This window comes from Panicum virgatum, chromosome 3N (assembly GCF_016808335.1).
Source record: "Panicum virgatum strain AP13 chromosome 3N, P.virgatum_v5, whole genome shotgun sequence".
Lineage (NCBI taxonomy): Eukaryota > Viridiplantae > Streptophyta > Magnoliopsida > Poales > Poaceae > Panicum > Panicum virgatum.
The window spans coordinates 53,168,191-53,240,279 of record NC_053147.1 but is presented as its reverse complement, the minus strand read 5'-3'; the positions used below and the strand labels follow the sequence as shown (position 1 = coordinate 53,240,279).

The 72,089-nt window shown below is 44.3% G+C and overlaps 2 protein-coding genes and 1 long non-coding RNA gene across 4 annotated transcripts; 1 reads left to right on the top strand and 2 right to left on the bottom strand.

The window, feature by feature from the left end:
• Window positions 1-15,570: 15,570 nt before the first annotated feature.
• LOC120666169 (protein LAX PANICLE 2-like) lies at window positions 15,571-30,645 on the top strand. Of its 2 annotated transcripts, none has more exons than XM_039945959.1 (4): window positions 15,571-16,481; window positions 16,568-16,615; window positions 17,197-17,272; window positions 30,152-30,645. In XM_039945959.1, exons 1-4 carry the CDS (start codon window positions 15,847-15,849, stop codon window positions 30,314-30,316), a joined length of 924 nt encoding a protein of 307 aa, XP_039801893.1. In that variant the 5' UTR covers window positions 15,571-15,846; the 3' UTR covers window positions 30,317-30,645. The 2 variants fall into 2 exon arrangements, with proteins under 2 accessions (XP_039801893.1, XP_039801894.1); XM_039945960.1 differs by having other exon boundaries at window positions 15,578-16,481; window positions 17,200-17,272.
• Window positions 26,840-30,108, bottom strand: LOC120666171. Its single transcript, XR_005671604.1, has 3 exons — window positions 28,785-30,108; window positions 27,662-27,727; window positions 26,840-27,478 (listed from the first exon to the last, which is right to left on the bottom strand). It is a non-coding gene; the product is annotated as an uncharacterized LOC120666171 (long non-coding RNA).
• A 2,599-nt stretch (window positions 30,646-33,244) lies between the features above and the next one.
• LOC120666170 (ankyrin repeat and SAM domain-containing protein 6-like) lies at window positions 33,245-34,720 on the bottom strand. The gene has a single exon (XM_039945961.1). The coding sequence runs from the start codon at window positions 34,650-34,652 to the stop codon at window positions 34,041-34,043; it is 612 nt and encodes a 203-aa protein (XP_039801895.1). The 5' UTR covers window positions 34,653-34,720; the 3' UTR covers window positions 33,245-34,040.
• Window positions 34,721-72,089: the final 37,369 nt, after the last annotated feature.

Below are 72,089 nucleotides of genomic sequence, written 5' to 3'. Positions count from 1 at the left end.
CTATTTGTTCGAAGATGTTATTTATCTTGCTGGAATCATCAACCAGAGAAGTGATCGGAGTAGATAGTAGATCCTTGATGAGTTGAAACTTATGTGCCAAGTTAGCCGATTGCTGCAAAGATGATGTGTCTGCTCCAGGGATAGTCAGACCCATTGATGCTGGGTCAAAGGAAAGCAAACCTGAAATATCAAAGCCCTATGGGCGTATCTGGAGTTAGAGCAAGATGCATTCATGGAGCTATCAGTTGGTTCAGAATTGGTTTTGTAATGTTACCTGTTCTGAAGAAGTGTTGGGCGGTTCAGGAGCAATCGTCCTGTTAGAGCTTGTGTTGACATCGAGAACATCGACTGTGTCGGCTTGTTCCTCGTTTGCATCCATCAGTGCATCAGGAGTTGCAGTCATCTCATGTTGTTCCAGGCTTTCTATATTGGGGATTTCTTCAGCTGCGTCCTGGAAATAGAATTATAGTCAACCAGAGTACATATGTATGAAATAAAGAAGAAGTTTTAGAAAGATGAGTTACCTGGTTGGTGTTGGACTCTGATGGACTCGGAGAAGCTGGTACTGGTTTCTTGATCACTCGCCTCGTGATCATCTTTCTTTTCTTGGTCAAGACTCGGGGGGCAACGCTTGCAGAAGTTTGTCTTCGTTTGGAAGCCGACTGAAGTAAGTCTGGCTGAACGGTCATTATCACCTTCTTCATTGTTGGTGATCCTTTGCATAAGAGTACATTAGGAGCAATTGGAAGGAAGTGGAATGGCTCCCCGTTGCTGGTCATAGGTTCTGGACCATCTTGTTGCTGCAAATAGGGTGAGTAAGAATTAGACAAGTGGAAGGATAGATGATCTGGAAGGAGCAAAATGCATAAATTCAGTACCTCTTCCTCGGGGATTACATATTCAGGATCAATCTGCTGCAGTCGAGGACCTAAAGCTTTCCTGAATACATGTGTTTTCCACATTCCCCACCATGTGCTGAAGCCGATTGATGAGGAGGTGAAGGACAGATCAGCTGGTATTGGAATGTGGAGGTCAGCGAACATGCTGTAGCATCTTGAGCTGGTGAGACCATCAGGCAGATCGACTCTGCTCTCCACCAAGTGGTGAATATGGAAGTGGGGAGGGACCTGTCCTAAGCCAAATTGCCGAGCTGCTATAACTGGTTGGTAAGATTCATAACCTGGCTTGATAATTCTATTAGAGGTGCTGATGCCAACAGGGAGGTAGCCAGGTCGAATCATCAAAGAATACAAATGCCGAGTGCTGTCGTCATCGGCAAAGTTATCTAATCTGAAGGCAGTTGGGTTTTCAAAGCATTCAGATTCAGTAAATGGGAAGTAGAGGGGATTATCTAGTCCTTTGTAGAAAATTCCGAACCAGTTTGCTGCATCTGATGAATTCAGTTTACTGCCAGGGAGACTAAATAAAGCTTGGCCGTAACTAGTACATCTAATTGGTTTGCCACTCTCATAAGGAAAAGAGTTTTTGGTCAGGCCTTGGAAGTTGGGAATATGGTGCTGGAAGTACAGTTGTGCCCACAACTGAATAAACCACCAAGGGCCTCCAGTTCTCAGTTTCTTGTGGTTAAGCAGGTTAGATGTCATCAAATGGAGATATATGTAAGTTTCTCCAAGGAAGAGTTTGCCTAGGCCGGTGTGATTGCCATGGGCCAGGTGATAGGCCAAGGGAAGATAGTTCTTGGTTGGAGCTAAAGGACCACAAAAGATGAAGTGTTCTAGCCAAAGGTTTAAGAAGGTTGTGTGTTCCTTCTCAGTCACTGGATCTTTTGTTTTCATGTGCTAGTTCATGTAAGTGCCCCAATTTGTGCAGTTAACCTTGGAAGAAAGTTTGAAGGGGACTTCTGCCATTTTGTGGGCAGTAGGATTATGAGATCCAATATCTAGGCCAGTGATCATAGTAACATCTAGCAGAGTAATGGTCATGGGTCCATGACCAAAGAAGAAGCAGTTCAGAGCATCAGACCAGAAATAGCCGATGGTTTTCAGAAGATTTTCATCTTTGTCAAGGGGTGACAGTGATAAGCTAAGTGCATCGGCTATGTTCAAATCCTGCCACAAGGGCATATAAGTTTTTGCTACTCTGCTATACCATGTAATCCAGCTCTCAGGGGGATTAGGCCAGGCTCTCAAGCAGTCGGCCCAGAGGTTCAGATCGATGTTTTGACTCACAAAAGGGATCCTATTTGCTTCACAAGAGATCAAATCTATTGGGTTTTTATGGGTTTGTGGGCCAAGACAGAAAGATTTTGGATTGGAGGGATACGGCAGAAGGATGTCTGACACCTAAAGTTCAGAAATTCAGAAGTATGCATATGGTGTCATGTTTCAGAGTTTAGAGTTTCAGAGGCTTGGTAAGCTGAAGAAAACTAAAGGATTAGGCCGAATATTACCTTCAGGTCGTAGATTGCCGCATCATCGATTGCAGAGCTTGTCGCCTGAGCTGCAGAATCTGCCATGGTACAGATCTGTTGACTTAGGGTTTGGTTGCTGTGGGTTCTGATTCGAATTCCGACTGCTTGGAGAGTTCTTGCTTGAATTTGTAGAGCTTGGTTTTCGAATTGCGCTCGAATTTGAGAGTTCGTCGGGTTCGGTTCAAGTTGGAAGTGATATTCTACTCTTATGCGGGTTGCTTCTAGTTTGAATTTCGTCGGCTCTTGGATATTTATAAAGGCCTGATGCGTTGCCATCAGTTTTTTGGAAAGTAAACAGATACATGGAATTGAAGGATATTCGATTTCATTAAAAGGAAAGTTCATTACAAGAAAAGCCGATTTTACAAAGGAATTAATCCTTCGGCTTTGTGATTCTACCCCTACGATGCTACTACTTCTACCAGTCGTAGGTATCTGAATGCCTACGGCGCTTCGGGCTTCGCGACGGTGCGTCTCCGCCATCATCGTTGTCGTCGCCGTCGTCGCTGCTGCTGTTGCCGTCGTCCTCGGCACTGCTGCTGCTTCGCCCGCCGCTACCGCTGCTTCCCTCTTCGCTTCCCTCTGTGGGGGCTTTGAGGAATTGGTGGGGGTTTCTTCCTGCCGCCGTGTCGTCGCTGGAGGAGGAGTCGATCTCTTCGGAGGAGTCGGCTCCCTCCCAGGAGAAGACGTCGTCTTCACTGCTCTCCAGTTCCCCTTGGAACAGGAACTGGAGGTCTTCTTCTCCTTCGGTCTCGGGCTCGTCTTCCTTGGAGATGACCCCGAAATTGAACTCCTCTGCATCCCAATGCAGAGGAGCCAGCGCTTCGTACGCTGCTATTGGGTCCCAGTCGGGGGTCGGCTCACGGCTCTCTGGGATAGAGTCGATGGAGGAGGCGGAGAGGGAAGAAGAAGAAGGAGATGCGGAGGAGGAAGAAGCGGAATCTCCAAAAGAGTTGGAACCAAAGGAAGAAGAGATGGCCATGGCTGGTGAAGGATTGGGGTTTTCTGTACTACTGGCTTTGGGAGGAAGAAGGAGTTCGCTGTGAAGAAGAGCCGATTCGGGGTGAGATTAAATAGCGAAAAGATGGAAGACGGATCGGCAGTTTCACATTCTACGAGGAGCCAGTTGCAGAGACGTTGCGTCTTCCTTGGTGGTTGCAGTGTGTTTAATGAGCACTAACGGGAAGATGAAGCGACGGATTGGTTTTGGAACTATCATTGCCAAAACCAGGGGGCATGTGTTATCGCCATAAATTAACAGGATTAATTTATGGGCCGAAAGCAAGATGGGCTTAAAGCAGAAGATTGAAGAAGATTTGTAAATCGGCTCCTGCGTGAGTTGCTACAGTAACCAGCCGCTACAGTATATATCCTCTCACAAAAATCAGCTGCTACAGTTTTCAGCCATGGCAAAACAGCCATCCGAACAGGCTGTAAGCTGAACCACAGAGTATCTGCATAGGACATTGCTTCTGTTATTTTTTTTGTTGGATGGAGCGTCCACACATACATTTTGATCAAATTTTCATGTGGCTAGACCGCATTGAAATGAATTGGCCAGTGTACACGTTGGCATGTTGGTTCCAAACAAAATACAAAGAAAAAACAAATAAAAAGGTTACGAGTGTCATAGAATAGAAATGGATAAAGGCAAGTGTTTAATGTACAATTGTTAATGTGGAATCTTTGTGTTATGTACAATTGGCATATGGATAACAGTAATGGTTATATGTGTATCCCATATTAATTGGTATATGGATTGCTCATGTATTTCACGTCCCTTCCATATCCTATACATTCTTCATCACTACAATATTTCATAGCTAACCCCACTTCTGACAGAGATGCCCACAGTAAAGTATTTGTCCCTAGCACGTGACCTTATTAAGTGTGAATAAAATTAAGACAAATGATCAGGATGATTGAACAAGCTAATTAAGTTTATGGAGATGGGGAGCTTTCCACACACATCCCAATCACATACATCACTCTCTCCGGCCGGGCCAGCATCACGTACTTGCATAGCAGCCTTGCCATCACATGACGCCTCAGAATTAGGCGCCATCTATAACGTCACAGGCCTGGAGCTAGAAAAGCACACTCATGGACCCCCTTCCTACTGATTCTTCTCCATCAGATGCCTGCCTATCTGCTACTACTGATCAGCATACATCGGTGGTGCTGTTGCTGCTTCCTTGTTAGGTGGAGACGATGATGCTCTCATCCTAGTGGCGTTTGGTCGATCGATCGAGTGATCAACTACTTGCGACGCAATATCTAGCTAGATGTTAATAGATGCATTATGCTTCTGATTCCACTAAAACCCTAGCTTGGATGTATTCTGTAAGGGAACAGCGAGGATGTCCTCTGCATTATCACCATTGCATCTTCTGAATCTTCTTTAGCAGTTAATACATCATATTATCTCGACATCAATCTTAAAGTTACGTGTTTAAGACAGTATAACAACTAACCGTCACTTAGTTTACGAAACTTTGCTCTCCTGCAGTAAAGATATAATGCACCTGAACTTTTTTTTTTCCAATTTGATCTTGTAACCTATGAAGCAGACCAAATATTAGCTCCTTATCTTGGGAGATGAGGGAGTAACATCATTAATTAGATCTTTAATTGTAGCAGGGACCAATTCTAAATAAAATTGACAGTGAAGATTAAGTATTACACACAACTGGTGTTTTTTTAAATCAGTAATTCAGTATAGATGTACGAAATATTTCAAATATGATGCTGTGAAAACAAGGAAGTGTGTTTAGAATATCCTTGTACTTCAAATATTTCTCTACTTTCACATATGAATCTATGGACGTTCAAAGAATTGAGTCTCACAGCTATTTTAGTGAATCTGCTGACATCGTTCCACATTATTACAAGCATCCCCTTAAGAAGATTATGATAACCACATACTAATAAGCAATGTTACTGGACCAAATGTTTCTCCCTACATATCTAAACAAATACAATCTCAGGTTAAATCGAGTATGATAAAATGACAGCAGAGAAAAAGTGGCTAGTAGGCAACGTCTGGAAGGACAAGACTAAGCTGTTCAGTGTTCAGGTTGGTTGTCTCTAATAAGACAGTCAAACCAACAAGAACAAGCTAACACAGCCATAATGTACAGTACCTTATTACCTTTGACAACGATGGAATGAACAGTCCCATGATATTGTACAGCAGCACTTGACGCTGAAACCTTTGTTTGGATACAATGCGGTTAGACCAAATCCCCTCTGATTGGCAGGGAAATTAGTACATTCTCCTTACCAATCCGAAGGGATCTGTTACACTCCGCACCTATCCAACAGGCTCTAATTGTTTGGAGATGCAACAACTCCAATTCCCTAGTTTGTTATCACGGGAGCTTGAGACTTTTGTCTTAAGTCTGACCTCATATGGGGTAAGTAACTTTTAGACCACAAAAAACAGGGGAACAGAGCAGACACAGCCTAACGTGTTAAAACTTGAGAAACAACAGATAAGCAAAAAGAACATGGAAACAGCTGCAAGTGCACAATAAAATTATATGCGAGCTGACCTAATGATGTTGCAATGTGGCACACAAGAAGTGCCTTGAAGCAGCATCTGATAGTGTTCCAGTAGCGGGTCACCGTCATGGAAAGGGATGGAAAGGGAGTGCAAAGGGGCAGTAGGAGGTCGGCGTCACCGGAAAGGGAGGTGCAAGCTATTACTAACAAGTCAAGGCACCAGCCGGGGGCATGCAGGCATAATCAAACAGAGTGCAGAGTATCCGTAACAGTGACACGTCAGAGAGGGAAAGGCAGGCTTCGGCATGCAGAATAAGGCCTGACAGCGAGATGAACAGGTGACACACTTGGAGGTGCCTTTAAGCGTATCCAACCAGCACTAAAACACGAACACAATTGGTACTTAAGCCGCCATCAGAGGCATCAAGGTGCATTTGCACCCGGTATCTCACACCGACAGATGGTACAATGTAGTTCGGCGTTACTTTAAGGCAGAAAACATTCTGATCCTGCAACTTAGAATAGCAAGCTCAGGAATGCAAAAGATGACAGAAATTTAGAGGCAATTACAGGTTGCTAACCTTGTATGCAAAAATAAAGACCATTGGTCGAGGATTGCAGCTGCAATAATGCGAAGAAAATTTGTTGCATGCGCCTGATAGGCAGAGTCGGAATTTGCTGGAAAGAGGTATCAGAAAAATGTGTGTCAGAGTATAATATGAAGCACAGGACAAAGGATATAGTGCAATTAGAAATAGCATGTGCTTACCACCATGAGCAATGTAACTCAGATGGTAAAAGAAAAAATAGCTCATGGGAATATGGGATAGCCTTGACAATACAGTTAATTCATGCTATGTTACCTTTTCTTTTGAAGGGGTTGCTGTGCTACCTTGAGAAGAACAACTGTACTGGCCCTTCCCTCCTGTTTAATCAAAAAGGAAAACAAAAAAGGAGCAACTGCACTATAAATTTAATCAACCAAATGCAGTGCTGCTCAGAACATTTCATAATGGAAGGAAAAGGACATGCAAAATAACAGAGGAAGAAAGACACGGATGTAAACAGTGGGGAATCATCGAACCTGTTCTGTGCAGGGTTCCAAAACTAAACACACTACTAGGAGTTAAATAGTACTCCATCCAGCCTCTCACAGATTAGTTTCAGATCAGTTTCTGGAGGATAGCCTCATCTGCAGAAGTTTCATACTAGTATGGGTCAATCAACGCAGCTGATCAATCCAGATCCAATTGGTCAGATGTATCAAGTTATGATAAGGGGGAATAATATAATTTACAAAAAAAACTATCACAGAGACATAAAGTAGTCTATTACGATTCTTATTAGGTTGCTTTTCAGCTATCTACATATCTTTTTTTTTAAAAAAAAACTATCTACATATAAATAGGCCACTAATAGCAATAAGAAGTTACACAAAGATTACTTTCGTATTTCCTCATCATGTACATAGATGCCACTTAATATCACTTAAAGCAATAACGGAAGGACTAACCTAATTGTTAAAAAATTATGATCTGACATAAATGATAAATCACTCTGCTTTATATATATATTGCCTCCCAGAAATAAATACTGGTAACCTTTTTTGGCGAAAAAAAGGGTTGGTAAGCTAAGCTACCCAAGATATGTTAGGAAACAATAGATACATGAACACCACGATATGATTACTCCTGGCATGTTGGTGACAAAGAGGTCTAATAGGGACGGACTGCATGTAAAGGAAATGGCAACATTGATGGGATAGGGTCCTGCATGCGAGGTTAGGAAAAATAAGAAATGGTCCTACTGTACCGATAGGATTTTTTCCCCTGTTGCTAATTCCATTTCCTTTCAATTTTCCTGGTACAACAGCCTGTCAAACTGTTCCAAATGAATGAATAGTAGCACCAACCTGTCCTAATTTCATTTAACCAGGATAAATGTTGTTGGGAGAAAAAATTTGCTGATGAATACATGCTTGAACAGCTTTGGATTCCTACCTGAGATAAAGAAAGGTTTCATGCTTGTCTGTCGCCGAAAGTTTTGATACATTGGCGGCACCTACCAAAACTTAGGTCTCAATATATCACATTGCACGATTCACGGTCTAGTAGAAACTAGAAAGAAAAAGACTGGAAATGATAAACTATGACAAGGGCTACCAGCAGTACCAAACAGACATCAAAAGAGCACCATCTACGGGCAATGAGTGTCTGTCATTCAACTGAAAGCACTGAAAGGTGTCTTTTACAAATTCTATGCCATATAAGCAGCACAGTAATGATTTACTCCACTCCATGGGTCAATATGTGATACCTGAAATGCATTTGCAACCTAAAAGGTCTTGGGAGGCTGAAGAACAGTACAGGTATCAAAAACTATTGTAGTGACTGACTGACTGAAACTAATAATGACAGAAGTCTGAACAGTTAGAATACAGAAGTCATAAAGTAACCATCCTGTAATCAAATTTGTCATTTTCAATGAGAAAAATAAGGCAGCAAAGTCACAGAATTTACAATATTTTAAGCCTTTACTGGTAGAAAACAAATAAGGTACACAATATGACAAAATCAGTCAGAAAAGCCAAACGACATTGGCATCACCAAAAGGTCGGTTTGAAAGAATAACCCAAGAACCGAATGGACCCAAGGATAAAAGGGTCAGTCCAAAGAGACTTAGAACCAAATGGTCAGAAACACACAACTACTAAATGAAACAGGATATAAATATCATAAATGACACTTTTATTTACTGATGTCATTATCAATCAATCAATACTAAAGCTGGAGCTGAGGATCCAATTACAGAGAAACTGAAGACAAGAGAAAGATAATTAGAATTCATTCTCTAAAGTTAAAATAATGTAGCCACTACTATCAGAGAAACTAAAATTGGAATTCTCCAATTCAGACTTTTAGATTAACACATGGACAAAGAAATGGTGTGACACAGTCTCAGCTTCACAAACATAGAAGGCTACAAGCACACAAAAATACACCAAAGGCAAGAGTATGTACTGATCATTGTGCTACAAACTCTACGCTAGCAAAAACAGTAAGAAATTAAAATTGCCACTTCTTCCTGAATTTGATGGGTATCAGCCCGATGCATCAAAAGTGCAGAGAGTTCAGCTCTGGAGCCAAAATTGGGTGGCAATTCTACCTATACTGCCTTGTAGACAGTGGACTCCTCCATGGCATGCACTAGTTATGGTTGACAATTCTCTCCCCTTCTTTCCACTCACACTCCCTTGCTCGTTGACACTGGAACCAATGGCAGCCGCGATTAACCCCCAATCTAACTGATTAGCTTAACTTATTTGCAAAGGGCATTATCAGGGCGCAGGAAAGACATACACTACGTGCATCCTCAGCATGTGAAACAATGATTGAGGAAATGATGCCATACTAATCATTACTCCGCATTTTCTACGGTATAATACCGCTTTTATTCCGAAGGATCGGCGCAGGATAAAGGGTTGTTTAGTTCCCACCCCATAAACCACGTAAACGCAAAAAAACCGTCATATCGAATGTTTTGACACATGCATGGAGTACTAAATGAAGTCTATTTACAAAACTTATTGCATAGATGGGCTGTAAATCGCGAGACGAATCTAATGAGCCTACTTAATCCATAATTTGCAACATTAATTATTGATTAATTATGGATTAATTAGCATTATTAGATTCGTCTCACGATTTACAACCCATCTGTGCAAAAAGTTTGGTAAATAAATTTTATTTAGTACTTCAAATTAGTAAGATTCCAATGTAAAAAAATTTTGCGCTGAAACTAAACAGAGCCAAAGAACCATTCCAATCACTCTGACAACATCATGGGATAGAATCTGGCCCCCTCTCCTTTAGTCTTAAAAAAAGAGAGTTTGGCGCTTTGTTCTACAGATCAGGTTGCTTTGGTTTCCGATTTCTGCTCACCACACAATATACTAGCTATTTTTCTAATATCACGAGGCTAAGGCTATCTCCAACCATTACCCCTCTCCAACTCCCCCCAAACGTACTATTTACTATATTTTATTATCTCCCTCCAAAAAATTTCTCTCCCTATAACTGATTCTCTCCAACCATTCCCCCGTATCTATTCCACCTATATACTATCACTCATTAACTAACTATTTATTTATCGTTTTTGAATTTAAATACAGTATTTGTACTGTCATAATATGCATTATCATCATGTTATGGGGATGAAACGGGATTAATATCACGAAGAAACGGTGTGATTAGAATATAGAGAGAGTTGAAACTCACCCTATATATACTGGGAGCTTTGGGGGAAACCGTTGGATCGCCAACTCCCCCTCCCCCCAAAGCACCCCCTGCGTTCGGTGGGGGGAGGTATATGGGGAGCCGTTGAAACTCGCCTAATCAACATTTCAAGGCAAGAAAGATGGGAGCTTTTCACCTGCACAGGCCGAACGGTTCCGGCGGCTCAGAACGCCCCCCCCAATAATTCAGGGATGGTGGCCGGCGGCGCGGAGCTCCAGAGCTTCAGGGAATCAGAGGGCAGGTGGGGAACGGTCTTTTGGTTTGGCAACAAAACTAGCGTGCATGTTTTTTGAGAAGAGAATCTCGCATGCATGAAATACTAAATGAAGTCTATTTGCAAATTTTTTTTAGAAATAGGTGTAACATTTCGCGACGAATCTAATGACGGTAATTAATCGATGATTAGCTACAGTGATGCTACAGTAACCATCCTCTGCTCGCACGGTCAAAGAGCTCATTAGATCTTTCAGAGTCACTAGCGCGGGGTTCTGAAGTTGGTTTTGTAAACTGATTTTGTTTGACACCGTAATTAATGGTCAAAATTATTACTATTCCTAACGTGCTATGTAGCGCGAACCAAACAAGTCCAGGATGGCCGGGGATCGCGGCGCGGCCGACCGCAGGCGGGTCCCGGTCAGCCGGTCAGGTGGCGCTGGAGGCGTGTCGGTGGCTCGGTGCTCGGATAGCTTTGGGGGAGCGGACGCTTTGGACGAAATAAACCGAAGCAGAGCAGTTCTTCTATCCTTTTCCGTCTTCCTTTTTGATTGCTTCTCGTTAGTCGCTGCATAAGTCAACAGTAAGAATGAGCCGTTAGAAACACTAGGTGCGGATTTGAATTCCGGTAGTGGTAGAACCAGGGGGTGTTTAGTTGGTGAAAAAGTTTGGGTTTTGCTACTGTAGCATATTTCGTTGTTATTTGTCAATTAATATCCAATTATGAATTAATGAGCACCATTAGATTTATCTCGTAGGAAGACTATGTAATTAGTTATTTTTTTCAACAGCATTTAATGCTCCAATGTGTCCAAAAATTCGATGTGACGGGTACTGCGCAAATTTTTTTGGAAACTAAACGCAGCAACATACGCTCCTATTCAATGCAGGGTGTCTACTGCTCTGTCCATTTTGAAATGCAGGTTGTTTTTATCTTTTAAGATTTACTATAATATTTATTATACATCTAGATATATTTATTATATATCTAGATACATAACAAAAATTATAAATCTAGAAATGTATCTGCCATATATCTAGATGCATAACAAAAATTATGAATCTAGAAATACCAAAACCACCTACATTTTGAAATGGGAGGAGTACTTAAATAGTTAGGACTAGGTAGCCCTGGCTATAATATAAGTGACATACAAAATTGCTTCATGTCCAAAGATTTAATTTGAGGGAGTTCATCCAAACTGAGACTACTCACTTGTTCTTTTGACTTTTCACTTTTGAGCCACACTATTTTGTTGGGACATTAAAGTTTCGGTAAGATCGTAATAGTTCACAATTCTATTGGACCTTGGCTAAGCTTTCTAGTTCAACTTTTTAAAAACGAAAAAAGAAAATTCTTTCTAGTTCAACTTTGTTAGCTAAAAGGTTCAATTTGTGTTTGGACTGAATTTAGTTTATTTGTGATTTCCTTTTTGGATTAATCCTAATTTATGAATCAAGCTCGACCAAATCCTGATGTATTCACTTGAGTCAGGCCTAGCCAGTTTCAACATTTCCTCATGGTTAAAATACCGAATTAGCTCCAAACACTACTACAAAAAAAAAGTACCGCGACATTTTTGAAACACCTCCAGGCGGGTAGGAATTTCAACCGCCTCGGTTAATGTCTCGGATTAACCAAGACGGTCATTTTTTATTAACTGAGATGGTCGGAAATACCGCCTCAATTAATCGATTTATGAAGGCGGTTAAAAGATAACCGCCTCCTAAAATCTAATAACCGAAGTACCCGCCTCCAAAAATATCACTATTTTCAGAGACGGACTACTTATAAAAGCATGCCTCGGTTAATATTGTCGAGGTCCAGAAAAAGCCCAGCTGGCCCATTATCTTAGCCACACATATATAACAAGCACTTAGGGTTTCCACTCACCCTCTCTCTCCTTTCTTCTCCCTGGGCCTGCCCATGTCCTGCTTCCTTCCCAACCCTAGCCGGCCACTCCAGCGGCGGCGCAACCCTTCGGCGGTGGAGCGATGCGGCGTGGGCGGCGCGGCCCTTCGGCGGTGCGCACGGCGGGATGTGACAGCGACGAAGGCCGGATCCAAGCTGAGGGCCGTGGCGTGGCGTATCCAGGCCGTGGGCACGCGGCGATGACCTCCCTCCTCCCAGATCCGGCGGCTGCACGCGGCGGGATGAGGCGGTGGATGGGCTCGTGATGGGCTCGGCGGGGTTTTTTTGAATTTTTTTTATTTTATTAACCGAGACGGGCAGCAAAATCGCCTCAGAAAATAGGTTATTTACCGTGACCTTTTCGAGGTGGTTGCAAAAAAAGCTTTGGTTAATCATTTTTAACCGTCTCTATTAAGGTTTTTGTAGTAGTGAACAAACAAAAATATATCATATCAAAGGTATACCAAAACAAAAATATGTCATATCAAAGGTATACCAAATGCAAAATGTGAAATCCACGTGCGGTTCCTAAGCTTGATAATATGATATCTCTAAAAATATTAAAGTGCGCATCGGAATCCGGCTCGACTCCCTATATCTACAATGCTGAGATCCATCGGAGCCCAACCAACCAAAGTCTCAGTTTGACTCAACTCAAAAAACTAGTGAAGTGGGACTAAATCTAACACCTCGGAAGAACAACTAGGCGATTAAACTCTCCACGTGTACTTCTAAAAAAAACTCTCCACGTGTTGTCTAGCAACGAAGAATTGAAGATCTAGTGTACTTTAGAGCTGTCCACGTGGGAACCATTCAAGGTGAAACAGCACAATTAAGGGTGTTTCCTTGATGCAGCACGCGTACTCGGTCGAACAACCCGGTCTGGTACCGGAATTGAGGGGTATTATTGTGCAGGCACGCAGACAATATATGAGCAACATAGGCTGCACTTGATGCTTCAGCTGATCGGACGTGGTTGGCTAGACTGACGTGACAAGGACGTCCTGGCAAACCAGAGCATTGCAGCCTCAAGTACTCTCGATCAATGCAAGCAAGCACATGTGTAGCTCATACATGCTCAGAGATGCATCAATGCTTCGACCACCTTTGTAGCTCATCACTACTGGAACCTTGGATTTCTACTTAAACGATCTTGGTTTTCTGCTTAGTACAAAAATAAGCCACTCTTCTGCGTATTCGATAAAAAAAATTGAAAACTAGGTAACATGTACCTAATTGTTTTAGCGAAGAATAGTTGACGTGGACTTTTTCCTTATTATTGCAAATGTAGTCAAGTACATTGTCCCTCCAATGTACTGTTGGTAATTAACAATAAACACGGTGGCACAGTGATTGTAGACAAGACAGTACTTCTCTGATCTTGATTTCTGGCCGGCCAGCATGCATGGTTATTAAGAAACTAAGACGGGTCAAACATCTCGATCGATTGATCGCCGCCGGTGGATCGATGGAGCTAGCTACTGGGCAGAGCTTAGCTATCGACGGCCGACGCATCACCAGTGCGAAGGATCGGAGGAACTACAAGGGAAGCAGGGAATATTTTGCGGGCCCCACTGGGACGGCTCGGATCGGAGCACCGATCATATGGATCGCGGCCGGGGCACCAACGCTGAGGATGACATACAGTGCAAGGAGAGCGAGTACATTGGGCGCGCGAGCTCATAGTGCCATCCAACCCTTTAGTAATTTCGGTTTTCACCTCGCTTAGCATGGAGCTTTACCATGAATATGTTGTTAAGCTTTTCGGTGGAACTGGACTAACGGTATGTATGAAAAACCTGAGTAAATGGATAGCAACTTTTGGTTGCTCCATGACTCTGTAAAATTTAATCTTGACTTACATTATCAAGCTAGTTTACTCGCAACTTCCCATTATGTTGGCCTATCCTTATGACAAGACCTTATAAAAAAATAGCTTAAGATGAAAATTGGTTAATCTTTTCAAAGTGTTTGTCTTTTAGATGACTCAACATACCTGAATTTTAGTTCTTTAGGGATGGTGAGTATATGAGATAACAAAAAAGAAATGAGCCCTCATATTTTGTTTTCTTGTACCTTGGGTTACAGTTAGTTTAATTACATGAATAATTTTTTCATGTTATTGTTTAATTTATACAATATGCATCTTTTAATTCGGGTAACAATGATGTAACAAGAATCCAGGTGTGTTAGACCATCCCCAACCCTCCATATAGGATAGTGTCCATAGCATTAAATATACTGCCACATAGGAGTTTTTGCTTATGTCTCGCGTCTCCTTGCGACCCCATTAATAATACATATACTTCTCGTATAAATACTTCCATCCTCCCCTCCAAACCTAATATTCATATGCCTCCTCCCTGGCTTCCTCCAATCGGCTGCCCACTCCCCTCTCTCTTTTCTCTCGCGTCTCCTTGCGACCCCACCACAGCGCTGCCACTGCTGGCTCCCTGCCACCTCATCACCTTCCCCCACCGCTGCCTCCCTGCTCCTTCCTATCCCTGACCATCGTGGCCTCCCCGCCCGTGCTCTAGTTGTGGATTCTCCCTCCGTCACAGCCTCCCCACCCCTCGCCGTTGAGGCTCCGGTGCGCCAAGGCTTTCATGCCCTCACCATGACCTTTACCAACAACAACGACGATGGAGATTGTAGAGCTTGGTCCAGCACTGTCACACCGGGCTGCTCGTACGTGCTGCGGGCTGGCACAGTATGACTAAACTCTAGTCGTATGCCTGGGCCGAGGATCCAGCATGCAGTGCCGGGATGGTACGGTAGGACCAAAGCTTAGTGCCTAGTCGTGTCGTGCCCGAACCGTGTCGCGCCAAAGCGGTGCTAGTGCCGGGTGCTGCCGTGCGGCCCCATTTGGCTATCTACAAGTAGTAGGGAGAAGTGACACACCGACGAGCAGTAGCCAAACTGAGCTGCAGGGTCAGATCGACCAGCTAACCGTGAACTAGTCAGCGTCATGCACGCGCTAGTGCATGGCATGTGCTGAGCTCAGCATGCGCCTTTTTCCGCGCGCGCACGGAAAAAAAAACAAATTGGCGCATGTCTCGTAGTGCATCACCCGTCCATCCCACAAAGATCAAAGTTGGGCACTGTGCGGGCGCCCATGACAGCTTACCTTCTCGATGGATCCATCTCTACTACACTCAGCTCCTCTCCACAAGCACTTGCATTCTTTCTTTCTTGTAGAGAGAGAAAGAGAGGGTAGAGAGAGAGACTAGTAGAAAGAGAAAGAGAGAGACTAGTAGTAGCTAGAGAGAGAAAGAGAAGTGTGCTAGTAGTGTAATGAGTAGCGTGTATGTGTACAAGCATTGGCCGTGCTTGTCGACCTTATATGAAAGGCACCCCTGCCCCCTTGAACATATTCTTCTCCTCTCTTCTTGCAGTTGCACCACCTCCTCCTCCTCCTCCTGCGCTCGCTCTCCCATGGTGTCTGGCCGCGGCGCGGCGCAACGCCACAAGAGAGGAGGAGGCATGAGAGGATGGTGACGTTGCTCCGTCCGCACCGCCACCACGCCCATGGGCCGGCCGCCGTCAGCGTTCGCCTCAGCAGAAGCCAGAGACACCAGCCGCCGCCGCCGCCGCCGCCCACGCCCAGTGCTCCTTGCCGCAGCAGCGTCCTGAGGCCCATGGCACAGGACCCCTCCCACCCGCACCGGCAGAGCAAGGACACCGCCGCGCCACCGTCGCCGCCGCAGCAGCAGGAGCCCGAGCAGCCAGAGATAGCGCCGCACCAGCCCGCGCCGCCGCCGCAGCCGCACCAGCCCCCGCCCGACGTCGTCGTCCAGGAAGCCGCCCCCGCCAGCACCAGCAGCAGCACCGGCAGCGACGTCGGCTCCTCCTGGCTGCAGCTCGGGATCGGCCCGTCCTCGACGTCGCCGCCGCCGCCGTCCTCGCCGCGGAAACGGCAGAGGACCGATGACGCGGCTGGCCCCTCGACCTCCGTACAGCCGGCCGCGCCTCCGGCGCCGCCGCCGCCGCCGCCGCAGCTGCAGCTCTCTCTACAACCGGGGCCTTCATCGTCCTCGTCCCCGGCAGCGGCGGCGGTGGCGGCGGCGCCGCCGCCGCCCGCCCACGAGGCCGGCACGTGGTTCCTGCTCCGGGCGGCGCAGAATCAGTGAGTACGACATGTCCGCCTTCCACGAGCGACTTGTCCGTACAATGTGGGTGGTTTGCTCATACCGTTGCCGCTGATCCATGCAGGAGGGATCCGCCATTGCCGCAGATTGCGAGGAGCTACTTGAGGGTTAGGTTAGCATCTCAACTCTCCTGTCGATCTCCATGTGCGTCTCCCTGCACCACCTACCATGTCCATGGTTCCCTCCCAATATTTTTCTGATTTGGAAACGAACCGGCCGCCGACGGCGACGAATTTGCTTAATTAATTGCTTTGCGTCAATTTAGGGGCTGTTTAGTTCCCAAAATGAAAATTTTTGAATGTCAAATCGACTATTTGACCAGATGTCGGGAGGGTTTTTCGGATACTAATTAAAACACTAATTTCATAACTCACCTGGAAACCGTGAGACGAATCTTTTGAGGCCTTTGACCGTATCATTAGCACATGCGGGTTACTGTAGCACTTATGGCTAATTATGCACTAATTAGACTCAAAAGATTCGTCTCGTCGTGTACATTCAAATTGTGCAATTAGTTTTATTTTTTAACTATATTTAATACTACATGCATGTGTTCAAAGGAGAGGTAAAAATTTTTGGGTGAAAATTTTTTGTAACTAATCGGGCTCTTAAGTTTTGATTATATATTCCTTTGATTAATCTGCTGTGCTGTTTGATCATGCCACATTGACCTGCTCTGGTGTTGATGGGCAGCAGAGACGGGAGGATGACAGTTAGAGTAGTGATGAGGTACCTGGTTAACAAGCTGGGCCTTGACGACGATTCACAGGTATGGCATGCATGTCGCCTCCCCATATTGCCATGTTTTTCTTTCCTTTTCATTGCTCGCTATATTTTGTTTATTTCACCTTCTTTATGATTTCCATATATACGCATATATGTTTTTCTTTGTTCGATGGGCAAATTGAGCTTGCTTATTAGTCGTTTTTAAAACAACCTTCTAGCTACTAGCTAGCTAGGACATTTTGGAGGATCATATATATGGCAAGTTCTTGGTTTGTTAATTGAGATGGATTTGTGTGAGCGAGTAAACTTTAATCTTGTTCGATTAAGATGATAAGCAAAAAATTTCAACCGCTAAGCTGTCACGCGCACGATCAATCGATCTTTAAACTGAAGACGAAAAGGCACTAAAAATATTGGCTCGAATAGGCTTCCTCGTCAAATTCCACGACATCCGGACCACTTGAGAGTACCATGGGAGTGTGGGGTGAGCTTGTCAGTCACTGTTAGGAAAAACTTCATAAAGTAAAAGACTTGTTGAAGAAAATACATTTATAATTATAAAAACATTACCTCCGCAAATAAATAGCTGCATTTTAGCCATTGAATATAGTTTGAAAGAGCCGCAATTTTTATGCTTATTAGTTTAGAAAAAGCACTAGAGAACAAGTTTGGAGGACTAGAGATGAAGTGACAGGTAGGAGGGCACAAATAAGGGCAGGGAGAAGGAAGTTACTACTAGTCACCTGCCCATTGGCTGCCACCATATATGCATCTGAATCTAACCTAGCTTCTAACCATCTAGCTTCTTGCTTTCTCTCTCTCTTCCCTCTCTCTGTTCTCCATTGTAGAGAAAGAGGGTGTGGTGTGTGAGTGAGTGCCTTTACCTGCAGCGCCAAATATTGGTAGGTGAAAGGAGCTTTAGAGCTACGGACAGTAGTTTAGATGTCGATCGAGGTTCCCATCCCATAGGTCTTTGTTGCTGTTGTTACAAATGGTGTAGGTGAGGGGTGTGCGTCTCACCTGTTACATCAGGAGGGGGAGGGCGCCCTCCCGGCCCGGACCACATGATTAAGGGCTCTATATTCTCTCTCTACACCTGTCTATGTATCTCTCTTTCTACCTCTCTCTATCTTCTCTCATCAAACTAAGCTTAATGCATGCTTTTGTGGCTGCCTCATTAAGGTTTGGTTTGGTTTCTTTAATTTCTCCTCTCTCTAGAGATCTTTGGACATCGCGCACCCCCACACATACACACCCCAATAATATGGAATATACACTGCTAGAAAATCTAACATTTGTACCGGTCAGCAACCCCCGTTTAGCACCGGACGGCTGACCGGTACCGCTTGGTCGGTACTAAATGGCGTACCATTTAGTACCGGTCAAAACGCCCAGTACTTAAGTGACCGTTTAGTACCGGTCCGTGTTACCGACCGGTACTAAACGGTTTTGCACCAAAAAATTAAAGGAAAAAAGGGATGAGCAGCTAGGAGGCCCTGCACACGCGCATCGTCGCAAGTCACAAATCACGCAAATTTCACGCGTAATATGCGCGTGCGCGGTCCGTGGGAATCGAACTCACGACCTCCAGCCTCGCGCGAGCCATCCTTGCCATCCCACCTATGCATCACTTGTGACTGGATGGGAGATGCATTCCTTTTGAAGTAACCCCTAGAGAACCATTTAGTACCGGGCCAATCCACCGGCCGGTACTAAATGTCGTATTTTAGTACCGGCCGGTGTTACCGGCCGGTACTAAATGGACGCGCTATTTTAGTACCGGCCGGTAACACCGATCGGTACTAAAATGCGACATTTAGTACCGGACGGTGGCTTGGCCCGGTACTAAATTGGCTAAGTGGGCTTTTAAATTTGGACCCGGTATTAAAATGGCATCGGGGCAAGTTTAGTGCCGGCCCAAAGAATGACCAGTACAAATAGCCAGGGACGAATGAGCCTTTTTCTGGTAGTGATATACACTGCCACACCACTGCTATAATATCATATATATTTTCACGTCCTTGATGTATAGTTGCCAGCTGTTATGCACCTCTCTTTAGGTTCATACATGCATTGCCCATGCATGATGGGAAGCTTAACTTGCTCACAAATTTTACCTGAAATGGAAGGGCCCAAGAAGCCCTGATCTTGAAGGAAATTAGTACTTGAAGAAGTGTGAGAGTGGTGTTGAGCTTACTTGAAGATATTACGGTCCACCCAAAGAGAAAAAAGGGGGCCATGTCTCACCTAATCCAGTGAAAGTCATGCACCATCCTATGCACCACAATGGCACAATGTGTAGTGCTTTTGCCTGTGGAATATATGCATGTCCCTGCCATGACCAGGAAGCAACCCTCTCTCTATATAGTCTCTCTGTGTGGAGGGACGATGTCATCACAATGGTCTCTGGATCCTTGCTGCAACCAGGCCGGCCAGGCTTGTGGTTGTGGACCTGCCATGCTTCCTGCAGGCTGCAGGCAAAAATATATAGACAAACAGTAGCTATCTTCCATTCTCAGGAAGGGGTGATAGCTCCAGCAACCTAGCAGCCCCTCTGATTTTTTTTCCTCCTCATTGAATGAGCTAGTAAAATTAGGTGCAAAGAAGTTAATCTGTTTGGATTAATTATGTGGAGATTAACACGTGTAGTGCTTTTGCCTGTGGAATATCTGCAAGCGCCTTTCATGACCAGGAAGCAACCCTCTCTCTCTATAGTCTCTCTGTGTGTGGAGGAAGATGTTAATGGTCTCTGTATCCTTGCTGCATCCAGGCCGGCTAGGCTTGTGGTTGTGGACCTGCCATGCTACGTGAAGGCAAATATATACAAACAGTAGCTATGTTGTTCCATTCTCAGGAAAGGGTAATAGCTCCAGCAACCTATAGCAGCCCCTCTGATTTTAATCTTTTTAAATTTTCTACCCATTGAATGAGCTAGTAAAATTAGGGGCAAACAACACTCCGATTTTTTTAGGGGGTGGGTCAAAATGTAAACCGTTGCTACAAATGGAGCGGGGTTACAATAGCAACCGATCCGCTCCTGGTAATGTTTTTTTTTGGGACAGGTCACCTCCTCATCTGCCCCTGAAAATCGGTGTCATTTTTAGGGGTGGGTACATTTTTAGTTGCGAAAACTAGGGGCGAGTACCATACCCTCTCCTAAAAATACATTTTTACCCACTTCTAAAAACCTTTTTCGTAGCAGTGGAAGTTAATCTGTTTTGATTAATTATTGGGAGATAACATGTACCTTTTTTCTTTGAGAAAGAGAGAAGTTAACAATATTATTCCTGGGCAACCACTAACCCTGCGTACACCACACTGCAGTACGAGTGTAGGGCACATCAGGATGCTGATCCTACAGCAGAGTACCTCTGATATTTGCGCGACTTCAGAACATTTTTCCGTTTCAGTGGGAACTCAGTTTCACCTATGTGCTGACATATTCGGTCCTCCACCCTCCATGCTGCAGGAGTTATTAGGGGGGAGGGTCAAAGTATTAGAAGTTGCATAAGAGAGCAACGAGAAAACTATTATTCGAAAAAAAAACTCTGAATGTTTATCTCTTGGTAACACAGAAAATCACAGCCCATAGATATCCAACAACACTTTAAGTAGAAAGATGCCTACCAGGGTAATTACCATTTTTTCTATATGGCCAAATAAAGCCAATAGAGGTCTATATATGCCCAAGCTAACAGTGTTGCTGCAAAAAACTGGAGACTGTCGGTGCTGCATCCTGCATGGGTAGTTGTTGAAGTCGTAGTAGCAGTGGCACCAGGGAACAATTTGTGGAGCTAGCATCACCTCAGCACAACAATATGGAGCCAGTTCCAACAGACAAAAAACGTCACATACCAAGACATTGAATCTGTAGCAAGTATTTGCTACATATATATACATCAACCTGAATACAATATCTGAATCCACTGTAAGTTATTTGACACGCGTACTTGTGCTTTTCTGTCACTCATATTATTATTCTAACAGGAACAAAAATGGCGAAAATGGTACAATTACTGAAATAAATATACTGAATGAAAAGATTGGACTTGATCGTCTAGTAATTAATAATAAAAAATGTGACTAGATAAATCACCATATATACTCGGGAATTCACGTAGTAGTTTAATTCAATCAGATCATCATAGTGCTGGAGGAATCCAAACTGGCGCTTTCTGATCGATTTCTGTAAAAGAGGGTCAAGTGATTCCTCAGCCCTACATTGTACTGGCCTCTACTTTCTAGTAAAGTAGATCCACATATGTAGAGCACTCCGGCATCTTAAATTTGATGTCTTGTTTCAAATCATATATACGCTATATGTACGTAGGCTTCAGTTCAATGGAGCGTAAGGGAAAAGTCAAGATGGTAATATTTTTGTCAACACTTAGTTAATAAATTTATTTAATTTTTTTAGTACAAATGCTTTTCGATGTTTTATTGCTGTCAATAATGCATGCATGGGCATGTATGTATTTGAGTAGAAAAAATGAAGTGGAGTAGCCATGCCTCTTAATTGTAAAGTATGCATCATACATGGAAACCTGATATTCTAAATTCTTCATTTAGTGAATAGTTGTGGGTTCTACTCTTACAAATTGCCACAAAGAAAAAAATTAGTATATATATACTCTTTAAATATATTATGCTTAAATTAGGTATACTATGTTTAAGAGTTGTGAAATATAACACAATAACATTAATAAGCACTATGATTAATAGATGCAAAAACTTAGAAATATCTATATATACAAACTGCACTGACAAATAATTAATTTTATTGAGTAACAGAATAATGCTATTTGTAGTTTTCACCTGAAGCAGGCTTATCTCAAGAAATAATTCTTAAGATTGCGCCGATTTGATCTAAAACTGAACACACATTACAGACTGTTTCTACATTAAGATAGTGTATAATTTATAATCTTTCATATCCTTATAATACATTACCTCTCCTCCGATGACTTGCACTAATAAAATTTTGTTGGAATCGGACACTATCAGTTGTACTTAGTATGTCGTTTTCAGCTCATTACATATTAAAAACATATGTGCAATGTCAAATTACAACTTTCAGTTAGGTGATGAGCTACATCAAATGTTATTTTCTTCAGTCAGTGTCCTTGGATCTTCCTACGTACACTTTCACTACTCTCTAAAATCTAAATTTAGTCTATCTAGAGCGGTAGGTGAGCCATGCATGTATAGAGCCTTAATTTGTTTTTTTATGTTTTGATACCTTCTAGTAGCTAGGCGGCTCATTATTCAACTTTTGTCTTCCTTTCATCTTTTTTTTATCACTTGTTGCTTTCTTTTGTTAAGTATTGGTCGCGGCTTTTTCTGATCTCTGTTGTGTAGGTATGTGTACATGATTATGCTTTTGTGGCATATAGTTTTGTCCGTGCTAGTGTAGTTGTTACCTAGTAGTATATATATGAAACCAAGATTCTTTGGTAAGCATTGTGCGGGGAAAAAATGACGATACACCAGCCGTTCTAGGCCTAGTCTAAAAACTTAGTTCCTGACTGAAAAAGCGAAGGTTTCATCATTTGGATTCGAACACTTTACACACTTTTCATTGTGCCTTTTCTACTTCCATCCAACTAAGCCAGGTTAATATGAACTCAGAAGGCAATTAGATAATCACTCTGTTCGGCTGCCTTGTCAGGCAACCAGCCAGCAGTGCTTTTCTCTCACACCAAATCAGCACCAGCCACCAACAACCTGCCAGCCAGCAATATTTTCTCTTATAATAGATTAGCACCAGCTACCAGCCACAGCCAGCCTAATAGAGCGAATAAACTCTGATCAATAGGTCCTTTTGAAAAGGTACACGTGCACCACAGTTTTATAATTTTGGGACAACCATACACAGGTGTCACTGCATGCATATCCATTTCTAAAGTGAATGTAATTCCAATGTGAATGATTTTGTTCGATGTCCCCTTTTTATTCTTCAACAATTAAAATAAATATATATATATATATATATATATATATATATATATATATATTAAAAAATATTATTCCTTTTTTGGTAAGAACAAATAAAACCCAATCCAAATAATTTTCTCTTTTAATTTGTGGCCAAACATGTGGGTTGCAAGATGAAGTAATTTAAGTTCGGTAAAGTGAGAATATAATCATGTATAGAACAGTGAACAATCACTACTAGAAAAGGACCATAGGTGCCGGTTAAAAATGAGCATAGGTACCGGTTTTGCAACTAGTACCCCGAAACTGGGACCAATGGTGATCGTCTATAACACCGGGTGAATCACCCGGTGCCTAAGGTCTTTTTGGTACTGGTGCCCTGCCCGTTCGCTAGCATCAATCCCGTTCCCTGTATCCTCTCCTGTTCTAGTGCAACAATCATTTCAAGAATCGACCACAAAATATTAAATCGACCGATACAAATTTCATAAATCTCACAAATCATTCAAAGAATCGATTACAAGATTGATACATTCAATACAATCCCACATGCTATCTCTATTTCAGAAAAATTTCAAAAAAAGAAGAAAAATTTCAATCCCACATACATTCAATACAATCAATTGTGAGCGAGCTGGTCCTCTTCTCCTCTTTCTTCTTCCTTGCTTCTCCTTCCTGGCTTCTTCCTCTGTTCTTGCTGCTGTGCAGGGGGCTCTGCTCCCGGGGCGTCCTCTCCTTCTCTCTTCTTCTTGGAGCAGGGGGGCTTGCGGACGACGGGATACCGGCGGCAGGCAGCGCATGCCATGGCGACCAGAGACGTGCGAGCGTGCCGGATCTGGAGGATGCAGGGGCGCTAGGGAGGTGCAGAGGCGCCGCCGTGGAGAGATCTGCCGCCCTGCCGGGCCTGCGCGCCCAGCCTCCACCGGATCCGCGCCTCCGCCGACGCGCGGCCACGCCGGGCCGCCGCTCCTCCCGCGTCGACGCACAGCCACGCCGGGCCACCACTCCTCCCGCGCCGATGCGCGGCCATGCCGGTACGCCGCTCCTCCTGCACGGCCACGCCGGGCCGCCGCTCCTCCAGAGGATTAGTAGAAAGAGATGAAAGCTAGAGAAATGAGAGGGGTAGAGAGACGAGAGAGAGAGGACGGCCAGCACTTGGAAATACCCAGACGCGAGAGGACATTGGTACCGGGTGGTTTTTCCACCGGTGCTCAATCTCAACATTTAGTACTGGTTTGTTTTATCACCCGGAACTAAAAGGGGTCTCTTTTATTGGTTCCGGGTTATGGCACGAGCTGGTGCCAATTCTTGATCATTGGCACCGGGTTGTGCCAAGACCCGGTGCCAAAAGCTCCCTTGAACATTTGGTCCAAATCAAAAGTACCAGCTGCCAGTACCGGGTGCAACGGCAGCTGGCACTTTTGGTTTGGACCGATGACTTATTTTCTAGTAGTGAATAGGAAGCCCTAACCACATTCCACTAGCTTGATCATCTCACTTGGCTCTTCATTCGCTTTTTTACCAGTTCGGTGTCCTCCAGCCACTGGCGGAGCTTCATGCGGGCCAAAGGGGTCCCTGGCCCCCCGACTGTGCAATTTTTACACGTAATGAATAGTAATTTTGATACTGTTCATTACTGTAGCAAAAGAGTGGCCCCCCCTCATTCTTCTGAAATCGGAGATCAAGCTCTGCCACTGCCTCCAGCCACTTCGGCGCGGCCTTTACTAGTAAACTTTGTACTATAGCCGTGTGTAATTTGACCATCTTACAGTGTTCATGCTTATACCATCATCACTCAACAAACACGACGACACCACTATGTTACCAACTTACCATCAAAACCTGCTAGTCCACCAGCAATATATACTACCCTCAGCTCGTTCTTAAATATAGGCGTGCGTGCTTAGCATTGCGTCACGTTTGTGTTTGGTTGAGCCGTGGCTTTTGAAAAAAACTATTATGAGCTGTGAAAAGTAGTTGTGGAAAAACATATGTGGGAAAAGCAGAAGACCGTTGAAAATCTGCTTTGTGGACCCAACATGTCATACACAACACTCCTACTCAACTCTCTCCCCCTCTCTCACTGACTAGTGGACCCCACTGGTCAGCTGGTTCTTCCTCCACGAACCACGGCACTCGACCACGGAGGCTTGTGCTGGTGCCGTACCTCGCCCACGGCGGCGCCCGCTCGCCCACGGCGGCCGCCGGATCTACATCTCACCGTGGGGGCCGCTGGAGCTCGCGCCGCTCGAGGAAGAAGCGGCGGCGGGGCAACTTCGCGGCGAGGCAACGGCGGTGAGACGACCTCGCGGCGAGGCGGCCTCACGCCGAGGCAACAACAGCAGGGCGAGCTCGTGACTGGTGGCGGCGGCGGCGGGGCGAAGGCAGCAGGGCGAGCTCCTGGTGGCTGGCGACGGCGGCGGGGCGACCTCCTTGCGGCCGGTGACGGTGGTAGGGAGAGCTTGCGGCATGACTGGGTGAGAGGGAGGAGAGTGACGGGAAAAAATAGAACACGAACCAGTATCTCATAACTAGTGACTGGTGGGTAATTTTTTTACCCAAAAACCACTGAAAGCAGGGGGTCCAAATGCTAGACAAAAGTTTCTTTTGGCTGTGGCTTTGGATAACAACCAATCCCTTTTGGTTGGACTGTTTCCAACCAAACACACCCTAAGAGTAGCGGCCACCTGGAGTCAGTTGTCCGTCACTTGCCGCTGCACTAGTGCACGGGCGCACAGCGCGCGGCAGGGCTCCCGATGGATGGGTAGTGGTGGTGGCCATGCCGGCCGTTGCTGGAGCTTTCAGGAATGGGGACGTGAGACCAAACACACGAGGATGGGACTTGTTCGATCGAGCCCGTTCGTACATGGCCACGATCATTCAGCAGCTCGCGCGCGTCGCGTCCCCGTCCATGCATGCATGCGTGGTGGCCGGCGATCCATCCATCGGTCATCGGTGGTGCGTGCATGCATAGCATGGAATAATTGGGCATGCATGCAGCACACGTATCCTTTTCAATCGCTTCATGCCTTGATGCACGCAGCATGCGATCCCATCATAATATTAGTGGTCTCTTCTCCCCTCCGATCCCGTGCCGCGCCCAGTTTTTGAAATAAAAGTAGTGGTTGGTATGCAGTGGCGCCTCCAGGAATTGATTAAGGGGGGCTGAATTTCTTCTTTCTTTCCCTTTCTTTCTTTTCCCTCCCCTTCTTCCTCATTCTTCTCCTAAAAAATGAAGGGGAGCCCAAAGAGGAGTTTCATTGTTTGGGGGGGGGGGGGGGGGGGGCTGAGACCCACCGCTAGATCCGCCCATATTGGTATGTGTATGTACGAATAGATTTGTGGAAGATCCACGTGTGCGGTCGTCACTTTAGTTTAAAGAGAGACCCTAGTTCTCACTTCATCTGGCAACTAGGTTCAGAGACCGGCTAGAAATCACAAAGTTATCTCGACCGATGCATATCTGATTCTACGTACGTCTCCATCGACCTGCCAATCACACACACACACACACGACGCTAATAACCTAGGGTTGGCCACGCACGCACATCAATCGCTGGGCACTGTATGTACCGAGACCTGCGGCGATCCGTGCTACATGTTCGGTGATGATTAGACGATCGATAGGAGAGTTCCCCATCGCGTCGTCGCGGTCCCCGTAATAAATCACGTCGAGGATCGGATACACCGTACCGGCTAGCTGTTGCGCTTGTGTATTCCGGCCGACGGATGGATCCCCCCACACACCGACACAACCAGTCATCGTTTCCTGGCCGACTGTGTGTACACACGGGATCTGACCGACAAACATTTACATGACTTGTCACGTCACCAATCGTCCGATGCATCAGAAATGGATTTTATGGTTTTGGAGCTGGTATTATTTTTTGTCCACATTTGGAAATTCCAACGTAGGATACATGCCTTCAACTTTTTTTTTCTAGTCCACTTGTGTTTTTTTTAAGGAAAACGTTAGGACCATGCATGCAGTTTCCTCAAACATGCACTACAAAAATATGCCCACTGTCCTCCGAGACAGGATATGCAAAACTCTGGTGTAAACCCTGCAGCTTCGTATGCAGCCATATACACTTTGGTCCACCACTACACACATACACGATAGATGCCTTTTGTATTCTACTAACCCAACATCTGAATCTGGGTTAGCCCAGAATTACCTGACAAGATATCCATATCATTGCCTCCACCTTCCGTGGTGTGTCCGTGTAACTGCCCATCACTTTTATTTGCTCATCATTCATCAATGGTAGCTGTTGTTGGTATATGCGGCATAAGCTTTACAAACATGTAGGCACTGTTGCAGAGCCAATATGGTAAATTTTAAAAATGTGATGTTTTACTTTGTTTTTAAAACTTACGCCTATAAAACTTAACTGCTCTAATTTCTAGTAAAGGTTCTAAGAAGATGCATTTACTTTCTTTTGTTAGGTAAATGAAATGATTAAGTGATGACTGATGAATTGAATGCTGATCATACATCTTTTAGATTCTGCTGCTCTCTTCTTCCATTTCATAGGTCCTTTTATGTCCATTTCCAATAGGCCTAAAAGAGAGTTAAAGTTACATAAATACGAGAAAATCCACCATTTGTCAAAGTAGATTTAAGAAATACCAAACGTAAAAACTATGATATCTGCCTGATTGTACCTGCTTTAGTTCCATCCAGGATTCACAAATCCAATGGAAGTATGTGCTATATTTTTGATAAAAAAATTCTTTAGACAGTAACAGACAGGATGTTTGTTAAAATTTCAGGGCCCAGTTTGCTGTAGGGTGCACAAAATCCTAAAATTACATATCAAACCTGAAAATGGCTTATTATGTTTAAAGCAAATCCATTCAATTTATTATCAAATTTTACTGCACTTTGAGCCTTAAGAGGGCACTAGTCCTAGATTGCATGCAATAAATCTTTTAAAATTTTATCCAACATATACAGATTGAACTTTTTTCAATTTCTAGACTGAATGCCACAACTTCCACTAGTAATTGTCACAAACACTGTTTTCGCAGCATCATTATAATACTGCAGTTAAGCATGCATGTGACATTGACTTCACTGCCACTGTGGGCACTTGTGAGCAGTAACATGCATGTATCTAGACCTTCCAAGAGAGGCCAACCACCCGAAGGTAGTTAGGTCTAGTTGTAGCTTGAAGCCTAGCATTCACCCAACCACTGAGCGCCAAGTGTCCACATAAAAAATATACGTGAAAAATATGCTTTACGTCCTAACCACTAGGCATGTCGTGTCTTGCTCCTTTGTTTGTTTCCTCAAGAAGTGTGGCCCATAACACCAGCATCAGTCCAGATCTAGTTATGCTAGCTCACAGCCAGCAGATGCTTGGCAGTTAGCTGCTGACCACTAAGCTAATGCACCACATGTTCCCGTGCCATAACTCTGAATTAAGCACCATAGTTTTTTTTGTGGCAATAGGAAGAGAAAATGAGAATAGTAATCAGTTCATTAACATTCCTACAAAGTGTTAATTAAGCCTTCACAAATAACACGTGAACACCCGAAAGAAAAGCAAGAACGATTAGAACGATAGATGGTAACGCATATAACAACATGAGGTAGATGCATGTGTTTCCCTTACCTGACAGCCATCACAATCCCAACAGTAGTTTCCTCAACCTTTGCACGTTGTATAATAAATTTGCTCTTTTTCGTGCCATTTGAATCTGAAAAGAGAAAAAAAAGTGGGGTAAAAAATTAGGCAGCATCTGGAGAATCATGGACAGGCCCCATCTCGCATCAGCAATAAAGAGATTAGTTCTTTCAACTGGGGCCCTTTCCTAATGATTGTTCTCCAGCCATTTTTCTCTGGTGAAACCAGGCCATCAGGCTCTGCTGCACCCACTGGATTGTTTTATTCTTTTGGAAGCCTTGCATTGTATTGCAGCCATTGGTAGCTTCATTGTTAGGTGTGGCATCAAGGGCTATGTTTATGATCCCAGTGGCTATTGGACTGTCACTGTTTGTAAATAGTGTACTGGGTAAGTGTATATATGGTATAACACTTCATCAGGAACTTACAAGCTGGACCTAATCCTGATTTGGTGGGAATTCATGTTAGTGTCTACCTCCCCTACACATAAACTTCTGGCAGTTTCAACAGAAGATAACTACAAAGACACCTATAGAAAAGGATAACTGCATTTTTCAAATTTTCTGAAAGGTCCCTTTGACCTCACGGAAAGCAGGGGAGAAATGTCCTTATCCTGTTTTCAGCAGAGTTGTGGGGATTGGGCGGTAATGAGTGGAGACATGTCTGATGTAGTTCAATGACAACGCAGAAGTGGAATACCTAGTTTTATGAAAGTCACTCTGATATGCACGAGCAGAGTAGCTTCATTCAATAACAAAGGAATAGCACCGTAGACTACTCATTTATCGAAACCTGATCATTTTCCCTTGCAACAAAATAAGTTATGAAAAATGAGGTTTCTACTAAAACTGTCCCAGTTTGGCTTGGCTGGTAATATAGTGAAAAGTTATGATGCAGCACCTTTCTTCTCTTGAGAAAAGCTCACATGTAGTGCATCAGATTGTATGAAGAATTGATTTACTAATTAGATTTCAGATCTTGCTCTGGGTGACACTTCAACCACTCAAACCCTTAAAAAGGAATATAAAAAGAACCCAGGTAATGGCAAGCAAGAAATTGGAATGCATCAATCATTTGTCCAGATTTAGCATCTAATGTGAACAAGTACTGAACTGGCAAATAATTTTGACCAAAAATACATAAAACAGTAAATGACACTAGGACAAAACGGTATATTTTAGTTTTTTTCTCATACATGAATAATAATTTATTGTGTGCTCATAACCTTTGCTTCCGCAATCATAATGATAGCAAGAATGCTTGACAGTAAAAACACATTAGCTTCCACAATCATGATGATAGCAAGAATGCTTGACAGTAAAACTCATTAACATGTATCTGTTTATGAAATGCAGTTAGAGATTACCTGTCGAGGGCAGCGCCTTCTGCCAACGATGACCCTGCAGCAGGTCCGCGACACTATTTGGCGCCCTGTGCCAGCTGAGGCCGCAGCGGTTTTGCCGGCCCCTGGCTCACCAAGCACAAACCAGATCATGACACTGTATTACGGCAGAAGCTAGCACCTGGAGAATGGAGCATCAACAGACACAAACAAGTTTTCACACTGTAATTAGTTTTCACTGCCCACAGGAACTGATCCCCTTTTTTCCCCTCCCCTAACATCTAATCCTCACCACAGAATTCACTGAGAAAGAACAGTAGAACACCAAGGATGGTAGATTATAGGTAACACCCAAATGTAACTGTACTTCAAAACTCTGAGAAATAATTCTTTCATATTTATTTAGTTCAAAGATTTATTTTGTTCCAGTTGTTTTGCCCTCTTTGCTGCCATACTGAATCCAAGCATTTGGAAATAAAGAAGTGTCGTAAATCTAGGTTCCAGTAAGATTTTTACATGCTTTTAACCTAGAGAAATAAATGATGGGAAAAACAAATGTTCAGGACATAAGAAACATATCTACAGCACACCAAGAAAATACAAATGTAAAATAAAAATGGGTATATGATAACCAAATGATGTTGCAATGTAGCACAATGGAAGCGCCATGAAGCAGCATCCCGTGTTCAGGTAGCATGTCAAGATCAATGAAAGAGTCAGGGAAGTAGGATGTCAACATCAAGGACAAGGAAATGCAAACAATTGCTCACAAGTCAAGATACAAAAGAGAGGAATGCACGCGAACATAACCAAGCACACATTAGTGTACCTATGACACCTACCCAAGGTGAGAAAGAAAAGGAACAACGATAGCAATGCAAAACAGGAAAGCCTGAAAATGAAATGAATAGACAGAAGACTAGCAGGGACTCAAAGTACATTCGGTACTCACTGTGCTATGCAGCATGAAAATAATCAATAATACAAAATCTAGCACCATAGGTATCACCGACAGATCACAGATGGCATGCTTAAAATATGGGGCTAATTAATGGTAGAAAGCATGGTTAAGAATCTCCAGTGTGGCATGCAAGCAATGAACAAGACAAAGTTGAAGCAATGGGGGTAGGTCCCTTCAACACAAGACAAGGCACCAATACCAGCAGTATCAACTGCCACAGTGCACACCGACACTTGATGAAAAGAAAAGGATCACACAATGGATCCAAAGGGCCAACATTAAATCGACTAGCTACTTGCTAAAAGTTACTTGTCTGTACCGGAAAGGACTTAAAAGTAGCTGTCGAAACAAGCATAAAAAATTATATAAATACATTAAGGACATCATAAGAAGTAACAAAGCAGACTGATCTGACAGCATATATGTGTGGCTTGTGCCATCTAGGAAAACGAAGATAAAACTATTCATTAAAGCATTTGCCATGCCACAAGCGCATAAAATATAATAGGCAACGTCTGACTCAGATGAATACAAGTATAAAACTAAATAATTAACGATAAGAAGTTCTTCGTTATTTCATGAAGCATATCTGCTATTCTGTTAACAAATTTGAAGATGAAACTTTCCATGAACAGTGAGATAAAAACAAACATTGGCACTAGCAATATTCCAGAATATCTTAAGAGCAGATTGTTGTTTATATTTTAGAGAAAATAATACAATCATACAAGCGGTAGCAATAATATCAAATTGTTAACAGGTAACAAACATAGTGGAACCTTTCATACCCCACCACCTGAGGACACTGACAATAGTACAAAGCACTTTAAAAAAATGACAGGATAATTTATACTTATCGACTTCCATAAGCACTGATACAGTACAATACAACAGTCTGATTGATTTTTGGGATCCCTTGAACTTTTTTTCTCCACACCACAACGTAAGGTGGCTTCGAGAGTATCATACCATTTATAGCCTTGTCTTTTCATATAAAACTGAACTAACACAAGGTTCAAGAAGTTAGTTAGGTTAAATATAGTATACTAAATTGTCTGCCTCATATTAACGCCAAGTGGTGAGTGGTGACATCTCTGGAAAAAATCAATACCAAAATGATTCCCTATTTACACATGTCAGGACAAAGCCCAACATGCAGGTTCTCTGTATCATATCAGGAGCCGTCCCAATATATCAGGTTCTCTGTACCACATCTTTACTGCTTCATACAAGGGCATACTGAGGAGTGCATCTCTCACTTCATTACATAGGTTGCTATGATACCAACTGCAACAACCTGAAACTTCCAATTCTCAATAACATATATCTGGAGTTATGTTTTTGCCTTGACTCAAGACCTAGTTCTATGCACATTGATTTGCATCACAGATCACACAACACTTGTGTCCTGAACCCCCTTCGGCCACTTTGTTACGCCCATGGACACATATTCCAGAATAAACCCCACATATTGTGAACGATTCCAATGAATTATTCGTATATAATCTACATTAACAGAAACAACTTATCAATAAGCCAACTAGGATCAAGGAAAATGGGAAAAATTCAGAAAAATCAAAATACCGAACTAAGTGGCCACTTGTTGAAGCTTACTTACATCATAACTTGTCATGTGAAACATTAGTAGATCCGATGGCTGTTCTGCAGCCAATTTCACAACAAGCTAACCAATTTTCAAAACATTGCTAGCTCAGAAGCATACGTAAACATCAACCTCAACAATAATTAGTTCTAGAGGAGCTCAGTCTTAATGCCTCAGAAATACTTGGGCAGATTCCAACATGTATGGAATACTTTCAAGTACTCATGCCAGTTTAGGATAATGAAGACAAATCATTTCAGAACTACTATAAAGAAATGTTTGCTCTAAAATACCCACATTAAAAATTAATAGACATCAAGTGCAAAGCCATTAATAAAGTCAAAACCTCGTAATTACCGTTCATTACAGTTCAATTTATGACTACAACAGAGGTTCACAGCTGCATGCAGCATGTTATTATTTTTAAATGTACTGTGCCATGGGTTCGATACTGCCATACCCTGAAGCAACTAATCAGGCATACACACTATATTGAGGTGCTGTTGCCAGTACCCAAAAAGTTGGCTATTAAGGAAAGCTGATTTTTTTTTGTACAGCAATAATGAAAATTTCTTTCCATAAAGGCTGCTTATTCTATTGCAAAGGTAGAAGAGGCAAAGAATCATCAGCATTGAAACTAAGCCCTTTTTTCAGCAGATCAGGTGAGCAAAATCCACACATCGTAACTCAAGTTGTATCTGACTTCAGGTAAGATGTTCAACATGCCATAAAAAAAAGACTAACTTTCAGCAATACAAGAATGTCAATACACATTTATGGACATTACAAATACCAAGACAAATTTGGGAGAGCAATGCAGCATGGATAGACTCCCTACTTGGTACTTTCTAGGCGATCCTCACCTACAAGCAGAACTCAAGTTCATAACACAAATAAACAATGCAGGGTTGTGGCATGTTTCCCCATTCCGATAACAATGAACCATGTTGAAATTCCACTAATCAGATCCATTTGCATCAAGAAAAACATTGGGGGAGATGATGAAACGTATAGGAACATGAGATCGACAACCCAGCATTAGCATTTCATCTTTTCCTATTTACAGCCTACGACAAAGCATCCTGGCATTTCTATGAAAACACTACACAAAATCAAAAGCATCAGAGTTAGCATTCCATCTAACCTTCTCCAACACACTATGCAACGGCACCCGAGACCAGCTACGCTAAAGACCAAACCTTCTCATTTTTACACTCTGGACATCTCCTACTCCTAGGACCGACTGACGCATCCTAAGTCCCCTAGCAAGGTGATGCCGCCGAACTAGCTAGCTAGCCTAGCACGCCCACAGCAGGGAATGGCAGGCAAAAGTACGTTTCACCTCCGTGGAGGCGGCGTCGGCGGGGCGAGCCTCTGGATGGCGCAGAAGAGCTTGCGGCGCGCCCCGACGGCGCCGATGCCCATGTCCCGGAGGTCGTCCATGGTGAGGCAGGGCAGCACGGCGGCATCGACCTCGTGCGCCTCGAACGCTGGCGCGTAGCGGCCCATCCCCATCCGCCACAGCCAGCCCGCCACATCGGCCACCTCCTCCTCGGCCTCCCCGTACTCCTCCGTCTCCGTCTCGGGCTCCGGCTCCGACCCCGTCCCCTCCGCACTCCCGTTTGGCTTCCCCGCCGCGGCCGCCTGCAGAGGAGCCCTGGGCTTGCGGGGGCACGCGGCGGCGAGGGCGAGGTCGTCGCCGCTGTCGGCGGAGGGTTTTGGGAGGGTTTGGGGCGGGTCCGCGGAGGGGTGCTGGTGCCTGAGGTGCAGGGGTACGCGGGACCTGGTGGCGGGCGCGCCGGCGACGCGGCGCGGGTGCGGGAGGTGGGACGGGGGCGGGACGGAGCCCGCGAGGCGGACGTTGGGGAGGCGGCGGCGCTTGCCAGCGTCCGAGGACGGCGGCGGCGAGGGGCGGTGGTGGTGGGGCCCACCGGCGCGGTCCTCGTCCATGGGAATGTTGGGGGTCAAACACTCAAACGTGGTGGGGATCCAGGATAGGGACAGGCGGCCTCCTCCCCCGTGCACCTCGTCGGCTCTTGGAACCGTCTAGCAGAAGCTCTAGCGCCGTCATCTACAGTGATCTCGTTGCGCCTAAGCAAATTGCGCTAATATGGATTGTCATTTTTCACATTTCTTTAGCATTTCTCAAAACATACGGAGTGCCTTCTTTAACGCTAGTCTTAATGCGAAGTATCATCGCACATTAACTAAAACTGTGAATTAGATAATCAAATCGGAGGATTGTGATAACACTCCTCTCATATTTTACAACACTTTTTATTCTCTCTCTTTATAATAATTGCGTCATGAATATTTTTATTAAAATTGGTCTTAACAATTAATACATAAATAGTAGGCACCAAACGACAATAGAACTAGGAGGGAAGGTTACCTTAGAATTTGGGGGGGGGGCGCTCATACTCATATGAATTTTTAAAATAATAATTAGATCTAATTTTTTAATTATATGCATCCCACAACTCAATATACCCACAACCTTCCTTAATTTTCGATAGTTTTTCTCTCGAAAGAAAAAGAACTAGCACATTAATAATACAGCCGACTGCTAGCTGTAATGATTTTTACATCTTATTTCTCAGTCCACTCATATAGTAGTTAGCTTCTCACTCTTAATATATGTCACGCTTATCCCTCTCACTAAGTTTTTTTTTTGTTCTTTTGTCGAAACTGACTTATAGTTTACACCATGTTTCTCCTCTCTCTTTCTACTCTCTTGCTTAACTTAGCATTCAATATGCTTATAGGCTCTCATAATATTTGCTCTAGCATCAACGCGAAGGCATGAGCTTAAAAAAAACGTGAAGGCATGAACAGCACCACGATGCTACAGCTTTCAGTTTGTCGACAGATCTCTGGACAGAACTCGAAAGGAAAGAATCAAATAGTGGTTTTGTAACATCTACGGCAGAACTTTCTAGAAAACTACCAGTACTTGCCAGTTGCCAGTTGCCACTGTTCTGCTCCGCTTCCAGCTCATGCCGCCCGGCGCCTGAACCTTGCATTCGGCTTTGGGCCATCTGTCGCTTTGGGCTTTGGGCCTCAGCAATCGGCTTTGCCACTTTGCGTATCAGGGGATGTTTAGTTGGTGAAAAAGTTTGAATTTGACTATCGTAGCATATTTCGTTGTTATTTGATAATTAATATCTAATCATAGATTAATTAGTATCATTAAATTCATCTCGAAGGAATCAGTTAGACTATGTAATTAGTTATTTTTTTCAATTGCATTCAATGCTTCATGCATGTGTCCAAAAATTCGATGTATGGATACTGCGCAAACTTTTTTGGGAACTAAACGCAGCCTTAGTATATCTACTTCTAATTCCAACTGTATAAAAAGGTGACGGCATATAGAAAATATTGCTCATATTTATCAAGAAACATAAACACAGATACGGCAAATTTGAAGTTTTAACACCCTTGACGTTCGATAGCACCATGCTTAATTTTTTTTTTGAAGGAAAGCTGGAGGGGCACGCCCCTACTGAGATTTATTGATTGAAGAAAAAGTTTAATTACAAGGGAAGAGGAGGAAGGAAAAAACAAGAAGAGAAAGCAAAAGAGAGCAATAAATAGTGAGCTAAAGAGAGAGAGAAAAAACTGGAAATTACAATGATTGTAACCAAGTGTTTATAGGTGTTGTCATCTCTTGTTTCATTCTGTGAAGAAGTAAAGATATTTTAGCCATGAAAGCTCTTTTGCAACCATCTACAGATGGATCCAATTTCTTGAAAATCCAATTGTTCCTGGTGACCCAAATACTCCAGGACATGAGGATGATTATTTCCATGAAGAAAGAGACCTGTAACGTATCCTTTATCTGCCTGAAGATACTCAATAAAGACCTGGTAGTTATGGCTACCACACCTATGGAGGCCCAACAGGCTTTAGCAAAGTTGCAACGAAGGAATAGGTGAGCAACAGATTCACGTCTTTGCAGGATGCAATGATCGTGTAAGATTCTAGCACCATATTTCTTCTTCTAAGGAGGTCTCTAGTACTCAGTCTGTCTCTTAGGAGTAGCCAAAAGAAGACCTTGTGCTTCATCTGACACTTGGATTTCCAGATCGCATGAAAAAGAGGATGGACGATGCGCTGGCCAATGATTTCTTTGTAAGCTCGAGAAGCAATGAAGTTCGTGTTGCCCCAAGTATAGGTCCGCCTGTATTGAGAGAAGCAGATGGAAATTCTGTATCAGATTAGGGAAAGAGAGGACCTTTTTGAATGAGATCCCTTTGTCTTTGGCAAAGGAATGAAGCTCTGGAAATTTTAACTGAAGGGGTTGACCATTCTAGGTATCTGTCCAAAACAAGACAGTTGTCCATCTGTTACCTTAATACTTGCCATTGTCTTGTAAATATCTAGAAGTTTAACTATATCCCTCCACCAAAAGGAGCCTTTTTTTTCCTCTGTTCAGGCAGGAAATCATCATTGTAGTAGGAGTGCCAAATTAGATTGACCCAGGATATGTCTCGTTGGGTGAAGAATTTATCCAAAAATTTTAGTAGAAGAGCAGTATTGTGTGCTGTCGATCAGTAACTCCCATACCTCCTTCCTTTTTCAGCAGACAAACCATTTCCCATGCACCTTTAGGAGTTTTTTAAAAAAAATTTAAGTCTGCACCTCTCCAGAGACAATGCTTTCTATATTTGTCTAGTTACTTTATAACCCCTTTATGCATTTTCATAGAAGAAATATAGAACACCATAGAGGAGAAAAAGACTGAGTTAACCATTTCCAATTTTCCTCATTGTGATAAAAAAGCAGATGTGCAGGTTAGTCTTCTTTCAACTCTCTGAATTAGTGGTAGGAAGTCCTCCACATTTGGTTTCGTAGTTCCAAGGGGCAGTCCAAGATTGGTGAAGGGTAATGATCCTTTCTGACAATCAAGCAAGGTTGATAACTGATCAAGTTTTGCCTCCGAAGGAGTGTGTCATCAGCATACTGGATGATTGGGAAATCTGAGCTTGCATTTGTGGGAATTGGGAGGTTCAATCGACCTTCAGTTTTTGCATCATTGATCACAGATTGGAGCAGGTCTGCTGCTAACACAAAAAGCAATGGGGAAAGGGGGTCACCCTGTCTAAGCCCTCTTCTGCAGTGAAAAGGTTTTCCAGGAACTCAATTCAAGAGTATTGAGGAGGTCCTAGAGCTTAGAATGTCTTGGATCAATCCAATCCATTTATCCCCACAGCCCTTATGCCTTAGGATTTGAAGAATTGTTTGATGTTCTATCATGTCAAATGATGAGTTCCTTATTAGAAGCTTTACAAATGTGCATATATTCAAAGGCCCAGGCAAGACAGTCTTGTATGGTCCTAATCTTGATGAATCCATACTGATTTTGGTGGATTAGCCTCATACTTACTTTCTGAAGTCTTTCTGCAAGAATCTTTGTGATTAGTTTGATGGAGGAATTTAGAAGGGAGATGGGCCTGAAATCCCCTAATACAATTGGAGAATCATTTTTGGGGATCAGTGTTACGTATGAACCATTGATGCTTCCAATACAAATTTCTCTCTCAAAGAATCCAGAACATAGATCATAAAAATTTTGTGATATTATCGGCCAGCATATCTTTAAGAATTCTCCATTGAACCCATCCGGTCCAGGAGACTTGTTAGTGGGTAGATCTGCATTAATTCTGTCAATGTCTTCCTTTACGAATGGGTTTTCTAGCAATTCCAGATCCATGGAGGAAGAGAGCAGTGAACCCAGACTCAAATACATGTGGGGTGAAGTGTGAGGTGCCCATTCTTTCCTTGAAAGATTCCCAAAGGAGATTAGCTTTATCTTCATGTTCCTGTAATTCTTGGCCATTTGAGTTTCTGAGCAAAGTTATGGTGTTCTGCTTATTCCTGATTGTTGCATTTGCATGAAAAATTCAGTACATTCATCACCAAATTTAACCCATTTTATTGTTCCCCTTTGTTGCCAATAGATTTTCTGTTCGTGCAACAAAGTTTCTAGATGCTCCTGCAGAATTGATCTGAAGTTCCATTCTTGAAGGGTAAGATCCCTTGATTCGTCTAGGATATCCAGTAAAACGATAATGTCTTTGGTATTCTGAATTGTAGCTGGTAGGTTAGGTAACTGAGTTTTCCACATTTTCAAAGTTTTCCTTAGATTTTTAAATTTTGTAGAGATTAATCTTGCCCTGTCATTAATGGGGTAGAGAGTTGTCCATCCTTGCTGTAAAATATTAAAGAAACCATTATGTTCAAACCAATAATTTTCAAACCTAAAAATCCGAGGTCTGGGAATCGTTGTCGATGCTGTGATGAGACAGGGAGTATGATCAGAAGTGTCCCTTGATAGTGCTTGGGCTAGAGTGTTTGGAAAGAAGGTAGTCTAGGCATTTGAAGTAAAGAACTAGTCCAATCTTTCAAGTAGTGGATTAGGCTGTTTGTTCGTCCAAGTGTGTTTGCAGCCCTTAAGAGGTATTTCAGCGATTCTTAGTTTACTTATGGACTCATTGAACTTAAGCATCTCTTGTAGGTTACCTCCTGGTTTGTTACGGTTCTTTGGAGATCATAACACATTGAAATCCCCAACTATTAGCAACTTAACCTCATCTGGCATATTAATTACTTTGAACCACCTTATAAATTCTAGTTTACTCTTTGGTGTGCATGGAGCATACACATTTGTAAGAACCCAGGCTTCTCCTGAAAGAGAACAGTGAAATTCTACGGATTGTGCATAGTTATTATGAAAAATCAGATGATCCAAAAATTTGGAACTGTTCCATAGAATGATGCTTCCTCCTGATGCTCCAACTAATGCTATGAAATGAAAAGAGTCTATGTTGGCAGGGCAAAAATTCTTAATATATTGGGAATTGAAGAATTCCCTCTTGGTTTCTTGGAGACAGATGATGTCACATTTGGCTTCTCTAATTTTACTTTTGATTGCATCTCATTTTCCATTTGAATTAGTCCCTCTAATGTTCTAGGAAAGAATAACCCAATTTCTGTTATTGCTGGAGGAATTCATTTATGAACCAAGTAGGAAGAGAAGAAAGGATTAAATGCACAGCAATTAATCACCCCAGCTAAATGAAGACCCAAAAAATAAAAGGCCATTATAAAGGCTTTCATCCAGAACTTAAACAGCAAATAGTTCAACAAAAGAGCAAGCATAACATGCAGGAGGTTCATCAAGATAATATCATAAAAACCTAGAAAGAGAGTGTTCAACCCTAGACTCATCCTAATCTAGACAAAAGGGAGGCAAAAGAAGCACTCCTTAATTCTTGTTCTTCTTTTTTGCTTCATTGTCCTCATCCAAAGCTTTCTTCTTCCTGTTCTTCTCTGCATCAGTCTTTTGGCCAACATCCTTCTTGGGGGTCTTCATATCACCAATGGCTTTCTTAGAGGAGCTTTTAGCAGAGAGAGCAATATCAGATAACTTGTCAGAAGGTATCTTGCACACTTTTTCTTCAATGTCCTTGATAAAATTGTTGGGGATTGTAGGTGGAGTGGCCTCGCAAGCAAGACAGTTCTTGTCAGCACAACTCATATGCTTGAAACAAACATTCCTGTCTCTAATTCTCCGGCTCCTTCTTACTAAAGTTTCTACCTCAGGTGTGTTTGTAGCAAGTGAAGAAATCTTTCTTGGGGAGGATGGAGGCAAACTTTGTAGATTGGCTTTGTTGGACTCCAGAGTCCGATCATTGCAATCTGTTTGTTCCACAAGCTGAGGATAGGTGAAGGTGATCTTCTCTGGACAGTTGTGAGGGATGGCAAAGAGCATCATTGTAGAGGCATTAGCACACTTTATTACAATTGCTCAGCTGTTGGAAGCAAGAAAAGCTTTTGCCCAGTCGAAATGGGCTGGACTGAGTAACATCACAATGAAAAAAGGGCCCCAATCACTAGGTATATGGACCACATGTTCTGGGCAGCCAACAGAAGAGAAATATTTTGTCCAAAGCCTGTAGAGATCAGGATTGGGCTTTCTAGCATCGGCCAATGCACCCATGAAATTGTTGGGATCTTTGCACCCGAAGGTTGCTAGGATACCGAACAGACAAAAGAAATGAACAAACGAAGTACTCAAAGACCTTTGGACAACTCGGAGCGAGCTCTTCCAATGATCAAAAAGTTGTTACAGTGTGGGAAATTGGGGGTATTTATACCCCCAACCCTCGCGATGTATTTACATTTTTGCCCATACATTTTCACCTTACGTCAGCACTTTTGGAGCCCCTAACTAGTCTTTTCTCGCTTTCGGGTCGAAGAGCCATTTACGCCACACAAGCTTCTCCGAATCGTGATCGACACACTTCCGCCGCTTCTTCGAAGGTTCCTCAGAGCCCCCGGGCGTGGTCCCCTCCTTCGGCCACGAACCATTGGCTTCGGGTTGAAGGTCCTCGGCGCCTTCAGCCCTCCCTTGCATACGGAGAGGGGACCTTCGAGCGAGTAACCTTCATGAGAATGCGCTTTTCGAGGGAAAACTCTGACCTGCAGATCAAAGAGGAAGTGCCAAAGGCTGTTCGAAGGTTATGGACATGGGTTAGTAGTAATTGCCATTGCGCCAATGTCCTTCGGATATGGTGTCTCCGGAGGTAGCAATCCCCAACAGAAATCTTGCCGGCCTGGGTCCATTTGTGGAATTGATTCTTCAGTGAAACCCCAGTTGGTGAGAGCCATATTCACATTCAAATTCAAATTGAAAGTTGCAGTTGCCGTATTTTCTGGAATCTGCTAAACTAGGACATCAAGTGGTTGTATCTTAACTTGGAGGGGTGGGCCATTTGTCCCCTGCTGGAGATGCACAGTAGGGGCCAGTGTTACTTCCTGTGAGACCAGCTGCTGGGCAGTTCGTACCACATTCTCAGGTTCTTCTTGTATTTCAGCAGGTAAGGCCAGGACCACTTCTTGAGAAAATGCCAGTTGCCAGTCGTCAAGATTTGCTTCCTAATGAGGTAATATCTCTTGTTGGGCAGGTACTTCTGGGCCATTCACAAAAGGGTTCAATAATCCCTCTTGAATGACAAGCAAGTCTTCAACACCAACATTTGAAAGATTCTAGGCCAAGGGTTCCTAAGTTTTAGCATTAGCCTCAGGAATAATTTCATCATGAGCTTCAGTTCCAAAACTCTGAATTCTACCATTAATACTACTGGCTGACTGGAGTGGAGGTGACAAATTTAGCTATAAATCCAATTGCTCTTGCATATCTGGTGCTTGGTCAGCAGGTGCATCAATTTCCATATCCAGGGCCAGATTTTCCTCTTGTTACTCCTACTGCTGCACATTTGGCACTAAGTTTAAATCAGGTACACCTTGGTTTAGCTGCAGGTGTTCTGGTGGATTAGCATTTTGCCCAATTTGGTCATCTTGCGGTCCCGGAAAAACAAAGTTGTCCTCAGCCTCTAGGAGGAATATCCCCATCTTGAAGCTGACCACCTAGCATATCTTTCTTGTATAATCTCACATTGCATAGTCCAAGAGGTACTCTCCAAGTCATCTCCCTCTGACCAAATCAAGTAGTGTGGGACATCCACTAAGTTTTTTTTTCGATGAAACGACATCCACTAAGTTTATGACTCTAGCTTTTACAATCACCCGAGCGAGTATATTATCTCTTTGCCAAAAGATCATGCCAAAGGACCTAATTATATCCCCAATTTCTTCTACGAAAAGGTTGTTCGGGGGTATCCAATCAGCATAAGCCAGCATTCCCTGTTGAACACGACTCTCCTAGCATTCGAGCCTCTAGTATGGCAGACAAAATCAAAGGAAAAACCATTGTGGTTGTGGGGATTGAGATGTATCAGAGAGTCCCTATCTGAGGCACGATTCAGTCGAACATAGGCTTGTCCTCTAGCAAATGGAGATTTCTGAATGTCCTTTACTACCAACCCATATTCATCTACAAGGAGGTCCAGAATGATAGCACGGAGCTGAGCAAATGGAAAGAAACCCAGAGGCAAATTGGAGACCGTGACGATTGCAAGGTCTTCATTGGCTGGTCTTACACGTGCTGAGACAACCCTGTTGTACTTCTCCCTCCCATTGACTAACACCCTGGAGAATCCCGGCAGCATCATCGGTGTTGGATCAATGTTGAGAAAGGCCATGTCTTCAGGAGTGAAGTCCTGGGAGCTCCTGGTGAACTCTGGTAATGGCGGTGAGATGGGGTTTTCTGTAGCAGTGTAGAGTGGAGAAGCCGAGGGAGGTGAGGGGTCGCCCTTTCTACTTGCTAAGCCAGCTGTGCTTAGCTCCGCGAAAGAGGAGGGGTCGCCCTTTCCTACACCATGCTTAATGGATAGATCAATCTTTGATCATAAAATTCATTGTAATATTTTAATAGCTACAAAACCATAGTCATAAGAAAGTGCTTTTGAATACGATCCCATTTGCATCAATTTTGTGGCATGTATAATTTGACCAATTGTTGGTCAATTGTGAACAAAGACAGTCAAAATGCATCTTAGAAATCTAATAGAATACTAACTAATGGATTAGGTGACTGCGCTTGACTGGAATTTTCTTTTGTGTTTTCTTAGAAAGTTCCCTAAAGGGCTAAATGCAATTAATGTACCACCAAAGAGTATAGTTTTACATGCAGCTCGGTTTCTAATCCATATCTACAACCAAACTCGAATTACCAACTCAAATTACTTAATTCTTCGAAGCAAAAACAAAAATGCGCATCCTTGGAAAGTCAGCAAGTATAACAGGCCTGCCTCGCTATGAAACATTCATAACACGTTATGACGTTAACTGAAACTAGCCTGGTCAAGGTTCATTCCTCGACTTCGACATACATCAGGTATACAACTAGGATAATCGCAAGAAAACAACACCACGAGCGGAAAAAAGGAGCAAAAAAGGCGGAGGGAGAAATATATGGTTCTCCAGCGGTTGCAGAATCACTCACTCGATAGTCCTATCGGATACAAGCGACTGGATTGGATCTAATCCAATGTCCAATTGAATTTAAGTATTTAGTCTCGTTGGATTTGGACATCCACTGCTTAAAAATCCATTAGTGTTGGACCCTATTGGATAAAAGCAAGAGGATAATCCAACATAATTGGATTTCCTCGATCGGAGCATCAGCGTGCTGCAGTGCACTACTATCCCTACGCCTAGGCGCACTACTGGTGTCGTTGCTTGCATGCCGCAGCCGAGGAATGCCTCACCTCGCGTGACACCACGCTGGCGGGCTAGCTGCGTTTGACGGCTGGTGACCTCCTCAGTTCTTCTCCGCATCTTGCCTCACCGTGCACGCTGCTGTAACACTCAGCTATTAATTCACTGCAATTAAGATAATTAAGGTCATTAGTTTCGAACCTAAATAATAAACCATAAGTTAGCAATCTTTTTATCAGTCTGGCCCGACCGGTCTGACCGGTAGGGACGACCGGTCTGACCGGTGGACGTTGGGCCAACTATTTTTTTTCTTGGGCCCATATCATTTAAACCACTCTTCTCTCTCTCTCCCAACAACTCACTCATCCTCCCCAGCTCTCTCACTCACCTTCCCCGAGCTCACCCCTCTCCCCAAGCCCTAGAGTCCCAAATCCTCACCCCAACTTGATTCCAAGGCCGGGAAAAAGATCAAATCGGCGTGGGATGTGTTCCTCTCCATGATTCCCTCCCTAGGGTGTCTGGGATTCAAGTTCTTGTGCACAAAGGAGCTCACTCAAGGTATAAACGCTTGTGTTGGCCGATCTCCTTTTCTAGATAGTTTTAGGTGATTTCCTCTGGTCAAAAACCTCTAAAGGTATACCTGAACTAGTTCCTAGAAGGGTTTAAGGATTTGTGGGCGATTTTCGCCGCGCCAAGGATTCCAGCTTTTGGTCTGGGTTGGACCGGTCTGACCGGTCGGAGGGACCGGTCTGACCGGAAGGGGTCCGGACAGTCCGGCCAAGTGTTCGGATACTCCGGGTTTGTGGTAGTCTGGACATTCTGGGTTTAGGTCCAGATTCTCCGGACTTGGGAGTCTAGATACTCTGAGAATAAGTCCGGATTTTTGGTCTCGAGTCGCACACAGGCCAGACCGGTCTGACCGGTTTGGTATACCGGTCTGACCGGTGCTAGCAGGGCTGAGATGGTTCAATTATGGTTAGTTGGCACAATTGGATAGAAATTAATTTAGTTGTTGATTACTTGTAATTTTTTCAAGTCATGCATGCATTCTCTCATATCATATGCATATGCATATGTGTAGCAGCCGCAGCAGAGGAGGTGATATACGAGGTGGTTGCGGAGCCCCCGGAGCCATTAGAGCAGGCCCAGCAGGAGGAGAGGCGTGAGAACCAGGCCCAGGGCCTAGTGGATCCCGGTGTTGAGTAGCAGACGCAAGGCAAGCCCCGGTGCACATCCTATTATTTGAAATTATGACACCTATATATGTATTTATTACTTGTGCATTACATTTCAGGAGTTGATTGGAACCCTAGTTGCATGATCCCTAGGTTTCCCTGAGTTATACTAGCATGTATAGGACGATAGAAATGCTATGCATAATAGTTCTCGATAGAAGTCGAGTGACTTCTTGCAATCGCGAGATATAGGATATTTAGAAGTCGAGTAATTTCTGGTTACTCCTAAGATATAGGTTATATACTTATCTACAGTACCTGAGTTGTTGAAATTGACATGGAAATATGAGACTGGGCAGGACAGGGTTCCTTGGTGTCTTAGCCCCGTCCGAGTCGATTTAGGACCGTACCGTTGTTGGCCCTGCTGATTATGTTTGAATTGTACTAACCGCATACCGGGAGTAGGAGGTAGTCGAAACCGATAAGCCGAGTACTGCCTTGTTTCGAAAATACAGAACTTCTATCCACCCCTTAGGGTAAGTCGAGTGGCCGCGGAGAATTGGGATGCATGAGTTTACTTTTGGTGGTCTCTCGTAGGGCTCGGCTGACTATATGCAGGTGGGGCGGTTCTGTAGTTCGAGGCGGGGAGGGGAAAGGTTGGTGCGTGGGGTCCGACGGGGTTTTTGCGTGCTGTGTTGGTTAGGTCCACCTTGCAAGGTTAAATCGGATCGATTCGCCGTCAGTCGCTCTCGGATATGAGCACCTTGATCACTGTGTCGCATCGTAGTGTTATGACAAGAGGATGAGTATATTTATATACATATGATGATGAACACCTTGAATTATTGTTGATTGCACCACTATGTTTGCTATAGCTGATTCATGCAAATATTAGAATAGAGTTAATTTGTATATAATTTGAGGCTAAAGTAATGAAAGTAAGGAATTACTTTAGTTGCTTTTCTGCAAAATAACCACCAGCCAAATGCCTTGCATGTCTAGGTATGTGGGTTAAGTTATACCCACTGGTCGGGTAAGTCTTGCTGAGTATTAGTTGCTCAGGGTTTGTTGCTACCCAAATTATTTAAGGAGCCCAGGACGTTGACTTCTGCCCCTGCTGTGCCAAGTTCATCTGCCGTAGTGCAGAGGGGTGGAAGGTGGATGCGCGAGACCCCCTAGACTAGGGCGTTGGCGGGCTACACGCTTGCGGGCTAAGCGTGCAGCCTCTCTGTTTTGTTGCGACCGGTCTGACCGGTGTGGCTAATCGGTCTGACCGGTGGTGTTAGGCTGTGAGTGGGCAGCAGTGTTGTGTAGTCGTTGTTTGGGTGTAAATTCTAGTTGATAGTTGTAACACTTGTAATTTATGTTTGTATTTGAACCAGGTTTGTAAAACTATTGTAGTTGAACTCTTTTATAAAAGTGTTGGTTATTTCTATTATTGTCGCGTTGTTGTATTTTCAAGTATTCGTCGTGCTCGTATCATCTGCACCCGCCTTCGCGTGGGACTTCCGGTGTTGTTTCGATCGGGCTGTGGGTTGAGAAAGGATCGCCAAATTAAGCCATTAAGCTAATGCGCCCGATGTGTTCAAATGACGGCCATTACGCTTAATTTAGAGTTTTAATTTGGCGGTTCTGTCACAGCTGGTATCAGAGCCAAAACGCATCGGGAGTGGTACGAGCACCACTAATTTTCAGATATTACAAATTAAAAATGAATTCCCGAGAATGAAAGTAATTTAATAGTGTGGGTGGGATTACTTGTAATAGCCCTATATAGTTTTTGATAGAGTTGTGAGTAAGTGTTCAGTGTTGGTGAGAGATTAACGTAAGGCGCTCATGCATCATGTTATTGTATATTTTTCTTTTGCATTTGAAAACTTCTATTGCAAATTATGTATCACGGCATGCATCGTGGCATCCATTATTTTTGTTTGCATGTATGAAATTAGTTTAAGGGTTGTCACCCAAGTTTAGAAGTGAAGTTTAGTTTCTGGGTGGCGACCGGTCTGACCGGTCCTTGACACCGGTCTGACCGGTTGCTCTATGTTGGGCCGGTTATAGAACCGTGCAGAGCCATGCAGACCGGTCTGACCGGTCATTGCACCGGTCTGACTGGTTAAGCGTAGACAGAGGCCTCTAAGTCGTGTTCAAATAATTTGTTCTCTGCGATTTCTTCCATGATTCGGATATTAGTTGCTGTCAGGATTATTTTTATATAATCACAAAAATGTGACTAATCCAATCATGGTTAAATGCAGAATGGCAGGGCCCCCCGAACCCTCTCGATTTGGCTTAGGCCATTGCGGCCATGCTCACCGGACGCGATGAGCAGACAGCACTCCTTTGGGAGATTGTGGAGCAGGGCAGAGCGCAGCGGCATGAACATCACCACCAGCCCGCTGTCCCCGGATATGAGCAGTTTCTGAGCACTCAACCGCCACTGTTCCACAAAGCAGATGAGCCACTGGAAGCGGATAGATGGCTCCAGACCATTGAGTCCAAGTTCACTCTGCACCCGTACAATGATGGGGACAAGGCAGGATTTGCAGTCTAGCAGCTTAGGGGTCCCGCACGTACCTGGTGGGACAATCACGTGGCCATGTTCCCTGAAGGTACCCGGTTCACCTGGGCACAATTTAAAGAAGCATTCAAGGTGCATCACATCCCTGCAGGGGTGATCAGAAGGAAACTCACGGAGTTTTTAGCCCTGAAGCTGGGTAATAACAGTGTGATGCAGTATGCCCAGGCCTTCAACACACTGTCTCAGTCCGCCGGTTATCACGTGGATACTGATGAAAAGAAACAGGCGTGTTTCCGGCAGGGGCTTAGCAGCAAGCTCCAAGATCGCCTGGCCATGATCAAGTTTGACACTTTCAGTGAGCTAGTCAATGGGGCTATCATTCAGGAGGATGCCCATCTAGCTCACAAGGCGGAGAAGAAGAGAAAGTCACCGGCAGGGGGGTCTTCTAGCAGTGCTCCTCAGAGGTTCCGCCTGGTGTAGTCGGGCCCACAGCGAGCCCCTTTCTAGCACCAGCCACATCAGCAGTGGGGCTATCGGCCACCTCACTATACACAGCCATCGGGGATAGTCAGGCCCCCTGTTCCTGTTATCGCCATAAATTAACAGGGTTAATTAATGGGCCGCAAGTGAGTTGGGCTTAATGCAGAAATTAAAGGAGGCTTACGAATCGGCTCCTGCGTGGGCGTTCGGGCCATCTGGGCCATGTACCTTTAGGTTTAAGTTCAGTTTGAGTTAGAGATAGAGTCCAATATGGACACGTTAGTTTAGATTGTTTTTCAAGTCTCCGGACTATAAATATGTACCCTATGACATTCGTAAAAAAAAGAACGACATCACGTCTCGCAACAACAATTCTCGGCGCACCGCCACCCCCTAATCCTAGGGTTTCATCCAAGTAAGCGCCATGCTGCCCTGATCACTTCTTGTGATCAGGGCAGCATTGTTCTTGCTTTTACCTTGGTATTACTCGTACTGAAGCGTTTTTGATGGCGAGTAGTGCTAGTTATCCTGGTATTCGTAGCATGACCATTAGTAGATCTATCATGCTCTTGTTGTTTATCATCTATGAATATCATGTTATCTCTGCGTGATCACGTATTAATCTTATACTAATTATCATTGCATAGAGTTAGTCGCATAGAGATAACACCCTACTTCTTTTCTATCTAGTAGATCTAATCTGTTATGGTTTGTTCTAATACGTAAGAATCGGCTTAATATTTGCTAGGTTAGGCCTTGCAAATGGGTTGGATGATCCGGCGACGTATTAGATGCTTTGCTTTGATCTTAATAGGGATTGATCCGGGAATCGGCTTTCGCTTATTCTTATTCCTCTTTTCTGGTTAAAGTTTAGTTATCTATTACGCTCGTTAGGCCTAATTCTGTGTAGGATGTTCCGATCTAGCAGTGAAGCTTTTACCGTCGTGGATTAGATTAACTAGATCTAATTGAAGCAATTTTTGCAGTTATTTGCTTTATCTATTAACATCCAGATATACAGATCTGATCTGACACCGGGACTTAATCGGCTCTTTAAAGCCGATGCAAGAGTTGTCCCGGGGAGCCGACCACGGCTCGGACTAATGTTTACACGTGTTTGTGCATGCAGGCAAACCATCGAGAGCACGTTTGCACCTTCCTGATCAGGTATAGGTCAGGTGGCACGCCCTGCATCTCCGGAAGCGTCGGCGTGTGCCAGGATCTGGGCCGTTGACCGAGGGACCGGTGGCAGCCAGCGCCCCGGCTGCCTCCCGGCTCTTCGTGTTGCCTGTCGCTACTCGCCGGTGAGTTTTGACCGACAACACATTCTGGCATGCCCGGTGGGACCTTCATCAGCAACAACGTCCACCGCCGAGATGACTGGACCTCAGAACCAAGCGCCGGTTCCGCCGGTCACCAACCCTGTCACGTATGAAGAGCTGACCCCCGAACGCCAGCAGAAGTATGATGAGGTCAAAGCTCAGTTCGAAGCCGATCTCATCGGCTCTTTCGAGAGGACCCGCAACCACGGCATCGGGTGGAAGGGGTTCTCACTCGAAGGCGCTCTTGACAACGTCGACCTGTCCGTACCGTCAGAGGAGCGCACCAGAGCCCTGCGCTAGGAGATGAATTACATGGTGGCTCACTCGCTTCATCGGCACTCATAAAGCTTGGTGAACGAGCTCGAGCGTGTGGCACATCGCGTCGTCCAGGAGGTGATCAAGAACCAGTACTCCCCATCGGGACCAATCCTAGGGGGTCACAGGGGAGAGGCCCCACTTCAGTCTAGGCCTCCATTGCCATACTCGCTCACAACTCCAGGTCCGCAGAGTTCGCCGATCTACGTCGTCTACAAGATCGGCGGTGATCCCGGGGAGGGCCAGTTCCTAAGCGAGCCGCCTAAGGAGATCCCACACGGCTACACGTGTGTGTACATACCTAACAACATCAACCCAACACGCATGGGATAGTTGGTGAGTACAGGAGCTTCAGGGACAGATGCGGAGAAACAAGCATGGCTAGCGAAGTACGCTACCGGGCCGAGTTCTGAGCCCTCGGCCCCAGGAGTTCTTAGTGTGGAGCAGATCAGCGCAATACTAAGGGACTAGTTCGGCATTCTGCCCCAGAGAAAGGCGATTGGCTATTCCAAGCCGTACCCAAGCGACTATGACTTGATCCCGTTGCCACCCAAGTATCGGCTCCCGGAGTTCACCAAGTTCAGCGGGTCAGAAGGGGATAGCTCCATCGAGCATGTGAGCCGATACCTAACGCAGCTCGGGATGATTTCAATATCGGATCCTCTGAGGGTCCAGTTCTTCTGCCGGTCTCTCACGGGCTCAGCTTTTGGATGGTACACGTCATTGGCCCCAGATTCGATCCGCACTTGGAGGCAGCTGGAAGATCAGTTCCACACCCAGTATCACTAAGAGGCTGCTGAAGCCGGGATTGCCGACCTTGCCCAAGTCAAGCAGAAGCGAGGAGAAAGTGTGTCGGAATACGTGCAGCGCTTCAGAGAAGTTAAGAATCGATGCTACTCATCGTGCATCACAGAAAAGGAGGCAGTCAATTTGGCAGTTCTGGGGCTCGCTAAGCCGATCAAGGATCTGGCTTTTCAGTTGGAATTCACCTCTCTGCGCACATGGTACAGAAGCTCACGACGTATGAACACTATCACCCTGAGCTGTACCTGGAAAAATTCATGCGCCATGTGAATATGGCCCAAGCAGATGATTCTGATGATTCTAGCGGGGAACAAGAAGTGGCTGTGGCAGAGTGGACCCGGGGGGCAAACCCCGTCTCGTGCAAGTGGGTCAAATAGAAGGGGCTTGTGAAGGGCTTTGACTTTGACGTGGCCAAGGCAGAGCAGATATTCGACTTACTGCTCAAGGAAAAGCAGTTGAACCTCCCAGAGAATCACAACCTGCCAACGATGCAAGAGCTGCAGGGGAGACCGTGAAAGCATCTAGGCCCCTAATTCGAGTTTTGGTAATTAATGACAACGGTTTGTGGATTAACGATTTCATTTGAGATAATGAGTATAGGTTTATCCACGGATGAAAGAGATTTGGTTGTGAACGTATGGAGCTTTGGAGATGATGAGCAAAGCTCGGGCTCAAGGCAAAGGTAAAATAGGGCTTTTGTATTTTACCGGTCACAAGGCGTTTAGTGGACGAAAAGTGACCGGATTTGTTGGATAGATAGCCGTACTATCAAGAGGGGTTGTGTACTCATGCTTGACGGGTCTTTAGTGCCATTTTGCTCAAAATGTCTAGTTGCATGCATGAGGGCTAACGGCGTTTTGAAAAGATTTGAAAAAGACTAAGTTTGAGAGCTGACTGAGTAATGGCAGACGGTCCGCACACGAGGGGCGGACAGTCCGCGCCCGTTCCAGAGAGCTTGCAGAGGCTCTGGTGGGCTGGCAGACAGTCCGGTCCAGGTGGGCGGACGGTCCGCGACTATATTTCAAAATTGTACCAGAAAGGGTGTCTCTCTGGTGGGGCTTCAAAGTTGAACGGCGGACAGTCCACCCATGGGGCGCGGACGGTCCGCCGGCTAATCTTAGATTTGTACCAGAGAGGTTGTTTCTCTGGTTTGGGCTGGAAAGTGAACTGCGGATGGTCCGCCCTTGGGGCGCGGACGGTCCGCAGGCTAAATTCGAGTTTGTACCAGAGAGCTTGTTTGTCTCTGGTGAGTCAGATCTCTTAACTGCGGACGGTCCGCCCGTAGGGCGCGGACGGTCCGCCGGGGTTTAACGGCTAGTTCTGACATGCATTAAATGCACTCTGACTCACTGGTTTATAACGGCGGACGGTCCGGTTTTTGAAATGCGGACGGTCCGCGACTTCGCAGAAAAGAGTATAACGGCTAGTTTTTGGAGGGATGTCTATATATACCCATTGCCCGGCCTTTGGGTGTTCCTCTTGGCCATTTGGACTGCATACTTGACATCATAGAGCTAAGGCATCCCTCTCTCACACACACTTGCTTAGAGATTGCATTCTTGAGGGTGTGAGAGCTTCCTAGTGCATTGCATCAAGAGTTTGAGCTTTGTGGCATTAGGGAAAGTTCAAGCAAGCATCATCAACTTGTTACTCTTGGGAGTTGCCGCTCCCTAGACGGCTTGGAGAAGAGGATTTCGTGGAGCTCCTCCAAGGAGATTGTTGAGGAGCCCCGATTTCGGTTGTGAGAGGTCTTGTGCTCACCTCACCGGAGTGGTGAAGAGCAACTCTAGTGGAATCGAGGTGTGGAGCGGTTCCTTGATTCAAGCCAGCTCAAGATCAAGAGGTTCTTGTTAGAGGAGTGGTTGATTCTTAGAATCCACCTCAACGTGGATTAGGGGTGACCGGCAAGTCATCGACACCACGGGATAAATTCTTGTGTCAAGCTTGGTTACTTCTCTTGCTCACTTTAATTCTTGTTTTTACTTTGAGCAATTTACTTTACTAGAGCTTGATTTGTATCTTGTCACCCTAGGTTGCAAACCCATCTAGAGATAGTAATAGCATGACATAGGGCTTTCCTTTGTTACTAATTAAATTTCTCTAGTGTTGTTGGCTTTAGTTTTTAAACCGCCTATTCACCCCCCTCTAGTCGGTGTTCTTGTTCCTACAAGTGGTACCAGAGCTAAGTACTCCATTAATTGCGGATTTAACCATCTTGGAGTAGAACAATGACTAGTGATCATGGGATTCATGTTGGGAAGCCACCGTTCTTTGATGGGAACAATTATGATTATTGGAAGACTAGGATGTCAGCTCATCTCAAAGCCATGAGTAGAAAGCTATGGAGAGTAGTAAGTGATGGATATGTCATTTTGGACCCAAAGAGTTTGACACCCTTAGATGAGGAAAATGAGACACTAAATGATCAAGGGGTTAATGTGCTCTTTAGTGCTCTTGATGTAAATGAATTTAATAGAGTCAAGAGCCTCACAAATGCAAATGACATATGGAAGAAGCTCATGGAAATTCATGAGGGTACATCAACTGTGAAGGAGGCCAAGTTATATTTGCTTAAAGGGAATTTTAGTGAATTTACCATGAAGAAGGATGAGAGTATAGCCGAGATGTTCAACCGGCTAAATGACATTGTGAATGACTTCAAGGGACTTGAATTTGAGGTACCGGTTGGGATTTCGATATGACACAATTGTGACCTTACTTGTAAGGTCAAATGTGAAGACCGCAACTCCTACACAAATATAGGGAGAAATTCTCACTCATGACATGTTCAAGAAATATCAAGATGAAGCTCATGGGGGAGAAATTGATATGAAAAAGAAAAGTGTGGCATTCAAAGCTCAAGATAGCAAAAATAAAGAAGAAAGTGGATGCCAAGAAGAAGAATCGGATGAGGAGATGGCTCTCTTTGTCAAGAGATTCAATAGAATGATGAGCAAGAAGAACTTTGGCAAGAGTGGTCAATCATCAAGAAAAAATTCTTTTGTGGACAAGACTTGCTTCAATTGTGGTGAAGTAGGTCATATCATTGTTAATTGTCCAAACAAGAAAAGGGACAAGAAAAATGATGAAAAGAAGAAGAAGAATGGCCAAGCTTATTTTGTTGAATGGGATTCCGATGCAAGCTTCGATGATGATGATGATGATGATGACAAGCCATCCAAGGGAGTTGCCGGGATAACCATCAAGGAGGCTCCATCACTCTTCTCTACACCACATTGTCTTATGGCAAAGGGTGGTGCAAAGGTACAACAAGATGGTGAACTTGATGAACTTTCATATGATGATCTTGTTGAAATGCTAAATGATGCCGATGAATTCATGACAAAGGAAAAGGTTAAGTTAAAGGACTTGAGGTTGAAGTTTAGTTCTCTTCAAGATTCCTATGAGGAGCTAAAGACTTCTCATGAGAGTCTCAAAGAAACTCATGAGAAGCTTGAGGAAGCTCACAATACCTTGCTTAATCATGAAAGAAAAGCAACGTTGAGCATTGGTGTTAATTGTGATTTAATTGATGATAAATCTTGTGGCTCTAGCTCTACTAGTTCTCTTTGCACCAAAATTGATAACCCATCTTGCAATGAATCTCTCATTATGAAAAATGATTTGTTAAAGAAAGAGATTACTTGCTTGACTAATGATTTGAGAAAGTGCTATGATAGTAGAGCAATGTTTAATCATTGTTGGGCAAGCTAAAAGTTCACCTTGAACAAGCAAGGGTTTGGATATATTCCTAAGAAAGGGAAGAAGGCTTTTGTGCAAACCAAAACTACTTTTGTGAAGAGTAGTGGCAAGCCATATTGTGAAAAATGCAAGAAGGTTGGTCATGTTGAGAAGAATTGCACCAACAAGAAAGTCATATCCTTTGATTCAAGTTACATGCTTATGAAAAATTCAAATGGCAATGTTAGTGCAAAATTTGTTGGGATACCTATAAATGGTGCTAAAAAGAATGCCATTTGGGTGCCAAAAGTCTTGGTCACTAACGTTCAAGGACCCAAGAAAGTTTGGGTACCTAAAAGAGTTACTTCCTCTTTGTAGGTGAATTACAAGTCCGGAAGAAGACATTGGGTGCTTGATAGTGGTTGCACTCAACACAGGACCGGAGATCCAATGATGTTTTCCTCTCTAGATGAGAATGTGGGTGGCTATAGTGACATCATCTTTGGTGACAATAACCGGAGCAAAGTCAAAGGAGTTGGTACAATTCCTATCTCAAGCGATCATTCTCTTTCAAAAGTATTGTTGGTTGATTCTCTCAAGTTTAAACTCTTAGCGGTCACTCAACTTTGTGATTGTGGATATAAGTGTAGCTTCACTAAAGATGATGTGGTAGTGACTAGCTTGGATGGAAAAGATCACATCTTTACGGGATTTAGACATGATGATGTATATCTTGTGGATTTTGCTACTAAAGAGGCAAACTTGTCTACTTGCTTGTTCACTCAATCATCCTTGGGTTGGTTATGGCATAGAAGGCTTGGTCATGTTGGCATGAAGCAACTCAACCGACTTTTGAAGCATGATTTAGTAGTTGGGTTGAAGAATGTGAAGTTTGAAAAAGATAAGCTATGTAGTGCATGTCAAGCCGGAAAGCAAGTTGCAAATACTCATCCCACTAAGAGTGTCATGTCAACCGAGAGACCATTAGAATTATTGCATATGGATTTATTTGGTCCTACAACATATAGAAGTATTGGTGGAAATTGCTATTGTCTTGTGGTATAGATGATTACTCAAGATATACATGGGTTTTCTTTCTTCATGACAAGGCCGATACATATGACACATTCAAGAAATTCTTTACAAGGGCCGAAAATGAATTTGAGCTCAAGGTGAAGAAAGTGAGGAGTGACAATGGAAGTGAGTTTAGAAACACAAGAGTTGAGGAATGGTGTGATGAGAAAGGAATCAAGCATGAATTCTCAACCAAGTACACTCCGGAACAAAATGGTCTTGTTAAGAGGAAAAATAGAACCTTGATTGATATGGCAAGATCAATGCTCTCCGAATACAATGTTTCGGATAGCTTTTGGGCCGAAGCAATCAACATGGCTTGTCATGCCTATAATAGATTGTATTGCCATAGATTTCATAGCAAGACCCCATATGAGTTGCTCATTGGAAGGAAGCCAAATATATCATATTTTAGAGTGTTTGGTTGCAAATGTTATATTCTCAAGAAGGGAACTCGGTTATCAAAGTTTCAAAGCAAATGTGATGAGGGTTTTCTCCTTGAATATTCATCTAGTAGCAAGGCTTATCGGGTCTACAACAAAACACATGGCATTGTTGAAGAAGCATATGATGTTAAGTTTGATGAAACAAATGGTTCTCATAATGAACAAGAAAATCTTGATGATGTGAGAAGTGATGGTTTGAGAAATGCAATGAAGAATATGTCAATTGGTGATGTTAGACCAAGAGAAGAAGATGGTCCTTCTATCTCTATTAGAGTTAATCCTTCAACTTCTATCTCAAATGATCAAGCACAACAAATTGTACAAAATTCAAGTAATGATGATTCTCAAGTACAAGATCAAGTTGGTTCATCTAGTGCACCTTCTTCATCAACTCAAGAACCCATTGTTCCTCAAAGAATTCATCATGTTCTTGCAAAGGATCATCCGGTGGATCAAATCATGGGTGATATTAGTAAGGGTGTCCAAACTCGATCTCGCATTGCTTCATTTTGTGAACATTATTCTTTTGTATCTTTTCTTGAACCTAACCGTGTAGATGAAGCATTGAGAGATCCGGATTGGGTGAATGCTTTGCATGAAGAATTAAATAATTTCACCCGGAATCAAGTTTGGGATCTAGTTGAGAGGCCCAAGAATTATAATGTTATTGGCACTAAATGGGTCTTTAGAAACAAGCAAAATGAAGATGGAATGGTTGTGCGAAACAAGGCAAGATTGGAAGCTCAAGGCTTCACTCAAGTCGAAGGTTTGGATTTCAGTGAAACTTTCACTCCCGTTGCTAGATTAGAAGCTATTAGAATTTTATTAGCTTATGCTTGCTCTCACAACATAAAACTTTTTCAAATGGATGTGAAAAGTGCTTTCTTGAATGGCAAGATTAGTGAACTTGTTTTTTGTTGAGCAACCTCCCGGTTTTGAAGATCCTAAGAAGCCAAATCATGTATACAAGCTCTCTAAAGCTCTTTATGGTCTTAAGCAAGCTCCACGAGCTTGGTATGAAATATTGAGGGACTTTCTTATCTCTAAGGGCTTCAAAATTGGTAAGGTTGACACTACTTTGTTCACTAAAGCAATTGGTAAGGATTTGTTTGTTTGTCAAATTTATGTTGATGATATTATCTTTGGTTCAACTAACCCAAGTTTTTGTGATAAATTTGGTGAAATGATGTCTAGGGAATTTGAGATGTCCATGATTGGTGAATTGAGTTTCTTTCTTGGACTTCAAATCAAGCAACTCAAGGAAGGCACCTTTGTGTGTCAATCAAAATATGTGAAGGATATCTTGAAGAAATTTGGTATGGAAGATGCAAAACCAATCAATACTCCTATGGCCACCAATGGGCATCTCGACCTAGATGAGGGAGGTAACCCGGTTGATCAAAAGCTTTACCGTTCTATGATTGGTAGTTTGCTTTATTTGACCGCATCTAGGCCCGACATCAAGTTTAGTGTTTGCATGTGTGCACGATTTCAAGCCGCACCTAGAGAATGTCATTTGACCGCCGTCAAAAGTATCTTGAGATACTTGAAATATTCTCCTAATATTGGTTTATGGTATCCCAAAGGTGCTCATTTTGATTTGGTTGGATTCTCGGATTCGGATTATGCGGGGTGCAAGGTTGATAGGAAAAGCACCTCCGGTGGTTGTCAATTTCTTGGAAGATCTCTTGTATCTTGGTCATCAAAGAAGCAAAATTCCGTGGCCCTTTCAACCGCCGAAGCGGAATATATTTCGGCCGGAAGTTGTTGTGCACAATTGTTATGGATGAAGCAAACTCTTCTTGACTATGGTGTGAAATTTGATGAAATTCTCTTGTTGTGTGATAATGAAAGTGCCGTGAAGATTGCTACTAATCTGGTTCAACATTCAAGAACCAAGCATATTGATATCCGCCATTATTTTCTTAGAGATCATGTGAACAAGGGTGATATCAAGATTGATGGTATTGGCATGGATGATCAACTAGCCGATATATTTACCAAGCCTTTGGATGAATCTCGGTTTTGCAAGTTAAGAAATGAGTTAAATATCATTGATTTCTCAAATGTGGCTTGAAAGCTAGCACATGTGTCATATGGATCTTTCATGCACTCTTTGTTTCATTTTTTCTGAATTTTTGAGGTATTTTTGAGCCAATTATGAATTTTCATGATTTTATTTGATTAATTTTTGAATTCTTGTTGAAACTTGCTCATATGAGTCTTTTGAAGGTTTTCATGCAAGATTTGAAATTTTTTGATTTTTATATGAGAAATGATCCCAAATTGAAGTTGGAATTGAGAAAGTTGGCACAAATCTGGGCTGTCTGAAATTTGGTACTGCGGACAGTCCGCGGGTAATGGGCGGACAGTCCGCCGTTCATGAGACTTGTCCACCAGAGGCTCTGCAGAGAGGTTGTCAACCGCAAAAATACACTGCGGACAGTCCGCCAAAGGACCGCGGACGGTCTGCTTGTGTTGGGCAGATTTTGCCAGAGGCAGTGTCAGTCGGGTTGCAGTGTAAAAAATTCAAAGGCGGACGGTCCGCGGATGGACAGAAAGGTGGGGTCGGCCAGACTTGACTTATAAGGGGTGTCCCTCTCACAATCTCCCACCAAACCGCACACATAGTCAAAAGGCTCTCTCTTTTTCTCTCTCAAGCACGTGGGGGAGACGACAAGGTCAAGGCTTTTTGGCGTGGTTCCCGGACGGTCCGAGAATATTCCCGGACTCTTCTCAAGATTGTGCATCATGTCCTCTCGGTATTTTGACGAATCCCTAACTCTTGTTCTTAGATTTCTTTATTGGAAAGAGTTAGGGTTAGATGCTCCGATCTGTTTTTGGACCATGGTTTCTTGAAAATACTTGGGGGATCTTGTTCCTAGTGATGAGGAGATGCTATGGTTAAAATTTGGTTGGTGGATTTGAATCGAAACTCAAAATATGGATGAATTAAAGTTAAGGGCGATTTTGTGTTCCTGCGTAGAACAGATGGGTCGCGGACAGTCCGCCTACTGGACGCGGACGGTCCACCGTGGTATTCATGAACCGCGGACAGTCCGTGTTCAGAAGCGCGGATGGTCCGCAAGTGTCAGATTTTTCAGATGAATGCTGAATTGACTTATATCATTATGGATTGATCCTGTTGCTTTAGTAATTGTTCTTATGGTTAAATCTTGATCTCAGGCCACCCCGGAAGATCATCAAGGTCACTGCTTCTAAAATCAAGAAGGCTATGTCTTCCAAAAGACAAAGAGACAGTGATGACTCTGATGATGTGGACTATGCTCCAAATCTCAGTGAGATGGCTGCAGCATCTTCAGTAGGAGATGCAGGTGATGAATCTTTAGAGGAAGAGACTGAGGGGGTTGAGGATGATGTTACAGATTTGATGGGGCTAGATCTACCTAGCCGACAGTGGACTGCAGAGAGCTATGCCAATGCAAGAGCAGTGGATCAGTTCAGTTTGCCTCGTGACACCAACATCCTCTTCTTCAAAACTGAGGTACAAAAAGATGCTTACTTTGGTCATCTAGTTAAGAAAAATGTATTCAAACATCAGACCATTGACCTAGGCTATATGAGACAACAACAAGTCATGTCTGATCTAGTAGATAGATTTCAGCAAATGGGGTTAGCAAATTTTCTGCAGCATAGGTGCGATTGGAATGAAACTGTGATACGTCAGTTCTATGCCACTCTAGATATCAACATGGTTGAGGAAACTTTTAGGTGGACAACTGGCAAGAGAACCTATTATGCTACATTTGCACAGTTTGCTGAGGCAAATCAATTGGATTATAATTTCATCAATAGTGAGCAAAGTATGAATGTTGTGCTAGAAAACCCTCTAGATGAGAATGACTACCCCATGTTCTATGAGCCTGCACATCTTGGAATTGCTAGAACTTTTGGGGGCACTCAGGGTCTGAGGCATCAACCCGCAGTAATCAATAAGATTGTCAGAGTCACATTCATGCCTAAGAGTGGCAACAAGGACAAGATTAGAGGGCACTATTGGAATGTGATATCTCATATAATGAACGGAAATAGAATAAATGTCATTGCTCTTATCATGGATCAGCTTGCAGATTTGAGGCTTAACATGGAGATGAACTTATATTTTGCTCCATACATTATGTCCATCATCAAGGTTAAGTCTAGCTTCAGAGGGTTATGTGAAAGCAAGCACACTCCTTTCAGGCCATTCAAGAATGACAATGCTTTTCTTTTGAGGCCTCTGACTCCTTTCCCTGGAGATGATATGGATGCTGATGCACAGGGGAATGATGATGATAGTGATGATGATGCTCACATGGGAGCAGCTGCAGCTCAGCATGCCATGCCACCACCACATCCTCCAGCACAGCAGCAGTGGGCTCCTCCAGCTGGCTACTTTGACCCGTACTTTGCATCCATGCAGGAGAGCATGTCCTCTCAGATTGCGGGGTTGGCTAGTCAGATGCAGAATCAGATGAACCTCAACTTTCAGAACATGCAGCAGCAGATGTTTCAGCCTATGATGGCTCAGATGCAGGGGTTTCAGGAGAGTTTACACTCAGATATAGCAGCTCTTGACTCACGTTTTGAGGATTTGCCCTCTTCTGAGCAGTTTGAGCAGCTTGAGCAGAGACAGGAGCAGCTAGAGCAGCGCTTTGATACCTTCAGCACAGCCTTCACCAGATTTTCTGACCACTTCTACTCAGTATTTCCTGCTCCAGTGCCGCCTCCAGAGTTCTACCCGCACCAGCCGTTCTACCCACCGCCACCTCCTCCACCGCCGATGGATTGACTTTCTTGGCAATTGATGCCAAAGGGGGAGAAGGAGCTTTGGAGTGCTTGGATCTAGGGGGAGCTCATGGACTTCTCATGGAGATCATTCGTTTTCGGCTTCCGCTTGCCACTCATGTTTATTTGTGTCTTGCATTAACTCGGTTTGAGACTTGTGTTTGGATTTGAACATTTGGTTTGTAATGTGTGATGAACTATGTTAGTTTGTGCTACTTTTATCTATTTATGCTCATCTTATGGTTGTGAGGTTGTGCTAACCATGCTAAAATTCATATCATATATATCTTGTATCTTGTATGCCTCGATTTCCACTTGTAGGGAAAACTCCGTCAAAAATTTAAAATATATATATGTGTACATGGTATTCATGAAAATTTATATGCACATATCAAGGGGGAGTTCTCTCTACTCATCGAACTTGGTGAATTTATTCATACCATATTCTGAAATTTTCAAGAAAATGAGTAAGTTCTTCCAAAGTTCAATTCCAAGTCCACCTTATGCCTAGTGTATAAAGTTGACTTGAACACTTTTATCACTCAAAATTAAGTGTTGTCATCAATTACCAAAAAGGGGGAGATTGAAAGCATCTAGGCCCCTAATTCGAGTTTTGGTAATTAATGACAACGGTTTGTGGATTAACAATTTCATTTGAGATAATGAGTATAGGTTGATCCACGGATGAAAGAGATTTGGTTGTGAACGTATGGAGCTTTGGAGATGATGAGCAAAGCTCGGGCTCAAGGCAAAGGTAAAATAGGGCTTTTATATTTTACCGGTCACAAGGCGTTTAGTGGATGAAAAGTGACCGGATTTGTTGGATAGATAGCCGTACTATCAAGAGGGGTTGTGTACTCATGCTTGACGGGTCTTTAGTGCCATTTTGCTCAAAATGTCTAGTTGCATGCATGAGGGCTAACGACGTTTTGAAAAGATTTGAAAAAGACTAAGTTTGAGAGCTGACTGAGTAACGGCGGACAGTCCGCACACGAGGGGCGGATAGTCCGCGCCCGTTCCAGAGAGCTTGCAGAGGCTCTGGTGGGCTGGCGGATAGTCCGGTCCAGGTGGGCGGACGGTCCGCCACTATATTTCAAAATTGTACCAGAAAGGGTGTCTCTCTGGTGGGGCTTCAAAGTTGAACGGCGGACAGTCCACCCATGGGGCGCGGACGGTCCGCCGGCTAATGTTAGATTTGTACCAGAGAGGTTGTTTCTCTTGTTTGGGCTGGAAAGTGAACTGCGGATGGTCCGCCCTTGGGGCGCGGACGGTCCGCAGGCTAAATTCGAGTTTGTACCAGCGAGCTTGTTTGTCTCTGGTGAGTCAGATCTCTTAACCGCAGACGGTCCGCCCCTAGGGCACGGACAGTCCGCCGGGGTTTAACGGCTAGTTCTGACACGCATTAAATGCACTCTGACTCACTGGTTTATAACGGCGGACGGTCTGTTTTTGAAATGCGGATGGTCCGCGACTTCGCAGAAAAGAGTGTAACGGCTAGTTTTTGGAGGGATGTCTATATATACCCATTCCCCGGCCTTTGGGTGTTCCCGGCATACTTGACATCATAGAGCTAAGGCATTCCTCTCTTACACACACTTGCTTAGAGATTGTATTCTTGAGGGTGTGAGAGCTTCCTAGTGCATTGCATCAAGAGTTTGAGCTTTGTGGCATTAGGGAAACTTCAAGCAAGCGTCATCAACTTGTTACTCTTGGGAGTTGCCGCTCCCTAGACGGCTTGGAGAAGAGGATTTCGTGGAGGTCCTCCAAGGAGATTGTTGAGGAGCCCCGATTTCGGTTGTGAGAGTTCTTGTGCTCACCTCACCGGAGTGGTGAAGAGCAACTCTAGTGGAATCGAGGTGTGGAGCGGTTCCTTGATTCAAGCCGGCTCAAGATCAAGAGGTTCTTGATAGAGGAGCGGTTGATTCTTGGAATCCACCTCAACGTGGATTAGGGGTGACCGGCAAGTCATCGACACCACGGGATAAATTCTTGTGTCAAGTTTGGTTACTTCTCTTGCTCACTTTAATTACTTTGAGCAATTTACTTTACTAGAGCTTGATTTGTATCTTGTCACCCTAGGTTGCAAACCCATCTAGAGATAGTAATAGCATGACATAGCGCTTTCCTTTATTACTAATTAAATTTCTCTAGTGTTGTTGGCTTTAGTTTTTAAACCGCCTATTCACCCCCCCTCTAGTCGGTGTTCTTGATCCTACAGGCCGTACTGCAAGTGGCACCACTCGTTCACCCATGCCACGAATGACTTCAAGGAGCTGCGTTGGCAGATCCAATCGGCTATTGAGCAAGGCCGATTAATTCTGGCCCAACACACGATGAAGGTTGACAGTCAACCGTTCCCACAGGCTAACGTGGTGGAGTTGTCGGATCTTAGACCTGAGGGCCAGAATTTTGCGTTCTAGATTAACATGGCTGGACCCATACGCCGCCGTGATGAGCAGAGGTTTAGAGAGGCTGATTTTGGCAAACGGCCCCAGGATGAAGACGAGTCGGAGCAGCAACATATTACTGAAGAACAAGTGCGTCACATCCGCAATCAACTCCCAGCTTCCAATCGGCTTCTTGAAAAATACGAGTATTAGTACAAGCTGCGTCGCCGGTAGGAATCAGAAGAGGAGTACGAGCACCGCGCGGGGAGAACGCTGGGGAGGCGCCAGGCTGTGCGCGGCATGAGCCGATTGCCTGGAGTGCAGGCCTCAGGTATGCCAGTCTGGTGAGACGTTGGTGTTCCGGCGCTTGGGGCCCAAAGCGCGTCACGACGACCATGTTGAGCGGCCATCCAGGGATGATCTTGAGCTCGAAGGAGAGGATAAGTATCATCGTCCACGATGGTGTCCTGACGGACTCAGTCGCTCGCAGAAGCGCAGAGTGCAGCGCTTATGCAATCTTGAAGAGGCGGAAGCAAGGTACCTCGACGTGCTGAGGAAGGCGCGTCCGGATCTCGCGGAGCAAGTCAGGCACCCGCGAAGGGTGGAAAGGCGCCCTCCAAGGAGGGAGTGGCGTCCCAAGCAGCCAAAAGCCAATGAGAAGCCATCGGCTTATGAGAAGCCAAAAGTCAGAGTTTCGGGCGCCCCAACCGGAGGAGTTGGCCGTCGCACAGCTCGATCTTGGCCCCCAGCCGATCATCTTCGAGAAGCCCAAGGAGAAAAGCTACAAACACCTGAAGGGGTTATATCTCAAGGGCCTCATCGACGGCAAGCCTGTGAACAGGATGTTGGTCGATACTGGCGCCGCAGTTAATTTAATGCCGTATTCAGTGCTGCGCCGATTGGGTCATTCTGCTGCTGACCTTATCAAGACCAACGTAATGATCAATTATTTCAACGGGCAGCCATCAGAGGCAAAGGGTGTCCTTAATGTGAAGTTGACTATTGGCCGCAAGGCCGTCCCAACTTCGTTCTTCATCGTCAACAGTAAGAGTACGTACACAGTGCTGCTTGGGAGGGATTGGATTCACGCCAATTGTTGTGTTCCTTCCACATTGCACCAGTGTTTGTTTCAATGGGATTGCGATGAAGTGGAGGTGGTCCGTGCAGATGACTCCAGTGACGTTTCGCTCACAGACATGAATGCCTGGGACGCGGAAGGACAAGAGCCGATCTCAGGGATTGTGCTAGAAGACTGTGATCAGATCGGAGCGACAAAAAATGGATTGAGGCTGGTCTTATCCACTGGCCTCATAGAATAAACACATCCTGACATGTTACGGAATTCAGCAGGTTTAAAGAGGCCGGTCCCAGCGACCGGCCCCAAAAGGTAGATAATTCTTATTTGGAGTTGAAACTATTACATTATGAACAAACAATAGTCTGCTCTGGCAGTTGGTTAGTTAATGAGCATTCAGTTTCGAATGGTAATACAGAAACGACCAGCCCGTGCGGTCGGTCGAAAATTTTCTTTTGTTATCTCTCTGTATTTGCTGTCGCCATGGCAGATGACGACGAGTTGCTTGCATCAACAGTTGATTTTACAGGTGACAGCAAGTTGGGGTACGGGTTTACATCAGCTGACGATTTGGAGGAAGTCGATATAGGTCCTGGGGATAAGCTGCGACCAACATTTATCAGCAAAAGGTTAGACCCGAGCCTGCGTGAGCCGATGATAGCACTATTGAAAGAATACCGGGACTGTTTCGTTTGGGATTATACTGAAATGCCTGGTCTGGATAGAAGCGTAGTCGAACATCGGCTCCCACTTAAGAAAGGATTTCGGCCGTTTTAACAACGAGCACAACAGATGAAGGCCGAAATCCTAGAGGAGGTTAAGAAAGAGGTGCAAAAGATGTTGGACGCAGGGTTCATCAGGCCATGTCTGTATGCAGAATGGATCTCCAGCGTGGTCCCTGTACAAAAGAAGGATGGCCGATGGCGAGTCTGCGTGGATTTAAGAGACCTCAACAGAGCAACGCCAAAGGACAAGTACCCGATGCCCGTCGTGGAAACATTGATCAACGCAGCTGCCGGTCACAAAATGCTGAGCTTTATGGATGGTAATGCCGGCTACAACCAGATCTTCATGGCCCCAGAGGATATAAGCAAGACCGCGTTCAGAGTACCAGGCGCGGTCGGCTTGTTTGAGTACTTGGTTATGACCTTTGGATTGAAAAATGCCGGTGCAATATATCAACGCGCCATGAATTACATTTTTCATGATCTCATCGACAAACTGGTAGAAATCTACATTGATGATGTCGTGGTCAAGTCCACATCGGCTGGGGGACATCTGGAAGATTTGCGTAAAGTATTGGAGCGGACTCGGAGGTTTGGGCTCAGAATGAACCCGAAGAAATGCACCTTTGGTGTATCGGCCGGTCAGTTCTTAGGATTCCTGGTACATGAGCGAGGGATCGAGATCGGCCTCAAAATTCAAGAAGCTGTAAGGACGATGAGGCCGCCTACTACGAAGAAGGAGTTGCAGAAGCTCATCGGTAAAATCAACTTTGTTAGATGATTCATCTCCAATTTGTCCGGACGTATCGAGCCATTCAAGGATCTCGTGAAAATCAAGTCCGATGATGAATTTCACTGGGGGCAGAGCAGCAGCATGCTTTCGACAAAATCAAGGAATACTTGTCGAAGCCTCCAGCTTTGGTTCCTCAACAGCAAGACAGGCCCTTCTACGTATACTTATCCGTAGGCGACACCTCCATCGCCTCGATGCTGGTTCAGAAGCATGACGGACAGGAAAAGGTTGTGTTCTACCTTAGCAGGTGCATGTTGGACGCCGAGACTAGGTACCCTGAGATTGAAAAGCTTTGTCTCTGTTTATTTTTCACATGTACAAAGCTTCGTCATATTTTGCTCTCGGCGTAAACAATCGTTATTTGCAAATCGGATGTCATAAAGCATATGCTGTCAGCTCCTGTTCTGAAAGGCCAACTCGGAAAGTGGATGTTCGCGCTGTCAGAGTTCGATATCCGATATCAAGTGGCAAAGGCAGTCAAGGAACAGGCATTGGCGGATCTCATTGCAGACAGGATCAGCACTGATGTGGCTGCACTTTTCATACGTCCATGGGCCATGTTTTTCGACGTATCGGCGTCTAATGATGGGTGCAGTGTAGGAATTCTTTTGGTATCGCCTCGAGGGGCGACTTATTCCTTTTCCATCAGGATGACCACTCCATGCACCAATAATTTAGTAGAGTATGAGGCCGTTCACAAGTGGATGGAATTACTCCTGGAAGCTGGTGCAGAAGCGGTGGAAATCTTTGGGGATTCGAAACTGGTGATTTCTCAGCTCACGGAAGAATACAGATGTGAGAGCGAGGCTCTTTTTTCGATATGGATGCAGTGCCATGAGTTGATGTCACAATTCAGGTACATTAATTTCCACTGGATACGTAGGACTTTGAACAATGAAGCCAATGCCTTGGCACAGATGGCTTCCGGATACAAGGAAACGGCCGATGGAGTAGATGTAGAGGTTCAGTTTCTAGAACCTAGAGATTGGAGAGCCGATATCTTCAATTATTTGAAGGATTCGGCTCGGGGGGCACCCAGAAGGATAAGACTCAAAGCTATGAAGTATGTTCTGATAGGGGACGATATGTTTTACAGGACTTTGGAAGGACTGCTGCGTAAATGTCTAGGGCATTCGGAGTTGAATCGGCTCTTGCATGAGGTTCATGAGGGAGCCTGCGGTACTCCTCAATCGGCTCATAAGCTGAAGTGGCTGATTAGGCGATCGGGATATTACTGGCCTACCATTCTTGAGGACTACTTTAAATATTACAAGGGATGTCAGGCATGTCAGAGATTCGGCAAGATTCAGATGGTGCCGGCATCAGTAATGAATCCCATTATTAAGCCATGGACGTTCAGGGGTTGGGCCATGGATATGATTGGCCAGATCAACCCGCCATCCAGAAAGGTCACCAATGGGTGTTGGCTGTCACGGATTATTTCACGAAATGGGTGGAGGCGGTACCCATGAGGTCGGTGGCATCGAAAGATGTTATCAGTTTCGTTAAAGAGCACATCATTCGTAGGTTCGGGATTCCCAGACCATTACGACCGATGGAGGATCGGTCTTTATATCAGAGGAATTTAGGAAGTTCGCCGATGACACGGGGTTCAAGCTGATCAGATCATCCCCATATGGCCATATTATGCCCAGGCTAATGGACAGGCTGAAGCATCCAACTAGAGCCTTATCAAGCTGATCAAAAGGAAGATCGATGAATATCCTAGGCGCTGGCATGAGGTGTTGTCAGAGGCTTTGTGGGCATATCATATTTCGTGTCACGGATCTATCAAGACGTCACCATACCATCTAGTCTACGGTCAAGACGCTGTGTTGCCATGGGAGATCACGGCCGGATCGAGGCGTGTTGAGTTCCAGAATGATCTGTCGGCTGAGGAGTATGCAGCCTTGATGAGCGACAATGTGGAGGATCTCATGGAGCTAAGACTTTGGTCACTTGAGAAGATCAAGGAAAACAAGGCTAAAGTCGCTCGTGCATACAACAAAAAGGTCATGCCAAAAGATTTCTAGGTCGGAGACCTGGTTTGGGAGGCAGTGCTACCATTGGGAACTAAAGATAGGAAGTATGGTAAGTGGTCTCCAAATTGGCATGGGCCGTACAAGGTTGATCAAGTCTTGCCTGGAAATGCGTACATGCTTGAAGAATTGGACGATGTCAAGTTTCCTGTAGCCGTCAATGGCCAACACCTCAAGACATATTTCACGAGCATGTGGGAAGGTGAATAACAAGAGCCGATGAAATCCATCTGGCTGTATTATAAAAGGCCAACACGTTGAGTTGGCCAGCAAAAAAAATAATAAAAGTGAGAGAGGCCAACACGTTGAGTTGGCCAGTAAAAAAAAAGGAGGGAGAGAGGCCAACACGTTGAGTTGGCCAGTAAAATATATATATATATATATATATATATATATATATATATATATATGAGAAGCAAGGCTGCCGATGTGTAACCATCGACTTAAGATGTTTTTAATAGGTACGAGTTTCAGATTTAACAGGCAACAATAAATGTTCTCTGAATTGTTCTACTAGTTTAGGAACTCTTCTATGGCATGGATGGCTTCTGCGCGTATGGCGTCGGCTCTTGCTATGATCGCTCCATCGTCCTTATCATCGCCTGTTACTATCAGTTGACTCAAGGTGCTTATCTCTACGCACTCTGCCCATATTTGCTCGATTATTTCATGGGCTTCTTGCTTGGAGTTTGCAAACGAGGCTTTCTCCTCGTGGATTAGTCTCTGGGTGGTGTGGACCTTTTCTTCGAGTTCCACCAGTTCTTTCTCCAGGAGATTGAGTCGCCATGTACTCGCGGAGATATCGGCTTTGACGTCCAGAGTTGCTTTCTTCTGGTTGAGCATCTTGCACTTTTGAGCGATGTTGGCTTTCAGAGGAATTTGACAATGACGTAGTTCTATTCTCTATTGTGCTGCTTTCACCTCTGCCCGAAAGAAGGGAAGATGGCCGGCTGGCCAGAGCTTGACCTGAAGTGACTCTGGGAGTTGGGATTCTATCTGCTCGAGGATTTTCTTTATTTCGCTGGAATTGTCAACCAGGGTACTAATTGGAGCAGATAGCAGATTTTTGATGTGTTGAAGCTGATCCGCGAGGTCAATCGGCTGCTGTGATGGTGGTACTTTCACTCCAGGGGTGATCAGACCCATTGATGCTGGGTCAATGGAGAGCAAATCTGAAATATTGAAGCCCTGTGGAGATATTAGAGTTAGTTTTGGAACAAGGTGCATCAATGGAGTAATCGGCTGATTTAGAATCGGCTCATGTAGTGTTACCTGTTCTGAGGAAGAAGCAATGGTCGGTCCAGGTGTGATCGGCTCAGTTGGGTTTGAGGCAGCAACAGGGGCATTGGCTATGTCAATCTGTTCGTCACGCACCTCCATCAGAGCATTGGGAGTCCCGGGTTGAACTTCCATCGGTACATCAGCTGTTTCAGTTCCTTCACTGCGAATTTCTGCTGAAACGATGGTTGATTCTTGCTGTTCTTGGACTTCAGTTGTTCCAGTGTCGGCTTCATGAACGGTGGTTCCCTGTTGTGCTGGGCTTCCAGTACTGAAGGTGTCTCCAGCTGCGTCCTGAAAATAGGATTACAGTCAACCAGAATATATATGTGTAAGGAAGAAGTTTTGGAGGAATGAATTACCTAGTTGGTGTTGGATTCTGATTGATTCGGGGAAGGTTGTGATGTTTTCTTGATGACTCGTCTTGCGATGATCTTCCTTTTCTTAGTTGGGACTCGGGGGGCAGCACTTCCAGAGGTCTGTCTCCGCTTAGAAGCCGACTGGGGTGAGTTTGGCTGAACAGTCATTATTACTTTCTTCATTGGCAGTGATTCCTTGCAAAAAAGAACATCAGGGGCGGTTGGAAGGAAGTAGAATGGCTCCCCGTTACTGGTCATGGGTTTTGGATCATCTTGTTGCTGTAGGCAAAGTGAGGAGGGTTAGCCAAGTAAAGTGGTGGATGACTTAGAATAAGTGCACAGATTCAGTACATCTTCATCGGGGATTGCATATTCAGGATCAATTTGCTGCTGTAGAGGGCCTAAAGCTCTTCTAAATACATGAGTTTTCCACATTCCCCACCATGTGTTAAAACCTATTGACGAGGGAGTAAAGGACAGATTGGCTGGTATTGAAATGTGGAGGTTGTCAAACATGCTGTAGCATCTTGAACTGGTAAGACCATCGGGTAAATCGGCTCTACTCTCCACTAAGTGGTGAATATAAAAGTGGGGAGGGACTTGTCCTAAGCCAAATTGTCGAGCTGCTACGACTGGTTGATAGGTTTCATAACCTGGTTTGATGATTCTATTGGAAGTACTTATGCTAACAGGGAGGAAGCCAGGTCGGATCATTAGGGAATACAGATGCCGAGTGCCGTCGTCATCGGCAAAGCTATCCAGCCTGAAGGTAGTTGGGTTCTCAAAGGCTTCAGATTCAGTGAATGGAAAGTAGAGGGGATTGTCTAGACCTTTGTAGAAAACTCTAAACCAGTTTGTTGCATCTGTCGAGTTTAGTTTACTGCCAGTGAGGCTGAATAGGGCTTGGCCATAGCTGGTGCATCTAATTTGCTTGCCATTCTAGTCGGGGAAGGAATTCCTGGCTAGGCTTTGAAAAGTTTGGAATCTAATGCTGGAAGAGTTGTGCCCATAACTGAATGAACCACCAAGGGCCTCCAGTTCTGAGTTTCCTTTAGCTGAGTAAACTAGTTGTCATCAGATGGAGACATCTGTATGTTTCTCCGAGAAAAAGTTTGACTAGGCTGGTGCGGTTGCCATGGGCCAGATGGTAAGCCAAAGGAAGGTAATTCTTAGTTGGAGCTAAGGAAGGACCACAGAAAATAAAATGTTCTAACCAAAGATTTAAAAAGGCTGTGTGTTCCTTTTTAGTTACTGGACCTTTTGTCTTCATGTGCTGGTTCATGTAAGTACTCCAGTTTGTGCAGTCTGTCTTGGATGAAAGTTTGAAGGGGACTTCTACCATTCTGTGAGCTGCAGGATCAGGGGATCTAATGTCTAGGCTAGTAATCATGGTAACATCTAGCAGAGTAGGGGTCATGTGTCCATGACCAAAGAGGAAGCAGTTCAGAGCGTCGGACCAGAAATAGCCGATGGTTTTCAGAAGGTTTTCATCTTTATCAAGGGGGGCGTAATAATAAACTGAGTGCGTCAGCTATGTTCAATTCTTGCCACAAGGGCATATAGGTTTTTGCTACTCTGCTATACCATGCAATCCAGCTCTCGGGTGGATTAGGCCAGGCTCTTAAGCAGTCGGCCCAGGAATTTAAATTAATGTCTTGACTTATGAAGGGGATTCTATTCGCTTCACAGGAGATTAAATCTGTGGGATTTTCATAAGCTCGTGGGCCAAGACAAAAGGATTTGGGATTGGAAGGATGCGGCAAAAGGATGTCTGACACCTGGAGTTCAGAAATTCTGAAATTTATATATGGTGTCATATTTCAGAGTTTAATTCATTCGGAGGATTAATGAGCTGAGGAAAGTTGAAAGAACAGGCTGAATATTACCTTCAGGCCGAGGATTGCCGTATCTACGATTGGAAATCTCGCTGTTTGAGCTTCAGAGTCTGCCATGGTTCAGATCTGCTAACTTAGGATTTGGTTGTTTTGCAGGCTCTGGTTCAAGTTTTGGATACTGTGAGTTTTCGATCGAACTTATGGAGCGGGATTCTCGAATTGCGCTCGGATTTGGAATATCTATTTCGAGTCGGATTCAGAGTCGGGGTGATGTTTTGTTCTTATGCAGGTTACTTCCAATTTTGAATTTAGTCGGCTCTTGGATATTCGTAAAGCCCGATGCAGTGCCATCAGCTTTTGGAGGGTTGTCCGAGCAAGCAATTAAGTGATAAGGAACTTTATTCATTAAAGATAAAGTGTTTACAAGAGGAAGAGCCGATTTGACAAAGGGGCGAATCCTTCGGGTTGGGGGTCTGACCAGTCGGAGGGACCGGTCTGACCAGTCGGAGGGACCGGTCTGACCGGTAGGGGTCCGGACAGTCCGGCCATGTGTTCGGATACTCCGGGTTTGTGGTAGTCTGGACATTCCGGGTTTAGGTCTGGATTCTCCAGACTTGGGGGTCTGGATACTCCGGGAATACGTCCGGATACTCTGGATTTTTGGTCTCGAGTCGCACACAGGCCAGACCGGTCTGACCGGTTTGGTATACCGGTCTGACCGGTGCTAGCAGGGCTGAGAGGGTTCAATTAGGGTTAGTTGGCACAATTGGATAGAAATTAATTTGGTTGTTGATTACTTGTAATTTTTGCAAGTCATGCATGCATTCTCTCATATCATATGCATATGCATATGTGTAGCAGCCGCAGCGGAGGAGGTGATATACGAGGTGGTTGCGGAGCCCCCGGAGCCATTAGAGCAGGCCCAGCAGGATGTGAGGCATGGGAACCAGACCCAGGGCCCAGTGGACCCCGGTGTTGAGCAGCAGACGCAGGGCAAGCCCCGGTGCACATCCTATTATTTGAAATTATGACACACACACATATATATGTATTTATTACTTGTGCATTACGTTTCAGGAGTTGATTGGAACCCTAGTTGCATGATCCCTAGGTTTCCCTGAGTTATACTAGCATGTATAGGACGATAGAAATGCTATGCTTAA

Excerpts from the sequence above, each read along its gene's own strand:
- LOC120666169 (XM_039945959.1), top strand. The coding sequence starts at position 15,847 with ATGGTGACGTTGCTCCGTCCGCACCGCCACCACGCCCATGGGCCGGCC. Across the intron at positions 16,482-16,567 it reads CTCCGGGCGGCGCAGAATCA|GAGGGATCCGCCATTGCCGC; the intron begins GTGAGTACGACA and ends TGATCCATGCAG. Across the intron at positions 17,273-30,151 it reads GCCTTGACGACGATTCACAG|TTAGAGATTACCTGTCGAGG; the intron begins GTATGGCATGCA and ends TATGAAATGCAG.
- LOC120666170 (XM_039945961.1), bottom strand. The coding sequence starts at position 34,652 with ATGGACGAGGACCGCGCCGGTGGGCCCCACCACCACCGCCCCTCGCCG.